This window comes from Lactuca saligna, chromosome 6 (genome assembly GCF_052625555.1).
Source record: "Lactuca saligna cultivar CGN05327 chromosome 6, ASM5262555v1, whole genome shotgun sequence".
Classification (NCBI taxonomy): Eukaryota; Viridiplantae; Streptophyta; class Magnoliopsida; order Asterales; family Asteraceae; genus Lactuca; species Lactuca saligna.
In genome coordinates, this window is record NC_136422.1 from 166,202,334 (window position 1) to 166,274,422 (window position 72,089).

The window sequence follows — 72,089 nt, forward strand, 5'->3', positions numbered from 1 at the left end:
CTTATAATAAGGATAATAATCACCGTAATCAGGAAGTTCATGTGATGAAACCTGATATTATAAGGACCAATGATGAAAAATGTTTCATTTTTAGACTAAACAAGATCAAAAATATACAAACTACCTTAATCATGTCAAATCTTGTATTTAACCGTTCTTTATTGCAAAAGTAAGATGTTAAAATATACAAACTAATGATAATACAATACTCTAACTGGCCCTCTTGGTTGAGTTCTTTGAACCTGCAAAACCAACACATTAAAGAAACATAGTAAAAACCTTTTTAGGAACAAACCTGATATAATAAAGCCTTCACCCAATATATTTATAAGATAAAAATACAAAAAGTTAAAAATGATGAAATCAATTACAAGTAAGGATTAAAATAAAAACCTGTTAAGAAAGACACATCTGCAGAAGAGATATTTGAATCAACATGTATTTTCTGATGGTTTCAAATTTTGAATTATTCGAAATTCAGAGAATGAGATAGAATTTGTTGAGAAATATAACGATTCAAAACACATGTTAAAATTTAATATTATTTTATTGATGACTACTTGTACTATTAGCTTAATGATTTGAACGTCTTAAAAAAATAATATTATTATATTCAATCTATTTTTAGAAATAGTGAGATTTCTTATATAACATAGTATGTATATATATATATATATATATATATATATATATATATATATATATATATATATATATATATAGAGAGAGAGAGAGAGAGAGGAATAAGTTCAAATGAAGATAGTAAATAAAGTGAGGACGTGAAGATACTATTTTTATGTTATTATTCTATCATAAATCTTCTATATACTATCTTATGTCTTTATTCGGTAATGAATATAAATAATCATATTTTAATATTAATATTATAACTTACTACAAATAAATATATGAATAATCATACGCCAAATATTCACATTAGAATTACAACAACAGAACATATATGTAAAATTCTTAGCAGAATAATAACATAAAAGTAGTGTTTTTACGTCCTCACTTTATTTACTGTCTTCATATATATATATATATATATATATATATATATATATATATATATATATATATATATATATATGTGTGTGTGTGTGTGTAGGGGGGGGGGGAGGGTAGGAATATGTGACATCTCTAATTTCATGGCAAATTATATATATATATGTGTGTGTGTGTAGGGGGGGGGGGAGGGTAGGAATATGTGACATCTCTAATTTCATGGCAAATTATATATATATATATATATATATATATATATATATATATATATATATATATATATATATATATATATATATATATATATATATGCATATTTTAATTTTGAGTATTCATTAAATTACAGAATTTGTTCCTAAAAGATAATATTGAAATATTTTCAAAGAAATAGTTTTCATTAATATATAAAACCTTGGGATGTTATCATTCGATACAAGCAGCATAAGCAGAAACTTGTTATAACATGTCTTACAACAATTTATTATATTATGACCTAATAACTCCTCAAATCACTCATCATCCTTATGTTTTTGTACCGTTACTTGTGATACAAAGAAACTAAGTGGGTCAGACTTGAAAGTCTGTTGAGGACATATAGTTTTCATTACATATTAATCAAGTTCTTTAATTATATATTTCACATCAAATAATCCATCCAATTACCCATTCTCGTTATTCTCATTTTCTGATCCTAAAATATTGATCTTAATGGACCTATCCAAAACAATACTGGTTCGGAGATTTCTTTTGCAATATATGTCAATAAGGAAACCATGTGAGGAAAGAGTACATCAAATGAACAAATAATTCATTAACACCTACAGGTTGCGAGCTGTCAGCGTTCCACTGGACTATCTAGAATAGTTTATGTATGTCACCTATACTATCATTGATGACTGGTTCATCAGTACACTAGTACTATAATAGTTAAGTTCTCCCATCATTATTTCATATTTTATCACCCTTTACTACCCAATATATTTTTATATGAAAATACATATATAATTAAATCAAGTAAAATCATATATTTCACAGATATCAAGAAATACAAATAATATGCACATATAGCATTTAATCATCTAAATCATATATATATATGTATATATATGTGTGTGTGTGTGTGTGTTTATGTGTGTAAGATAAAAGTAACTATGAGCTCACATGTTAAAGTGGATGAATGGAAATTTGAGTTGCACTTCACCTTAGTACTTAGTTTTTCCTTTGATGTGACATAGGTTCATATTAGTAAGTCTTAGTTCAATATTCATGTTGACTAATGATAGACTAGATTCTTCAACAATCCTAATGTCTACATCAAGATCTATCAAATAAGGAGCAACCAGGTAAGATCATATCGGAGGTAGTGTTCGTTTAGTATATAGTATATCCTGTTTGGAAATCTCACTTTAAACACCTCACAAAATCTAGCCTATACATCATTATCAATCAGTAAAATGACTTGATATCACTGATAAATCTTATTTATAAATTCATAACAACAACTATAAATATAAATATAAGTTACACTAAAAGAAATATAAGTGTAGTTTAACTTATAGAAATTTTCCTGACAAAAGTCCAAAAATTACACTGGTAGAACTCTGATTCGGTAGCTCTTAATTATCGGGCTCTCAGGGACCTTAGAGCTTTGCTAAAAACTTAAATCTAAAGAGAATTTTCAACCAAAGTAGAGAGGAATTCGAGAAAGAGCATTTGGAATGTGTTTGGAAGTGAGTAGGATCGCTGATTTATTTGTAGGAGGAATTTTTGATTTGCGCGCCACGCCTCGACAAGGAGGTATGATTAGCAATCCATCCTCCTGAAAAACGGACACGCGGCGGCTGTCTACTGGTGCTGCTTGGCAGAAGGGGTAGGTACGGTTATTATAAAAAATAATAATGTATTTTACAAATATGGATCTTCAAACAATGGTTGTAAAGATTATTTTTTTGAAAATTATGGTTATTATATGATATTTAAGTGTATCACACATCGGCGCAATACGGGCTTTTATATATATATATATATATATATATATATATATATATATATATATATATATATATATATATATATATATTGAAGTCTACATTCTGTATACAACAAACACATAGCTAATGGGGGCTAGTAAGTGCTCTCTCTCTATCTATCTCTATCTCTCTCTCTCCCCTCCCCTTAAAATTTCTTATTGATTTGCAAAAGATTTGTCTCTCTTTTATAACATTAAACTAGGTGTGAGACCGTATATTACACGAGTTAATTAAAAATAGTTAAATGTAAGATGTAAATATTAATTATTTTTTAAAGTAAAATATTGAAATAAATACAAACGAAATTATGAATCAGTAAGTAATTCAATATATACAATAAAAAACCATTGACATATTTTAAATAATTGTGTTGAATATCAAGGTGTCAAAATTAAACATTTTTACACTTGACATATTTTAAATAATTGTGTTAAATTTCGAAATAAATACAATAAAAAAATTAATAAGTGAACAATTGAATCTATACTAATAAAAAACTATTAGCATATTATAAATAATTTTTATGAATCATAAATTTCTAAAAACTGATTTATATATAACATTAGATATCATATTGCAAGGTTACCATCATTGTCTAAATTTTATATTTTAAATTCATATATGTATTTAACTCTACACAATGCAACATACAACTGCTCAGAAGTAATATATTTGTTGTCTCAAAACAATACCATCTTCGATAACGATTGTTCTTGACTTTTGTTTATTGTCATCGCAAAACATACATCTACTGAAATTGTCTTCTTTGAAATGTGAAATGAATGATTTTATCTGAATGCATCAAAGACATTCTTGGAATAAACGTATGATTTCCTATATTACTTCTGGAAATCATCTCTGCTTCTATAACATGTTTACCCAATGCTATAACTCGTAGCATCATTATTTTTTGTTTTGTGCTTCCTTTGTTATGTTTCGACGTAACTTTTATCAATAATATCGTTAACACGTCGAAACGTAAAAAATAAGCATGAAAACATTAAAAAAATACATCGAAACATAGACCAACTCGAATTTATATCGAAACGTACATAACAAAAAAGCAAGTAAGTTTTTGTATAATTAATGAACGAACATTCTAAATTTACGTCGAAATATGACCACCTTGAATTTATACGGACACATACATAAAAATAAACATGTAAAAGTTATAGTTTTTTTAAGTTTATCCAACTCATATGTAGGAAATATATATAAAATTAAGCATAAAAACATTAAAAAAAATTACATCCAAACGTAGACAAACTCAAATCTAATATATTTTTAAGTTAATAAATGGAAATTATTATATGTGACATGACTCATACATAGAAATGTATATAAAGTTAACCACGAAAACGTTAAAAAAAAAAAAAAAGATTACATTGGAACGTACACAAACTCGAACTTAGATAAACACACGCATAAAGAAAAAGCAAATATTTTTTTTAATTAGTGAACGAAAGTAATAAATCCATGTCGAAATGTTGATCACATTTAATATATATCGACACACACGCACGCACGCACGCACACACACAAACACACAAACAGATATATATATATATATATATATATATATATATATATATATATATATATATATATATATATATATATATATATATATATATATATATATATAAGCATGTAAAAATAGTTTTTTTATAACAAACGAAAGTTATTAAAAGAAATCAAATTATATATACCAAAGAGGATAAATAAAAAATTTTAAAGGTGAAAATGATATTTTACAATGTTCAAAATGAAAGGGGTCAAAGTAACATTTTAAAAGTAAAGGGTGAAAATATAGATGAAATTGAATAAATGGTATCTATGATTTACCCATTGTCACAAACAGAATTCCTCATATCTAAAAGGGACGAAAAGTAACGGTGTGAACAAAAATACTACATATACAAGTTTTGGAAACGATAATGACCATGTTCGTCAAAAAAATTATGAATGATTGGGTTTGTAAGATTTGATAAACCACGGGGACCATTTGTATGATGTTGTCTTAATTAATATATACTAAAAAATAATTATTATGAATTTACAAATAGAATTTTACTATCTAATTAATATATATTAATTAATATATATCTATAGAAATAAGAATTCACAAATAGAATGTTAGATTAATTAATATATTAATAAAATTAATTAGTATGAGATGACATTTAATATGTAGAATTTGAATAAAATAAAAAAAATATATAAAAATGATAAATGAAATAAAAAATAATTCTTAAATTCTTAAAAGATTTAATATATTAAATTTAATGAGAAATTAACATTTGACAAAATGATATTTATTTATTAGGTGATTTTTTCGCTTAATCCTACCATATAACTTTTTGTCGCTTAGTACATTGTCACCCCTTTGGCCCAATAGTTTAATTTGTTGGCAATCTCACAAATATCATTTTTTTTATTCATAATAATAATAATAATAATAACTAGAGGGAATGCCCACGCTCCGCGTGGGACGGAAGGTATTGCTTTTGTTTTATATCTACGCCTTTATTAGTTTTTCCGGTATTAATCTACTAAAGTTGTTTTCGTTTATCCTACTGAACAGGATGGTTTTTTTGGTTTGGTTTTATTTTTTCTTTTGTTTTGTAATGTGTTGAATTGTCAAATACACTGAAATAACAATCTAGTTTGGCTGAATTTTCTGTATTTTCTATACACAAAACTATGATTACCAAGAAAATCGAGTGCTTTAATAAGGCTTTCGACAAAATTAAATTAGCTTCTACATAACATACATATCTTTCATTAATGTGGGAGATACATTTTGAATTAAAATAAAAGAAAATACATATGAAATCTTGGAATTAAAATGTATTTACACTTCATTGTGGAATAAATTCATTCAATGCATGGCTCTCGAAAACATTTCCAAATAATATATATGTTCTCCTGTAAACATATATAAAAAATAGTCCAATGTTGAATGTCAGGTTTAATTTCTTAAAATAAACAAAAACAATGGAAGTACATTGCTATTAATTACCCGTTTCCACGACTTGTGCATCATTCGACTTCCATTGTGTTGCTATGTTATTTGAAAGTGGATCATCTAGATTTGGAGCACGCTTCAATAGTATCACCATAAAATACAAAATTACATATCCTCATTCATTTCTTTTAAAGAATTTTGTGGGAACAAAAAAGCAACATACAATCAATGGGGAAGAGTTGTTATTTCACCATGAATGGCAGTTTTATCTCAGTCTTAGATTGTCAATTTGACTCTGGTTAATTTAGGTCATAATCTCATAATAATAATTTAAAAAAAAAAAAAAACAAGGTTGAAAAAACATTAAAAATATCCAACAATCAAAAAATTAAAATAAAAGAGGCAGACCATATCAGTTATGCATAAAAAAGATGTAGAAAACATAAAATGACTAAACATATGAACACATAGAATTTGCTTGGCATCTGATCTCCAAATGTATTTAATCAGAAATATGAAATGGTAAAAACATTGTTATCAATCTTTTCTTGTGTTTACCTTGTCCATATCGGGTCGTCAGCGATCAAGCCTAGAGAAACAACATGAAATGAAATGAAAGAGAGCCATTCTCAATATCAAGGCAACATGCATTTTTTTTATTTTTATACATTTTAGCTTCAATAGTTTTTTTAACATGATATAAAATTCCAAAACAACCGATATAATATTTCTTACGTATATAGAACTGACCAAAAAGTGGGATTTGTTGTACACGATGAAAATAAGTCGAACCCATGAGTATTTACCTGTAATTTAAGTTCATGAGCATAGGAAAGTGAAAGTAGGAGGCAAAGCAAAATCTTGTAATTATAATTAATGTATGAAATATAGCATCTCCGAGTGCTTCAATCTGAGTTGGTGAACGATCTAGTGACCTAACGCAAAATCGAGAATCGACATCTAAAAAAAAGAAGACTTTTTTCTAAAGCATGCTTTCGAGGGTCGATGATGGAAGGCATAAGGAACAAAGAAAGTCAAAGCCTTCAAATTTAAACCCTAACTCGTGTTGTGAAGAACTAAAACAGATGATTTCCCCATCGTTGGCGTCCAACCTCTGCACCTCACTTATTCTTTTCCACTCGAAATCCGAAACAAAAGAAGATTGGAGCAAACCAGACACCAAACGGGGATGCAAAATAAAGGATGGAATCAACTGACTTCTGCTGATGCCAACATCGATTGGAATTAGAAGCAAATAGATCTATTGGAATTGGAAGAAAATAACGTGAGAAGCAAACGAAGAGAGTTTTGAGGTGGTGAACAGAGTGAGAAGCAGATGAAGAGGGTTTTGAGGCGGTTAATCGGTTAAAACGATGATAGTTGTCGGATTAAGCATACTCCATGAACAGTCTGAATCGAAGGTTTTGTGGTGCAATCTATACTTGTCTGCAATCTGATTTCTATGCTTTTTCTTATTCTAAGCATTTGATTTCTATCCTTCTATTAACTTTGAGTGGGTTGTTCATCATCAAGACTTTCGTTCCTAAGAAATCTAAGGCATAAGACTAATCAAATCAAGAGACATGAGAAATGTAGAGGAAGATGGATTATTGACATCAGTCAACACACAACCAAAATAAACAAAAAACATCATCACCATCACCAGCGACACTGATAACCATGGAATTGGTATCAATATTGTCGATTTCAAAAGAAATCAGAAAAAAGGAAGAAAAAGTAACCTGAGGTGAGACGATGTAGCTGTAGGGTACGAAGCTGGTGGTGGTGGAGGCTGTGAGAAAGCGGACCGACTGGTTCCAAGGGTCCTTCTGTGAGAAGCTGTCGACAGTGGTGCATGAGAAGTTGTCAGCGACAGAGATTTCTGAAGGCCGTTGGAGAGAGGCAATCGGCGATGAAGTTTTCCTGTGATAGAGAAACCGACGAAGATTATTCGTCTCTTAGAGAATATCGGCGAGAAGCGGTAGATACGAAGAGTGAGAACAGAAGGGTAATTGAAAGTACTGGAAGGATAACACGATGAAATCAAGGCGGTGATCCTGTTGACACTGATCCTAATATGATTGGTCAACAGAAACGGTGATTACAGATAAAAGTACAAAAATGGTTAAAAAGACCCCCGAAAAAAAAAACAGAAGAAAACCAGAAGATAATAGAAAAATAGTCCAAACAGCAACAAAATAAATACTTAAAGGACTATTTTTGCCATCCTTAGCCACTTTACTGTAGCTAAGGATGGGTAAATTTAATCTATAGTATAATAACAAACTATATTGATTTTACTCTTTACTTTAAAAGTTTGATGCTAAATAGACACCTCATGGGCATCCTTTAACATAAGTCAACATATCATTAACTATTTTAATTAATTTTTTCGGAAAACACTGTATTTTTAACCAATAAAAATAATTCAATAGTTAGATAAGGTGTCTACATGTTAAAGTGAATTGTCTTTTTAACCGACCCCTTTTTAAAACATCAATTTCCATAACAAGTCATTTAAATTTTTGTTAATTGTTGTGCGTATAAACTTTTTGTAACTTGTAGTTATTTTTTTAGCAAATGGTGTATTATGATTAATTTGTTATAATCATAAGGTAAATGATATAATAATCAATGGGTAGGTAAATCATAAACAAAAAATGACCAATATATTTTTTTCAAATGAAAAGAAGATATTTATGACCCACAAATTCATATTGTTAGTGAAAAAAACATTATGAGAGGGATTCCTAACCAATTAATGTTGAACAAGAAAATGAATTTAAGAAATGTAACCTAGTTTTCTTAATTTCTAATAATAGAGAACAAACATTCAATCGTAAATTATCCAAATCACAAACATAATGATAAGTTTCACCGAAAAAATTCTATTAAGGCTATTAAATATCTCATGTTTCGATCATGTGCTTTAAGAGATCATCATTAGTGACCTAACTAAAAAATCAATGAAACTTTCTTGAATCCATAAAGTTGATTGCTTCTTGTAACAAGAATTCTTTTGTTTGAAAATGCTCCTTACATAAAAAATTTTTATCAAATTTTCTTTCAAATTTATTGTCTCTATTAAGTCATTGAGATATAAAAATACATTTTAACATCTTATCGATATAAAAAATACACTTTAACATCTTCCATGATTTAAGTCTCTCTTATGTTAAAGTTCATTTCCGTCGATGTTCCACAAAGACTATTTTGAAGAGATAATTTTGGGCTCCACGTATATTAACAATTTTCTTAGTAAATATGGTTATTAAGGAAAAATTATCATTCTACTAAAATTAAAATTTAAAAGGTGTATCGAATTAGGCCGAAATTAAATGATATTACTACAAGAAAACTTAGAAAATGTTTTTTAGTAAAATGTTAATACAATGATTTCAATCAAATAAAAATTGTCTTTTCAAACACATATGAAAATTTACTTTTTAATGGATATATATATATATATATATATATATATATATATATAGAGAGAGAGAGAGAGGGAGAGAGGGAGAGAGAGAGAGAGAGAGAGAGAGAGAGAGAGAGAAAGAGAGAAAGAAAGAGAGAGCTAGGTTCATATATGGATGAACAATTATTGTGTGGATGTAGGGTTTAATAGTTTAATATGAACCAACCATTTCAATAACATATATAAGGGTAATTTTGTAATCTTAACTATTAATATCTTTTTAAATAGGAAATCAATTTTTATTACCATTAAAAATATTCAACATTTAAGACCAAACAATTCGATTCCCCAAATGCAATCCCTGGTGTTTCTTTCTTTCCCAGAACCTTTATATCATCATTTTAATGGCTTGGCCTTGATCTTCTTCTCTCCATTTAAGAAACTCTAGATTCTTATAGGTTAAAGTAAAATTCCCCATTCGCCTTGTTCATCTCTTTCTCTAAAATTGTCGGTGTCCATCCTTGTCTTTCTCTAAAATCTCCGGCGAGCAAATCCACCCACATCTCGAGACACCTACACACATAAACTCCTTGTGTGTTGCTCGTGATATAAATTTTAGAACAGGTAAGAAAGGTTCATGATGGTCAACACCAGAATCTTTCATTGCATCTGACCAAGTCCGAATGCAAACTTATCGTAAAGGAAAATTATGTTTAATAGAACTACCCATTATGCATAACCAATTGTTTTCATAGTGACGTGATTTTCTATTATAGTTCTTAATTTTGTTTGATACTATAACAGAGGTACTTGAGGATTCCTATATGAAATCCAATAATATAACCTGGTACAAATCCAACAACATAGTGTGAATAGATTGAAAAAAAAAATGATACTTACTTGTTGTATACAGATCTTCTTTAACCTCCAATTCCTGAAAAAAAAATATAATTGTTACACTAAGAACAAAAAATAACCCTAAATACCGATTCCACCAACTACCCTGGAACAAACACGATATAATCCTTCAATTAACAACCTTTATTCTATTAGAACAAAAAAATACATTCTAAAAGAACAATTCTACAAAAATACAATCCATTCGTTCAAAATTAGTATATTGAAATCATTCTCAAATCAGGAACTTGAGCTTTGACACATCATTCTTTTAGAATACTGTAATCCACAACATAGTGTGAATAGACTGCAAAAAAAAATCGATACTTACTTGTTGTATATGGATCTTCTTCAACCTCCAATTCGTGGAAAAAAAATTATAATTGTTACACTAAGAACAAAAATTAACTCTAAATACCGATTCTATCGACTACCCTATAACAAAAACACTATAATCCTTCAATTAACAACCTTCATTCTATTAGAACACACACACACACACACACACAAAAAAAAAAAACATTCTAATAGAACAAATCTACAAAAATTCAATCCATTCGATCAGAATTAGTAAATTCAAATCCTTCTCAAATCATGAACTTGAGCTTCGACACATCATTCTTTCAAAATATTGTAATCTACTTGTTTGTAATTACAGATCTTTTTTGTATCTTTAAAAAGTCGAATACTTTTGTTTATATTCTACTAATTTAATCAATGTTTCATGGTCGACCTCGATTCTTGGCAGATAGCTTTCGATTTGTTGTTCCCATAAACCGACTATTCTTTGTTATCATGTGCGAGTTTAAGAGGAAAATAGGACCAGTTAACCAAAAAAATCCGGTGTTTCCTTAATTATTATTGATGTATAATTACATTTTTAACCTTTAGAATCCGTTTCTTTAAATCAACTAGCATTTACTTTTTTTTTTTTTTTTTTTTTAATTTAATCATATGAATGCTTCGCTTTCTAATAATAATTAAAACTATTGGCTCACATTCAACTCTACATCCACACAATATATATCATCCACATTATAACATATATATATATATATATATATATATATATATATATATATATATATATATATATATATATATTCTTTGGAAAGGATCAACAATGTTCTTGTACACCACAATCAACCTGTATTTTTATATGAATATCATTAATAGTAATTTGTCGGTTTTATTTACGCATATAAAATACATGCAAAAGTTTTATAATTGTACTTAAAGAACCATCATTTCTTTGTGATTATTAATTTTCTTTGTTAGCTTAAAGTTTTTGATTTTATATTTTTTACATCATCAGTTTGTATTATTATGTTTTATTTATAAAATATTCAATCCAATGTTTTTTTTTTCTTTTGACAAATTTAGTATTAATAATGCCGTTATGCTGTAGTAATAGTAGAATACCATCAACCCATAATCTATATACTTGTAGTTAGGTGACTTTATATATATCGTTAAGAAAAAAAATATACTTTCTTTAACAGATAGTTAATAATACTTTGAAGATTAGATAACAAACTTTTTGTTTCTTTTAATTATAATTTAGTGGCCATACATGTGTACGTTACAGGAGCAAAAGAACAATCGGCCGCTGGTTTGCTCAAGTGGGCGGGCCCATGTTGGGGTTTGTATGGTTATGCCAAGTTGCGAAAGTACAAGAGAGAGGCCCATATATCACGCAGTCAAACGGTCAAACACACTAATGTTTTCCATTTCACCACCCCAAGTGCCAACCGGCCAACTCGGAAACCCATCAAGTCACACACTCACAAAAAAGAAAAAAAAAAAAAAAAAAAAAAAAAAAAAAATTGGTTTTTGTAATATTAATGGATTTTTTTCTTAAGCCTAAGGGAGTGGTCTCGTTATCACTTTGATATAACATCGCCATGAGTTTCTACACCATCCCCTATGCCTCGTTAGGAAACTCGTTGGGGATGGCTCGTTACTTACACCCACAACGAGAAGAGAGAGAAGAGAGATGAAGGAATATAGCTTCTGATTCGTACTTTTTCTTTTGTTTCTTTTTCGAAAAAAAAAAATCAAACTATTAAATTGTTTTTTTTTATTTGTTTTTATTATTGGTTATTTTTTTTTTTCTAAATCAAAGTGTATATGTGATTAAGATAAAAGTTTGAGTGGAAGGTAAAAATATGATGTGACAATATGTTTAGGCTGAAGGGAGTGATAATATTCTTAGCACGTTGTTATATAAGATTTTTTTAGTTTTTTTTTTATGCCAAATAAGTTTGGTATGTCTAGCACAAAAAATATAGGGTGTGAAAGTGTGACAATTTGATAGGTTTAATTTTGGAGAAAAAAAATTAAAATATATAAAGAAATACAAATCAACCAAGCACAACACCCCTTTCATATTTTCTCTCTCCTCTCTCCTCTCGTTAAACCCATAACAACTTTTTCTTAACACCCTCCTTGATATAAGGTAGCAGGTGGTTTAGCATCATTGGTACCTCCCTTAGCAACTCTCACTCCTTAGGTAATCCGTTATATCAACCATTAACCATTATATTGGTGGATACCACATCATCACTACTAACTACCACAAAAAGCATAGGATACTCACCATTATATCCCTCTTTTTTTTATTATTATTAAAAGACTAAACTGCACAAATAGTCCTTATGGTTTGCCCAAAATTGCCACTTTGGTCCAAAAAGGTTTGGACTAGCATCACAGGTCCAAAGTTTTTATTTTGTTACGAGTTTGGTCCAGTTCGCTTTGAAGTTTTTATTAATGACGATTTTGCCCTTACTTTTTATTTTTTAATTGTTTTTTTTTATTTATTTAAAAACATTTTTGAATTTTCATAATTAAAAATAAAACAAAAAAAGAAAATATTACCCCTATCCCTACCCCACCCTCTCCTACTCTTTCTCATCCCATTACCAGTTATGCTATCACCACCACCACCATTTTCAGTCACCAACAATCGCCACTGCCACCTCCGATCACCACCACCACCATAACAACGTAATTTTTCCATATCTGAATACCAAAACACTAATAGAATTCTAGATCTATAGTTTCAAATTAAAACTTAAGAACTACCACCACTATCTGATGAATCCAAACATATTTTTTCCAAATCTGAAAACTCAAACATTACATTTTACTTATCTGTAACCTCAAAATCAAGAACAATCTTTGTAAAACCATATGTGGATGTCATCATCTTCCTCCAAGAAACCTTTGCTTCAGCGTAGATGCACCTTCTTTGGCTATGGTGGTCGTCTGACGAGAAGAAGAGAAAAAAGGGAAATGGAGAACGGCTTTAGGGCGGAGAAGACGTGCAAAACCTGATTATCGTCGAAGGTGGCTTCAACCTTCAATAGGTCCGATCTGAAAACCACAATAAACATCGAATTGTTTGTAAGCGCATCCTCCAACCACTATTCCTTCGTCATCTGATCTATTCTGATTCTTTACAAGTCACTGTTACAGAGAGATGATTCGAGGAGCTTCACAAATTAGGGTTTCAGACGAAAATCTCACGATGAATTTTGATAACACATTACATCGATGCTTGAACACAATCTCTGTCATCGCTTCTTTTTTCGACCTTCCTCGATCTGTTGATACCCTCTATTTCCTTCTTCATCGAGCTTTATCTCTGAAAATCGAGCTACTACTGTGGGATGGTTTTCAGATATGAGGAGGATGAGGGTTTTCAGATCGATAGATCTGAAGAAAGTTTTCAGACTTCACCGGCATAGATCCGTTCTCGTCTGAGGACATCAGAGACCTGAGCTTGTAACTAAAGACTATGGTTGGAGAGATGAGGCAAATAGGTGAAGAAGAAACATATCTGAGATCTGGCTTTAGCTTGAGAGAGAGAGAGAGAGAGAGAGAAAAAGAGAGAGAGAGAGAATTTTCTTTTTGTTTTATTTTTAATTGTTTTCTAATTACTGTAATAAAAGAAAGTATAAAATAAAATAATAAAGGTCAAATCCGTCATTATAAAATGTTTCAAAAATTTTGGAGCAAACTCGCAACAAAATGAAAAGTTTGGACATGTGGTGCTAGTCCAAACTTTTTTGGAAAAAAGTGATAATTTTGAGCTAACCACAGGGACCATTTGTGCAGTTTTGTCTTATTAATATATATATATATATATATATATATATATATATATATATATATATATATATATATATATATATATATTAAATTGTAGAGAAAGGTGGAGAAAGGTAGAGAGATAGAGAGAAATAAAGAGAGAAGTAAGTTGATTGATTGTGGTGTCCCGTGCTCTCCACAACAAATGACCACGAAATAGTTCCGCTACTAACATATTAGGATGGTGTTCACATTTATGGTCAGTGGCCACCTAAACCACTAACCTTCTCATGATGATCATACCAGATGGTCTTATAACTTTAATATGTGTTAGGAGTGTTACCACTCTTAGCACCCTATACCTCTAATTGCTTTTTTATCCACTTTGAATAATGTTTTTTTTTTTTTTTGTTGTATTTTTATTTTTATTTTTCCTTTATTTTTTGGTTTTTTGTGTTTTTTTTCTTTTAAAACTTTTAATAAATACGTATTATTATTGTTAAATTTTAAAATATATTGATATTTTTTATGCGGACTTTTTTTGTATTTTTTTTTTCATTCGGTATTGTATTATTTTTTTCATTCGGATTATGGATGTATTATTCTTTCGTTCGGATTATCCTCATGTTATTGTTTTTGTTCCAACTATCTTTGCGTTGTTTTTTCGGTCGGATTATGTCATGTTATTTTTTTTCGTTTAGACTATTCATTTGTTATTTTTTTTGTTCGGACTATCCATTTGTTACTTTTTTCGTATGGATTTTTTGTGTTATTTTTTGTTTTGACTGTCTTTGTGTTATTTTTCGTGTAGACTATTCACATGTTATTTTTTCATTCAAATTTTCCTTGTGTTATTTTTTCGTTCAAACTATCATTGTGTTATTTTTTTTGTTCCGACCATCATTGCATTGTTTTTTCGGTCGGATTATCCCCATGTTATTTTTTTCATTGGGACTATCTTTGTGTTATTATTCCGTTCCGATTATCCATGAGTTATTTTTCCATTTTGACTATTCATATGTTATTTTTATTTAGTCAAACTATCTTTGTGTTATTTTTTTGTTCCGACTATCGTTGTGTTTTTTTTTTCCGGTAGGATTATCTTCATGTTATTTTTTTCATTCAAACTATCTCTGTCCGAAGGAAAAAATAACACATGGATAGTCATAATGAAAATATAATCAGAAATAGACAGGATGAGAAAATAACACAAAGATAATCTGAACAAAAAATAACATATGGATAATCTGATGGTAAAATACAATACAATGATAGTCCGAATGAAAAATAAACTCAATAATAGTACGAACGGAAAAACAAAACATGAATAATCCATACTGAAAAAAAAAATATATGGATAATCCGAACGAAAAAATAACATATGGATAGTTCGAACAAAAAAATAAAAATTCAACTATACATAAAATAATGTTTTTCTAAAATACAAATAATTTAAAAAATGACATAATAATAATAATAATAATAATAATAATAATAATAATAATAAAAAAAAAAAAGACAATAAAATAAAATACATAAAAAACAAGAAAAAATGAGTTAATTTAAATCAAATCAAAAGAGTTTGTATTTATGTCAAATCAAGGGTATACAAAACAACATCATGTATTATATATCAAAGAGCTTTTAACTCAATGATATCAATGATTCTAGTTTAGAACGCTAGAAATGATTACGAGTAGTTTAGATATAGATTAAATTTGTCGTTCAAAAAATATATTATATAAAATTGCAAGTTTGCTTTTCAAAATTTAAAATTATTGTATATTTTAAAATTATATTTTGTTGCAATATGCTTCAATGTGTTTTACTTAAAATTCCAAGTGAAGAGTATCTAAAAAAAATGCAAACTTAAGAAGAAAAACATGATACGGCGAAAATTTAGGTTGAACATTTAATTTTTGTTAAAACATATGGGACTGGATTTGTAATTACTAAAAAATATTTGATTTATTTTTAGTTTTTAGAGGAGAATTTGAGTGTTGATCATGGTTAGACTAACGTTGGTCATATTAGGGTTGAGTGTTGTTCACGTTGTGCTTGGGTCAAGTTTGAGAAGGTTGAATAAAATGGGAGATCGTGATCACATCGATGTATTGTATCCAATGGATTACAAATGCGTTTTTCACATAACTCGTGAATCATAACCAGTTCGTTCTCGTTACGATAACATAGAAACCCCATAATTCTATAAATGGTATATAAATTTGAGACTACGATCGATGTCTATATCACTAAGAAGAATTTGAAGTTCAAAAAGAGCTTTGGTTTCATTTGGTTCATAAAGATTGATAATGAACGAAACTTGCTAAGAATTTGTGTTCCATTGGATTTGTAATAACCATATGTTCATTATAATGGCTATATTTGATAGAGGTGGTAGAGGGTATGAACCACATGTTTATAAACAATAAAAGGTACATGGGTGTCAATTCAATTCTCACAACCCTCTCATCCAATCTCATATACCCAAGCCTTTTCGGGGGCTAAGAATAATGGTAAGTACGTAGAGGTACAACCGGAAGAGGAAGTCATAATCCTACTAGTTTTGGTCTAGATAAAATTAACACGGTTGATTTGAAACACAAATAAGCTCTTAATATCATAAAGGTACCACACTAAAAATGTTTTTTCTCATGCTTACTTAAGATGATTTAAAAGAATATATAAACACATGGATTTTTGCAGATGATCATCTACGAGAAAAACTGATTTTTTCTAAATGGGACCAACATTTTCGATGATGATAGAAATTTTCGAAGAGAGTCCCTTGCAAAAATCATTAAAATGAGACTGTTTCATTTTTTTTTTAACAGATGATAAAGATTTTTGAAGATTTATGCATGAAGCGATTTGCAAAAATCATGGTCGTATTGAAGATTTAACAAAAATTTTATTAAATCATAGTGATGTATAAAACTAACTTAATTTATATATTTTTTTCTTCTATTATTTGTTGTGAAATTATTAACTATAAACCTCCGTTGTGTTAAAAATTTCTCTAAACATATTCAAGTTGGGTAGTATTTTATGTTATAATTTTCATAGAAATGTCACAAGCATCTCCCCTAGTGGCATGATAGTTATCAAGTACCATTCTTGGAGGGTGGGGCATATTTTTTAAGACAAATAATACAAAGGGCTAAATACAATAAGTCAACAAGACACCTTATTACAAAGGGCAAAATCAAACTCGAAACCCTCCAATATTAAAATGATCGGTGACTTTTGATTATTTTAATTAAGGCTTTCTTTCATAAAATTATTTTTATCAAATTAATAAGCATTAAAATTTAATTAAATTATATAAATTACAATTTACAATTGTTGACAAGATTAGAAAAGAAGCTATTTTTAGGATATAAAATGTCCCTTCTGTTTCTCTCCGCCTCTCTCACTCCATACTTGTCTCCTCAAATTTCTACCCTCTCCTCTCTCTAAAAACTCCTACCAGATCTTCTCGTGTTCTTCCGATTTCCGATCCTACTGAAACTATGGCATCATCGGCGCGTGAAGAGAATGTCTACATGGCCAAGCTCGCCGAGCAGGCTGAGCGCTACGAAGAAATGGTTGATTTCATGGAGAAAGTCTCCGGCGCACTCTCTGGTTCCGATGAACTCAGCGTCGAGGAGCGAAACCTCCTCTCCGTCGCTTACAAGAATGTCATCGGCGCTCGCCGCGCTTCCTGGCGTATCATCTCCTCGATCGAGCAGAAGGAGGAGTCACGCGGTAACGAGGACCATGTCTCTGTGATCAAGGGTTACAGATCCAAGATCGAGAAGGAGCTTTCTGACATTTGCGACGGGATTTTGAAAATGCTTGATACCAAACTCGTTCCTTCTGCATCCTCCGGTGATTCCAAGGTCTTTTATCTCAAGATGAAGGGAGATTATCATCGATACCTTGCCGAATTTAAGAGCGGTGGTGAACGTAAAGAGGCCGCCGAGAGCACTCTCAATGCTTATAAGGCCGCTCAGGTTCGGTTTTCCCCTTCGATCTACGCATCAAAAACCGTTTTATTACTATTAAATACGCCACATTCTCTGTTCTCTTTTTTGCTTTATGCATTCGTATATGCTAAAATTCGTAGATTTACATATACAAGTTACAACTCCCCAACTAATTCACCTCATGGAATTCGGTTTAGATTATTTCACCCTACGCAATTGCTTTTTGATTTATATTTTCAAGCATCCACGTTAATTTCCCTATCTTAATTATGATCCGAGGTGTGATAAATTTAGGTCACGCCATAGATTGGTGACATTTGCTACAACTATCTCACTACAGCTGTGTTCAAATTATGCATTCCATGAATATATGAAACTGCTAAGATATACATATACCAGTAACACCTCCTCCCTAAAATCCAATACATATTCCAATTTTAGATTGAAGCAATTAATAAACTAGAAAGCATATAACATGTCATTTTCTTTCAAAAGACGTCTTCCATCTCTGTACTCTTCATGATTGAAAAGTCAAATTCATAAACCCTGCATATATCTACCAGTTACCTGACATCCATTAATAAATGTTCTTGCTTTTTTTGAACATCTGAAAGTGAAAGTAGACTGAGTGAAGTACAAACACAATAAACAAGTCTCATTAATTTCTTGCTGTTACTTTCATACCCCATTTGCTTTAAGTAAATCCTTCTATTTTCTGTTCATGGATCCGAAATTTTATATATTTTTTTGTTCTTCAGGATATTGCAAACTCTGAACTTGCTCCAACACATCCAATTCGTCTTGGACTTGCTCTTAACTTCTCAGTTTTTTACTATGAGATTTTAAATTCTCCAGATCGTGCATGCAATCTTGCCAAACAGGTATAAATTATAAAATTATAATAAAGTTATAAAGTTATAACTTATAAAATATAAAAACTTGAAATCATTACAATTATTTTTCAGGCTTTTGATGAAGCAATTGCTGAGCTGGATACATTGGGGGAGGATTCTTACAAGGATAGCACTTTGATCATGCAACTTCTTCGTGATAATCTTACTTTGTGGACCTCTGATATGCAGGTATTAAATATAAACACTGTTTATATTTTATAAAGAGTTTAAATGTTTTTTTTTTTTTTTTAATATAAATTGTTGATTAATATGATTATTGATTATGACAGGATGAGGGGGCTGATGAGATCAAGGAAGCAGGGGGGGTTGCAAAGCAAAGTGAGGAGCAAAAGGAATGAGCTGATTTTAATTTTATATATTATTGTTTTTTAAATTTATTAGAAGGTTTGATTATATATTTGGTAATTTGTTATTGAAGAATTGAAGTGTGTTGAATTATAGTAGTTGGGCTTTTAATTTATTTGCAATCTTCTTATATGCAATTTTAAAAAAATGGTTCTTTTTTACCTTTTCATTTCACAAAATAAAATTTAAAAACAAATCTTTTAGGATTTTTTTTCTTACAATTATTCCCCAAATAATTTTTTTTTTCAATTATTCCAATTAATGCACCGGTCAAAGTATAAAGTGGACCAATCGAATTTAATGCTAGATTTGCCTGCCATTGCGATATAGATTTTTCTACACAAATGTTATGTACAAATTATCTTTAAAAAAAAAATCAATGATAATTTGTAAAAAAGATTGATTGAGGAGAACCACAAAAGAAAAAGCATCCATCTTTTCTTGATCCTTGTTCTTCTAAATAACTATCTCATGACAATTTGCCACAAAAGATCACATATAGGCATGATGTTAGATTTGACAAATTTAAGATAAACAATTGAAGAAATTTGGAACTATAATTGTGAAAAACATGCATTACAAATATTAAAAAAAAAAAATGTCTACAATTTAACCCCATTCTATTCCAGCAAAATCAAAAGAAACAAACTCAAAACCTAGGGTTTCTTTTTACATAATCAAATAATCCATTCATGTACATAGGATTCTTTAGACAAATTGCTCAACTATTGTTTCCATACTACTGATCTTTCCCCCAAAATTGAACCATGGTTTCAGCATATACATATATGTATACATATACAAACATATATAACTTCTTTGTAATGTATATGTATTTAGATCAGTATTTCAAAACCCTAATCTTGAAACTTACGAATATTGCTTTAGCCCCAATTGAATTGATGATTCATCAGAGGGATTTCCATCTAGGGCTTGGTGCCGGAGGCGTCGGAGACAGTGGTGTTAGTTGTTGGAATCCGAATTGGTTTGTTGGGGAGAATGGAAATCCGGGAGATAACATCGGGAACTGTGATCTTGGAGAATGTAGGCAACCGAATGGAAGCGGAGACGACGGCGCTGTGAACTCCGATGGCGGAAGGGAACCCGGTGCTGGTGGTCGGGGGTGTAGTTGTGGAGGCGGAGGTTGAGTGAAGCCTGGGATGTTGGTTTGAAAGCAACGTAGGTACGCGGAGATCGGAGATTCGGCCGTCGCGTGTACCGATGGTAACGGCGGAAGCGGGGAAAGAGGCTGGTGATGCTGCCGTTGACTGGTGAAGAAGTTTCCTGGACGGAAGCTAGGGTTTGACTGAAGCACACCTCCTACGGCGTTGGGCGGACGGTTTCCGACGTGTTCCAACGGCGGAGGACGAATCCTTTGTAAACGAGAGCTTTGTGGTTTCACTGGTTGAACCGGAGTCGTCAGGCGTTCGTGTGCCGGAGAACCGGTAAGCTTCTGAACAACATCCCGAAAATCGCTTTTGCTGACATTATAAACCGGCGGTTGATGTTGTTGCTGGTTATGGTGGATACTTGACGGCTGAGATTCAATGGCGTGATCCAAAATCGACGGCGGAGGCGGAGGCGGAGGCGGCGGTGGATGAAGCTGATGAATTTGATGATCGAACTCAAAGGGTTTTCTAATGGGCGGTTTCGAAATCTTATGAGACAGTTTATGAATCTGTTTCAAGTACTGATCTTTGCCACCAGTACTAGAATCAAGATTAGGGTTTATAGCAGAAGATTCTTCCCCAGATGAATGACAGCTTTTATCCATCACAGACACAGTGAAAACACACACTGAAACACACAGTGGAACTTTCTCTCTCTAGATCTACACACAGGCTCCCCTTTCGTTCTCTCTCCCTCTCTCACTCTCTCTCCCCCTATATATGAATCTTTCTGTATAAATTTGGGATATTTTTTTAAGGGATTGGAGAAGATGATTGATTACTTTGTGGGGACGATAACTTTAATAAAACAGAGTATAATCTAATCTAATCTGAGCTCAAAATCAGAGACAATCAAACAATATTATATATGATTTCAGACATCTTTTAACGTTGTAGATATGTTTGTATGAAGTGAGAGAGAGAGAGAGAGAGAGAGAGAGAGAGAGAGAGAGAGAGAGCTTAGAAGAAGGATAGACCAAGGGACATCACATGGACCATAAAACACTTTTGACACCAATCTTTGCTTTACATATGGGACATGTTTATATATGCAATACACATGGGTAAAAACGTAATTTCATAGAAAACTAGCAAAGATCATGAAGATGCGTAAATGAAAGCATAACATAGATTGAAAACATATGGATATGGAGAATTTTTTATATAAATATATTTTTCATGGGTAATGAGAAGAAGATGATAAGCTTAAAAAAAGGAAGCATAAGGGAGTTTTATATAAATGTATTGGCATGGGTAAAACAGGTAATTTTGTTTAAAAAAATAAAAATTCACATGAAATTCATGAAAACACATGGACATGATGAGAAGTGGTAATATCATTGACGAAAAGTTGATAGGACCTATTAAATATTAATGGTATTTAATGGTTTGGTGATTGAATTTAAGTTATTTAAATGTATGATTCCTCTCAAATGAGTAATTATGTCAAAGACCATATGAAATGTTATTTACATGACTTCGAGTCAAAACAAAACTCTTCTTGACTTAGAAAAACGTATTGACTTGGAAATGTTTTCACCAAGTAAAAGTATTTAATTCTTGTTCTTATCACATTGAAGTTTATTTTAGGACTTTCTAAAAGTCAATAACATGAGTTTTGCAACCTACTTTTACGAAATTTCTAAATGTTGTTCATAGTTCCGAACATCTTTTTCATTGGATACATATTTCGAACATGTTTTCATACATGTTTTTTTGAAGAAAAAAAACATATATGTAGATCACATCTTCTAATAATGATATGGGTACAACTCGTGATGACGTCATTACAAATTGGATTGAAGATTTGATTAAATCAACATCAAATATGTGGAATCGAGTTTTTGTTCGAAAAATTACATAAAACTCGTATGGATAAGGGTAAATGGGTCGACTAACAAAACAATTGTTTCAATTTAACATAATATTTTTTTTTCTCTTTCGTTCGAGAATGTTGTCGTTTCAAAACAATGTTTTTCTACTTTTACGATTTTATGAATGTTTTAAAGACATTTACGTTCGCTTGAGATAATTGATTATGAATTTTATTATGACAAAATTACACGTTAGATACCTAACATATATAGTTTATTGCACTATTCATCCAACTTTTAGCTTTGTTGCATAAACGGTCCTTCATCCAAACCTTTGTAACACTACGGACCCTCACCCAAACTTCCGTCAACCTCCATTTGTTAAGACTCCTCATGTGCCTTTCCATGAGGGTAAATTGGGCTTTTTGCCACACACACATACATACACACACACACAGACTCTCTCTCTCTCTCTCTCTCTCTCTCTCTTTCGTAATATGATGCTTATCGACACTTTTACCTACCATTCGAATAATTAAAAGAAAGTGATAAAGAATAACCAAAAGAAGACGAAGTTGAAGATGAAGACGATAAATATTTTTTCCTAATTGCCTCTGAAAAAGACTTTTGATTGCTACACCTACTCTCAAGACCATCTTCATTCTATGATCTTCAATACCCTTTAAGACATTTTCCGATATTAAGTATTTTGACTTTTGGAAGAACTAGTTTTCTTAACTTTTAGGTATTTGGTCTGGAAATGTTTATCAAAATTTTCTTCAGTTACTAATTTTTAATGTTTGAACCATAAGTAGATCTTTGTTAAACGGATATTTGAGATAGTTTCTAGAAGCTTTAGGCTTCTAAGTTGACCCTGGCTTTGTTGTTCATGATTAATAATGCTTTCTGGGATGAATTTGAATGTGATAATGATCACCGATGAATCCTATTAATTTTGTTAACCAACCAAAGAAGTATTCATTTGAGGTTAATTTAGTGTTTGCCCTACAAGATTCAAAAGGCTATATAGTGCATCATTGAGAAAATGGAGTGGAAAATGTAATAAACTCTTATTGTCATTCTTTAGCATTTTGAATAAGTGATTTCTGATAGAATTTTAGGAACGATAGATTCTAGAATGAAAAAAATCACATGAAGATTTGACAAATTGATAAAACATACAGAAAGGTAAATAAGATCAATTTTACATTAATTGGTAAAAAGAACAAATTGTTACAAGATGTTGTGTAGAACTATTTTATGCAAAATTTACCCATTCTACTAACTAGTGCTCCTATATATTCTGAAATCTGAACAACACTTTTCAGAATTAAGGAAAGGCATTATACATGACAAACAAATTGCGAACAACACATACAACTAGAAACACCATTATTTCTGAACCCTAGCAATCTCCCTCTTTGTGTCAAGTTGTTGTTGTGGTCTTTTCTTTCACATTCTTTGCGACTTCCAAAATCTTCGGTATAGTCTTCAATAGAGTCATCCGAATCACAATCCACCATTTAAGCATATTAGAAACACACTTCACGTCGCCTTCATTATTTGACTTGTTTGCCTTTTCTCTATCGACAATTTGATTCAACATTGTAGTAGAATATAGATGCTTATCTCGTAAGAATAACAACTTCTTGTTTACAGCAACATTCGCCAAAGGAACCTTCATGATATTTTTAAAACAACGGAATTGAAATGCCTTTGTTGTAATCAGAAAATCCAACTGACACTTACTTTCATTTTTAGTAGAGAAAGAGGTCCGAGGCTCCAACAAAAATAGTTTCGGATAATTAATAGCTTCTTTCTGAATCTGATCAACATTCCAATCCGGAAATATGGCCTTCGTAGAAGCGAGAATTTCTTCAACGTTTTTCTCTTCAGCTTCAAATTTTGCTTTTAATGCATTCAAGGCATCAAGCTCCTTGTCACGCTTTTCACGTTCCCTCAATTCTTCTTCATATAACTTTGGGTTTAGATCAACATCTTCTACTAAAATTATATTTAACTTCCCTTTACCTGATCTAGAAGATAATTATCCTTTTGTAACATCCAAAAAATACGGTCCAAAAATTTCGTTTTTAAATCATTAATAAAACAATGAATATCATCATTGTATAAAAATCATAAATCATGTATCTCAAAATATCATAACAACTGTCAATGTATCAAAATCACATGTCAAAACATTAGAGTGAAACATCCCAGGCTGAAAAGTTGTGGTGTGTGTCATGCAGTCATCCCGAACTCTTCCCTTGCTAGTGGAAATACCTGAAACCAAAACTAAAAACTGTAAGCACGAAGCTTAGTGAGTTCCCCCAAACTACCACATACCATACAAATAAACACATAAGAGCATATAATGCGCCTTGCCCACTACATCGGGCCCCACCCGGTATCAGACGAATCCAACATCGCCCCCCCCCCCCCCCCCCCCCCAATATCGGACCAAAGTCTGGAATACATATAACATAGCAACATGCAAATAACACATAAACACACAACATATAACATATAAATATATAAACTAGAGGTGGCAATCGTGTCGTGTCGTGTCGAAACACTAAATGGGTTGAAAGTGCTTGACCCTAACCCGACCCATTTAATTAACGTGTCATGTCGTGTCAACCCGTTTATTTTCGTGTCGTGTTTGTGTCGGGCTTCGGGTTAGGGCTATACCTTGAAGTATGTCGTGTCATGTGAGGTTAAAAGATTGAGCATGTTGAAAAAGTAGGAGTTGGGTAGGCTGAAAGGAAAAACTAATAGACTGGGTAGGCGGATGACAAGCTCGTGAGGATGTGAGAGTGGTGAAAGAGACTGGGTAGTTTGGGAGAGAATGGAAAAATTGAAATGAAGTCTTGATCTAGACGGCTAAGTCATTTCAACATTACAAAACAATTGAATTTGAAGGTTCTCTTTAACTTATGGTTTTGGTTTTGTATCTTTCTGGATTATTTACATAATTCAAAAAACTTGCATATAAATAAACGGGTCATTTTCGAGTTATATTTGAGTTGAAATTCTCAAACCTAACCTTACCCATTTAATTTTTGTGTCGTGTCGTGTCAACCCATTTATTTAAATGGGTTGAAATATCTTACCCAAACCCGTATATTTCGTGTTGGGTTTCTTGTCGTGTCAATTTTTTCCACCTCTAATATAAACCTTCCTTGGGCTTGCCCCGACATCGGACCGAAGTCCAGAACACATAACATATAAGCTAAACTTCCTCGGGCTTGCCCCGACATCAGAACGATGTTCAGAACACATAAACAAACACATGCAAGATTCACGAAGACATCAAGCATACAAACATTCATTGGGTTTGCCCCGACATCTAACCGAAGTCCGGAATATATAAGCTGCATCGGGCTATCCTCAACATCAGACCGAAGTCCGATATATGCTAACATACATAAATGAGATGACATTGGTGCTTTCGACCCATTCCTACTGGAGTAAAACTCACCTCACACTATTGAAGTCCCAGACAAAACCCTAGCTACTAGATGACAGATTCCCGAATCCGTCAACATCAAAATAACACCCAAATAATAATTGGGTTCCAACACATATCCATACGTCCATGCTTGGCATAAAAGACTACTTTACACCTATCTTAGCTTGATTCAATCCCAATGCCCAATCCAAAGGCCTAAAAGTCTAATAATGAACCAAGGCCCAACTATGGCCCAATTTTCCAAATTAGGCCCAAACCTTTACATGGTCTTACCATCAGTCCCAAACATTTATTCTTGGTCTAACAGTTGGTATTCCACTATCTTTGAGAAATCCCGCCTCAAAGTCTCAAATGCTACCGGCTGCTCAGGCTTCCGACAGAAAATGATAGTCGTCTTCATCAATCGGGTTAGGGGTACCGCTATCTTTTAGAAGTCCTAAATAAATCTACGATAGTATACAGCTAACCCAAGGAAACTCCAAATCTTAGATGGAGATATCGGAACCTCCCATCTCATCATGGCCTCCACCTTGGCCGGATCGACCAGAATATCGTTCTGGTTGACAAGGTGTCCCAGAAACTGCACCTCGCGCAACTAGAACTCGCACTTGGAGAACTTCGTGTATAGCCTCTCCCTTCTTAGGGTATCCAACGCCTATTGCAATTGCTCCCCATGTTGCTCTTGGGTCTTGGAATAGACCATGATATCATCAATAAATACTATCACAAACTGATCCAACATCGACCTGCATACTCGGTTCATGAGGTCCATGAACGCGACTGGAGCATTGGTGAGCCCAAAAAGCATCACCACGTACTCATACTGACCATAACGAGTCAGAAAGGCTATCTTATGCACATCATCCTCCTTGACCCTCATCTGGTGATATCCCGAGCGCGGATCAATCTTGGAAAACCATGACGCCCCCCGAAGGTGATCAAATAAATCGTCGACCCTCGGGAGTGGATAACGGTTCTCCATTGTTAGCTTGTTCAACTCCCGATAATCAATAGACATTCGATATGACACATCCTTCTTCTTTACAAACAGGATCGATGCACCCCAATGTGAACTACTCGGCCAGACGAATCCCTCGTCTAACAGCTCCTATAGTTGTGTAGACAACTGATGCATCTCTGGTGGAGCTAAACGATATGGTGCCTTGGCAATTGGAGCCGCACCAGGAATTAGATCGATTCGGAACTCCACTTGCCTCTCCGGAGGCACTCCAGGTAAATCCTCTAGAAACACGTCTGGGTACTCTTGAATAACTGGCACATCATCAACTGTTACCCTATCCCGCTCCCGAGTATTCACAATGTGAGTAACAAACTTAGAGCAACCCTGATGGAAATAGTGTCTGGCCGTAGCGGCTGAACATAAAATGGGGTTGTGTTGAGTTCACTCTCCCTGGACCACCAACTCTCCCCCATTTGGGGTCCGCACTTGCACTAGCTGGTGCTCGCAATCAATCACTCCCCCATTAGGGCTCAACCAATTCATCCCTACGATACCTTGTTCCCACGCATAGGAATGGGTACCAAGTCAATATAGTAACATTCATCGCACATCCTCAAAACACAATCCTAATGGACCCTCAATGCTCGGACGAACCGCTCATCTGTAATCTTAACCTATAACAGGTAGTCTATCATGATGGGAGATATGTCAAACTTCTTGTTGAGCACAAGAGATACAAATGATTGGGTAGCCCCCGAGTTGAAAAACACTAAAACAGAAATATCGTTCATATGGAACGATCATAAAACGAAACACATAAAATATAAGTATCAAAATCAACCTATAATAAGAGTTAAGGGAAAAAAACATACCCATCACCACATCTGGTGCGGCCCGTGCCTCCTCGGTGGTGAACTGAAAGGCTAGACTCCTCACCACTTGAGCATCCGCCTTGCCTTGAAGGCCATATGTGATCCGCGGGGTCACTGGAGCGGGCGCTACCACTGGTTGTCCCGATGCTAGACTCGGGCAGTCGTCCTTCTTGTGGCCCCTCTGATTACAATGAATGAAAACCAGGTATGTTGTCTGAATGGTGGTAGTAGGGGCAATATAATCCTTGCTAAACCCGGTCTTACCGCACTTGTAGCAGCCTGAGCCCCCTGCTCTACAAACTCCCTCATGCAACCTGCCACATTTTCCACAGTGGCCCTGGCCCTACCGTCCCTTCGATCTCGAGTCAAATCCCTTGGGTTTCTTTACTGAAACCCCAACCATCTGTCTAGGCTCTGCCTTTCTCTTCCCAATGTGCTCCATATCAATCTCTCGCTCTTGTGCCCTGGCGATCATATCATCCATAGTTGGGCACACCGAATAACTAACGAACTCCTAAATATCTGCTCTAAACATGTCGTGATATCGGGTTTTCCTCATCTCCTCATCAGTTGCATACTTGGGCACCAACAAGGCCTTCTCCATGAATTTGGCGGTAATCTCTGCCACAGTCTTTGTCGTCTGTCTCATGTCCATAAATGCCATCACAACCTGGTGTATCTCCACTGCTAGTGCGAACTCTGCTCGGAACTTGGTCACAAAATCTGGTCAGGTCATAGCTTCAATGTTTGGGCCTCCCAAAGTATAACTGACCTCCTCCTACCAGTCCCTATCCCAATCCCTCAAACAACACATAGCAAACCTGACCTTCAACCCCTCAAGGCAGAAGTTGGTCATCTGAGCATACTTAATGTCTACTATCCACCACCTAGCTGCGATGGGGTCCTTCACCCCGAAGAAGTCTGGTGCTCCACATCCCCTAAAATCCTTGAAGGAGAGCATGCGAGCCACAGACTGGCTAGGTGCCATATCACTCCTGAAGGCCCTATGGGGATCCTCCATCATCTCAATAATTCCCTCCTTGATCGACCCAAAAATCATCGAGGTCACATTAAGGATGCCTCTAGTAATCTTGAATGCAATAAACTCTCGTAGACTGTCATCAGTCGGCTCGGAACCCATTCCCAAACAAGACCCAGATCCTGAACCTCCTGCTCCCTAACGTGTCATCACCATTTTGAAACCAACCATATAATTACCAAGATCATGAATACAAATCGCAAAATTTCACATCTTACAAGCCCTCCCTGGTCTCCTCGTGGCTCTCCCTGAATTGAGTACAAATGCTCTGCTTTCAATAGTACGGGTGCATACTACCTTCCACATCTACCCGTACTTTCCTCAATGATTGATTTAAATCTTCCAGGTCACTTCCTATCCATAAATACAATTTGAAATCAAATAAGGCGCCTAGCACTAATCTCTTCTAGGCATTCCCTAAGACACAATTCTCACTACTCACTGCCATCAGCTGCTGAAAGAACTCCTGCTAATTCTCTATAAGTAGTTCATGTATACTGTTACATATCACTAAAACCAGATAATTTTTCAAATGTGAGGTCTTACCCTACAACGGTTGGACTCAAACAAGAGTTGCGCAGTAGAGACAAACCTAACCTTCTAAAATTGTTTGGTTCGCATAACATGTAACTTGGCGTATTCGCTTACTAGTTAACTGAAGTCAGTTAGAACTCCTAGAAGCACAAAACAAGTAGCATTCGAATTTCATGTAACAAGAAATAAAAATATCCTAATGAGGCCATCCTATCACTGACTGATCAACACTAGCATACGAGTCTACAAGCTCATACAATAAGCATTTAAGGCATCTCTCTTAGCATTCTATCATGAAAAAATTGAGCAAATCCCTAGCCCTAACTAGCATGCAATTCACATATTCATAAACCAAATCATAACAAATAACATGTATGGGTATCTTGGGGAAAACTTACTTGAGCTCGACTGATTGCATGCATCACACTCCTCATATTTTATTAAAACCCTTAGTTTTTTTAATAGTTTTCTTATAAAAACCTACCAAATCCTCGATTTGAGTTCAGACACACCCTAGAGTGTGACCGAATCCCTCAAACTAAGGCTATGATACCAACTTGTAACATCCCAAAAATTTCATTTTCAAAGTTACTAAACCCATATCCCACAACAACATAAGTTTCCAAAAGCAGTGTGAACATATGATGATCATAGTATTTAAACAAAACAAAACATAGAAAAGCATTATATGAGCATAAGTTCTAAAATCTCTACTACGGAAAATCATAGTGTGATGTGATGCGATCATGCCGACCATATTCCCATTGACCTGGAAGTACCTGAAACACAAATGAAACTGTAAGCACGAAGCTTAGTAAGTTACCCCACCATACCTCATACAAAATAAACATATTGTCGAGCATATCTCAATGCTCGGCCTGCCCCTTTCGGTTTATTTCAACCGATACTACCAAGCATATTTGGGTGCTCGACCTGCCCATTCGGTCTACTTCAACCATATCCCAAGTCTATTTCACCCCAACCGCTACCACATAATATCACACATAATTCACAGATGAATCAAACAATACATGCACACCCAAAAATTATCACAACGACAATCATCATGCCATATCATAAATAGTGGGCCGAACTTGGTGCCAGCGACCCACAAATTCTACAAAAGGAGACTCACCTCAAACTGTGTGTGTCAAATCGTACTCCGCTAACGACTCGTGAACTCCTCTCCATATCGCACAACATAAGTTTCTAATTAGCCATAAGATTACATTATGACTCCATGACCCAAACCCTAATTCATATCTTAAGGTAAAAGATTCCTTAATCCTTGCCTTATTGGGCCTCTTCCTCCTAAGGCCCAATTTTAAAAATAACCCAAAGTATCCAAGCCCAATCGAATAAACTCTATGGCCCAATAAGGCCCAAATACCATCAATCATAACCTTAGGCCCATAGGTCTTAATCCACAGGTGGGCTTGAGGCCCAACAAATCAAGGTTGAACATCCAAGAGCCCAAAATACACTTTTTTCCACTGCATGCGCACACACGATGTACTCTGCATGTACGCCCAACGTACGCTGGTCTTGACAGATTCAGGTGGTTGACCTAGTACACACAGCGTATCGGGGAGTATGCCCAACGTACTCGCCAGCCAACCCAAAAACCTTCTTGTGACTTAATCCATTAATCCCTAACATCTAAAACATAGATCCAAGTCCTTACAAATGTCCTAAGCCATAAAGTTAAAAACTTTATGCTTTGCATGCATGGATGAGGATTAAGACATAAATTAAGTCCATAACCACACTTAGTTGATGCCTAGAACTTACATGGTTGAGGCTAAACCATCAAGGTCCGATTTTTATGGCTCCTAACACTTCCAAAGAGCCTAAAAGGATAGCTCATAAGGACTGAAACTCCTTTAACTCAAAGAACCTCAACTATGGAACCAAAATATAACATTAATCACCTCCAAAACTAGATCTAAGCATGCAACGGTCAAGGTTTAAGCTTTATACCTCAAATAGGTTAGAAATGATGCCAAACTTCTGAATCTACAAGCTCTCTTCACGTCCTTGCTTCTTCTCCAAATACATTCTTTCTCAAAACCACCAAATAACACAAAAAATGCACAATGTAAGCTCAAAATGCATGCAAGAGGTTTAGGGTTCAGTTCTAACACTCTAAGAGCAATGGAGGCTGAAAGAACGAGGGTTATAAGTGACATAAGTTCTATAAATATAGTGCAAACCCTAAAAATTAGGATTTGCTTTTGGCCAAAACTACGCCCAGCGTACACATGGGTACACCCAATATATATATATATATATATATATATATATATATATATATATATATATATATATATATATATATATATATATATATATATATATATATATATATATAAGCTGCATAAGAAAATACCTGACGACTCGGGGGTTACACAATAATTGCAATCATAACCTGAATCACCAAACAACTTTTTCTCTCCCTTTTCATCATCTTTCTGAAATTTCCTTTATCCTTCTCCTTTTTCTTTCTCTAAAATGAATTTTTGATTGTAAGTTCCATCTCCATTGTTTCCTTTGAAGTTTGAGTAATTTTCTTGAAAAACTTTCTGGGATTACTGACCATTTCAATTTTAAGAGCTTCAGTTCCATTATTCTTTCCTCACTTTTTAAAGAGTTCCATCTAAGACTATCACTATGATTAGAATTCTTAATGCGAGATCTCTAAATACATTCAATAAAATTACAATTTGTGTCAAATAATTCAGTCGGTTCAGAATCATAATGAGAAACAAGAATATTAAGAGATTTAAGAATGGAACGTACCTTGTTGATTACCTTCCTGCTTTCTCCAACATACTCATTGACACTCTTTGCTGTAAAACACACATCTTATTTAAAACACACGTATGATTTAAAACAAACGTCTGATTTCAAACTGTCATCAATAAAGTATTCTTGAGTTTTGGAATATGTGCTTTCAACCATCAAACACTTTCCTTCATTCTCGCTCTTTTCTTTTCTTTCTATTTTCTCTTCTCTCACAACGAAGATTTTTCCATGTTTAGGCCACCAAACTTCATCAGGCATCGGGCCCCGCCCGGTATTGAGCAAAGCTCGGTATACATATAAGCATATCAACAAATACACACAAATAATCACATAACATAAACATATAAACATTCCTCGGGTCGCGCCCGTCATCGGACTGAGATCCGGAAACATATAAACATTCCTCGGGCTTTCCACGACATCGGATCGAAGTTCGGAAACTCATAAAACAAGCACATTCAAGAATCACGAAGACATCAAGCATACAAACATTCCTCGGGTTTTCCTCGGCATCAAACCGAAGTCCGAAAACTCATATACAACTACATCGGGGACTGCCCGGTATCGGACCTTAGTCCGGAATATGCTAACATACATAAACGGGTCGGCATTGGTGCCTTCAACTCGTTCATACTGGAGGAAAACTCACCTCACAAAGCTGAATGTTGGAATCTCACGGTAAGGAATCTCTAACGGTTGCTCCCATGACTCCCCGAGCTATCATTTCCAAATAACACTTAGTTAAAATCCAAATAATCCTTCTTAGGGTAAAATGACCATTTATCTTTCATCTAAATAGATCCATGACCTAGTCCTAAATTCATAAAATGAAGGCACAAATCTATATAGTCTCTCCGGGGCGTGAGTCATAATGTTGTATATATATGTCCCAAAGTCTAAAAATTAGGGTTTGCATTCAGCACGGGAACGCATCGCGTTCCTCAGGGGAGCTCCCCGCATTCGGGTTTCGCCTTAAAAATCTGAAGTTGGTAGAAATGGTCCCTCCTTCCTCCAAACTCACTAATTACAAGGTCCAAAAGCAATAATTCAATATATAAGGGACCAAAATGTAAATAATACTTGGACTGGGTGTTACAGTTCCCGTTGACTAGAATTGATGCGTGAGTCGATTGTAGACAACCCATCATCCATAAAAGCCATTTTTCATCAAAGCCCGTTTGCTATAGATTGTTGTCCAGAAATTCTTGGTTAATAGAATCAAATGCATTGTCAAAGTCAATCTTAAAGAGTATAATTTTCTTTTTTCTTTTTTATCCCGAGAGCACAACTCATTAACAACTAGTAGTTCATCCAGTATGCTTCTAATATGCTTCTGCCCTCCACATATGCTGATTGCACTTCATTGATACAATGCCCCATTACTTTCTTGATACATAAAATAAAAATTTTGGCTATAATTTTATAGATGGACCTGATGAGACTTATTGTGCGATAATCATTTAGCTTGAGTGGATCTTTTATTTAGGGGATTAAGGAAATGAATGATGATATGCACGACTTATCAAGTCGTCCACGCCGTTCAAAGTGTTTTACCACCGCTACAATATCACCTAGTAACGCTTCCCAATAAGTATTAATGAACTTAAAAGTCATTCGATCTGGGCCCAACGATTTTTCATTGACGCACACCCATACTTTGTTATTTATTTGTTCCAGAGAGAATGAGGCTTCTAAATTTAATCTGTCAGGTACTCTTTTGAACCGGGGACTTTTGAATTTCGGTCTTTGTGGCCATTGTTCCTTCAACTTTTCTTGAAAGAAACGTAAAATTTCCACTTTTATTTTTTTGGGGTTCATGCACCACTCCCCGGTTATCATTAGACTATTTATGCGATTCCTTCAAGTGTTACTGTTAGCATAACCATGGAAGAATCTTGTGTTTTCGTCTTCATCTATCGCCCATTTTATTTTTTATTTTTGTTTAGCATCCATGATCGCTAGTTTTTCTTTTTCCGCAATTTCCTTGTACCCATTTCTTCTAGTTTCAATCTCCATTTCAGTTAACAATCTAGATTCCGCCTCCTTATCTAGCTCATTCACCAGCTTCTGAATTCTCATAGTTTCCTCTTCTACTTTTTTAGAGTCTAATGTGTGCCAACGTTTCAGCTCTTCTCTGACATGTTTGAATTTCGCAGCTAAATATTGGTTCAGGTGACCATAGCCTTTAAAGTTATTCCATGCCTTTTTAAACGCATTCTCAAAGCCATCTCTTAGCAACCAAGAGTTAAAGAGTTTGAAGGGAGGTGGTCCAAAATCATTTAAGATTTTAAGTAATTCATCAACTTATTAGTTTTTGTCACAATTACATTAATGGATAGTTATCAAATAAACATTGCGTTTCTAAATGATGGTGGAAATTAAAAGTTGAAAACGATTCTCTTCAGTGCTGTTGTATCAAAACTTTGCACAACTCCTCTAACTTTTACTGATAAATGAAGGATTTTCCTTTTTGGCATTGATGAATCATGAATGATCAAGGAAGCTATATAATAAGAATTAGTGGATTTGTAATAATTGTTATAATTTCATTCCACGATTAAAGTATTGATTAAAAATATGTATATCATAAAGTATCAATTGTTAATAGAGAAAAAAGTATTTAGATCAACACGTTTTAGAAAAAATATTTTTTATCATATTTGAAAATACAGCTTAAAGAAATACTTGATGTTTAATTTTAGAGAAAATGGTTACTTATAAAATAAATACTTTTTAAAGAAATAATTATTGCGGTAGAGTGGAGTTGGAATGAGGGGTAAAAGTGGGAAAATATTGGTCAAAAATAGCAGTTAAAGTAGTATCTGGAAAAGGCCAAATGAAGAGTCATGATTTGTTTACCTTTTAACTCCTCGGGAGTATAATAATTTTATTGCTTTTTCTTTTTCATGTCTTTTGTTAATTCCCATGAAAATGATGTAACTACATAGCCAATGACAAAATGGGCATTTTAGTCATTTAAAGTTTCGAATATACTAATAATAACTATATTTTCTTTATTGTTTACCCAAAATAAAAGACATCCTACATTCGTATGTTATAAAAGAACGGACATCTTTTTTGCTTGTATTCATAATTCATTCATTGTAGTGGCAAAAAGACTAGTAATTTTTTATAAATCATAATAGCTATGTTTATATGAAATTAAAATGATTTCTTTTCATAATGGTATGTTGAAGGTATATATACATATTGAATTAAAACATATTTAGGGTTTAATGTATATGAGTTCAAACCTATATATTTGTTATAACTTATAAAAAATATTGATACTTGGTTTCATATATGTTTAAAACTTTTAGTGAATCTAAATTGTATACGCTTTTGTTATGATTTTTAACGACAAATAATGTTTCATAAACTTACTAACAAACTCGTCTTAGACGTTTTCGTAACGGCTACACCACCTCTCGCACCATGGCACGCCTTAAAACACGCCACGACGTGATTTTAAAACCATTATTAGATCATTATTCATTATTTTCACTTAAGCTATTCGAAGTATCCACTACTAACCACTAATGTGTTGGGTGTCACCTCAACACAACAACAACCACTAAAACGTTGATATACCCACCACTATATCCTTGTTATGTTTTTATTATTTAAACTATATATATATATATATATATATATATATATATATATATATATAGAGAGAGAGAGAGAGAGAGAGAGAGAGGCTCATTAGATGTCGTGGTTCGTCATCTCCATCACAATTGATCACGGCCGATAGCCACCACTAACCACCGGGGTGGTGTTTACATTTGTGGTTGGGTGTCAATTTGACAATGATGTTCTCAGTGATATGTATTCTGGATGGTTTTATTATCAAATTTTTTTTTATCATCTTAAATATTATATTTTTGTATTTTTTATCATTATGTATCAATTTTCTAAATAACGTAAAATGTGACTTGATAACAATATTAAACCTCAAACTTTTACGTGTCGTCGCAAGCCACATCTTTTGTATGGTGTGGCTTAAGGAGAAAATTGTGTGTGTGTGTGTGTGTATATGACTTAAGACGACATTTTTTAGGGCTTTCAAATCGGGCAGTCGTGTCGTGTTTTTGTCTGACACGACACGACACGACAATGTTTTGGATGATACGAACACGAAACGACACGATGTCGTGTTTTTTTTCATTAACACGAAAACGAACCAATTAAAACACGACACGACACGACAAAGATAATATTACATAAATGTTAGTGTATTTCATTCATATTTCAAGATATATAACATGACAAAAACGACAAACACGAAAAACACGACAACCATATGCTAAATCGTGTCGATTTATGAACACGAACACGACACGACACGACATCGTGTTTTTTAATCTTGACACAAACACGAATTCGAATTTTGATTCCGTCATGATTTCGTTTCGTTTCGTGTATTTTTGTCGTGTCGTGTCATAAATTGACACCCCTAACATTTTTTAAAGCATTACATCAAGTATAATTTGGAACCATGACACGTCCTGACGAACTTTTTAGAATCTTATTATTTATTTATGTATCTTTAACAATTGCATACTAAAAATAAGCTATCAAAGTAACGATCGAAAGAACAAAATTACAATAGAATGTTCATGATCATGTTTTGTAACCACTAAGTCCAAACGATATTAACTTTGTTGTTCCTATTTTAAACCAATAACACGGAGAGACCACAATTATTTAGAAAACAATGCTTTTTCGGAATTGAGAGGTAACTAACACAACTTTCTTTTGATACATCCACAACACCCATATATTCGCCATTACAATAACCTTTAAATCTTTCAGCTTCACTGGTGACAAATGGACATTGCCCGTCCATTTGAACAAATCATCCATATTCAAAATAAACGGGAAAGGAAGATCAATCCATTTAGACACCCTAAGCCACACTTGATTCACAATCTCACATTGGAAAAAACAAGTGATTTACTTGGTCAATGCATGAATCACAATATGGGCATTACGTTCACGGAAGATCCACCTCTATACACTCCAATTTTTTCTTAGTAGAGATATTGTTATGCAAGACCCTCTAAATTAACACACACACATATATATATATATATATATATATATATATATATATATATATATATATATATATATATATATATATATATATATATATATATATATATATGAGAACATAATATTCCAGTACATGGTCATATTGCCACCCCCAACGTGACCTCATCAATATATTGACACATATATGCAACAAAAAAAGACATCATTCCGGCTTATCTCCCAAAACCACTTATCCACTTCGACAACTAAAACAAATGTAATTATGTACAGGGGCGGACGCAGAAATTAGTAATAGGGGTTGTACAATTTTCTTTTCCATCAGACATAATATAAAACATTAAAAAAAATAAAAAAATTCCGGTCAAACATAATATAAAACATCTATTCATCTAATACAATTTTTTTTTTCTGGTTAAACATAATATAACAATGATATACTAGAATTTAAATTTGTCCTCTTCGTACAGACATCTTTTGAAACCGCTCCATTACTTTTTCATTCTCAATTTTCGCAAGTGCTTCGGTCTCGACATTACACATCAATGCGTCATTCAAAAATTCATCGCCAATTTTGTTATGCAAGTCGGTCTTCAAGAGCTTCATCTTTGAAAAACATCTTTCTACACTTGCGGTCGCTACCGATAATGTCAAAGCCAACTTCAATAGCTTATAAACCAAAGGATAAGATCAATGCTTCCCCGTATTAACCATCAAACGAGAAAGGTTGGAAATTCCTTTCAAACTAGCGAAGCGCTCATCTTTGATGCAAGAGTGATAAAATATCTCAAGTTGTCCTTCAAGGTCTATCATATCTGAATCATCAAAGTCATACTTGTATAACTTACCCAACTTCAATAACTTTGATTTGTCAAATTGTGCAAATGAATCACAAGGGCTCAAAGCACCCATCTATTCTAGTAATTGGGTGCTCGTTTCACTAAATCGATCCCGATATTCTGTAAGTTGCATATCTACCACCGTGTTGAAGATTTCAACCTCAAAATGAAACCTATTAGTCTTTGTAGTCCTACGGTTTCTCGCACCAATATACAACTCTTCCATATCCAAAGTATCAATTTCGTGTGTTTCACAAAAAGAGGATACTTTTGGCAAAATACTAGCAAACCCAATGTTTCTAAAAGATTGCAATGCCTCCATTGTCCCTCTAACCATCGAAGCCGCTTCTAAAATGTCTAGATCTTTTCTTTGAAGTTGCTTTGACAATGTACCCGTGACGTGTAAAATGTCATACATCATATGTAAGTAAAACACGAACTCATATGATTTAAAATATGCTAAGATTCCAGATGCTTGTTGACGGTTTGCTAATGACCCTCCCTCCTCTTTCACAAAATCTAAAACTACAAGAACATCCACAAATAACTTCATCAAACTTGTGAATGTGTTGAAATGTGAACCCCATCTTGTTTCTCCCGCTACACAAGTTCACCACTACACAAGCCTTTTTGCACCCTTTCTCTTGCTTGCTCTCGTAGTAAGTCTTTTCTTTTACACGATGCACAAACTACATTAACCACCAACGAAATTTGCTCAAAAAAGTCACTAACACCATCATGCTTCTTTGCTACAGCCACAACTACTAATTGAAGTTGGTGTGCAAAGCAATGTACATAAAAAGCCGTGTCATTCTCTTGTAATATCAAAGCTGTCAAACCATTGAATTCCCCTCGCATATTGCTAGCCCCATCATAACCTTATCATCTTATCTATTAAAATTTAAAACAATTAATATATATATATATATATATATATATATATATATATATATATATATATATATATATATAAATTAAATTGAAATAACAAAAAAACTAAAGAATAAATTACCTGACTAAAACTCAACTTATTACTTGTAAGTACTTCATTTATGGCGTTTTTGAGTGTCAAAGAAGACGTATCCTTCACGTGCACTTGACCTATGAATCTTTCTTTCACAAAGCCCAGAGTATCGACATAACGCAAAACAATAGCCATTTGTTCCTTTTTTGAAACATCACTAGATTCATCAACTAGTAAAGCAAAAACATCTTGACCAATCTCTTCACGAATACTCAAAAGTACTTCTTGTGCAAAACATTGCACAAGTTCTTTTTGAATTTTAAGGGAAATTAGTTGATTGTTTTTTGGAGCATTTTCTAAAGTATTGTTGAAAATATCTTCACTAGTCTCTCGAATGGCTTTTAACACTTCAACGTATAGCCCTCTATTTTCCGAGTTAACCGACTCGTCATGACCACGAAACGGTAAACCGGTTTTCAATAAAAGTCTAACAACAATAACAGAAACACGTAATCGAGCTTTATATTTATGATCCTCTGCTTCGGTTTGCCTCCTAAAGACTACATTGATAGCTTGTTTTTCCCTCATTAAAAACTCACACTTTTCTTTTGCTTTGTTGTGAAAACTATCAATACCACCCACATGAGTCCGAAATGCATCTTTTTTATTCCAAGTATCAAAACCTTGAGAAACAAATGCATCTCTCCGTCCTTTTTGTCCCATGAGGTCCCCACACAAATAACAATATAAACAATATGCACTATCCTTTTTCACACTATATTCCAACCAATCAAAGTCATCAAACCATGAAGGAACGAATCTTCTAAATCTATCACCTATTTTTTTAGGAAACTTATGTGCCCTTACTTGACACGGTCCTTGAAGCAAATATGCTCTTCTTACATCATCTCTTATATTTGGTTTGTAACTTGTAATCAATGGCCTATCCGTCGGGTCCTTTGGAAGATCCTTCAAGTCAACATTATCATTAGGTTGGTTAGAGCATTGTGTTTGTGGAGTTGCATTAGAAACCGAAGGGATTGATTGATTGGTGATTGGTGTTGGTGGAGTTGCATTAGGATTAGAAACGGAAGGCATTGATTGATTGGTGATTGATATTTGAGAACATTCTTCACCACTTTCATTAGGATTCTGTCTTTGTCTTTTGGAAAAAAAAAACCACTTAGTTTAACCTATAAAAATATAACAATGACTTCAATAAAACAACTTGCTTTCACCTAATCAAACAATAAATTCAATAAAAACATAACAATTACACCTAATCAAACAATGACTTCAATAAAACAAGTTGGTTTCACCTAATCAAACAATAAATTAAATAAAACATATCAATTTCACCTAATCAAACAATCAATTCAATAAAACAAGTTGCTTTCACCTAATCAAACAATAAATTCAATAAAACATATCAATTTCACATAATTAAACAATCAATTCAATAAAAAACATAGCAATATAACCTAAGCAAACAATATAACTTCAACAAAACAAATCAATTTCACCCTAATCAATCACTAACTTCAAAAACACATCAATTTCAAATATCTTAATGAATTGGTAATTGGTAAAACTTACTTGCTTCATTGTGAAATCGATCAAGACATCAAGTATTGTGAATTTTGATCCATGAAACCATTGAAATCGATCAAGCCTCAGCCCTCAAGGTCGATTGATCGATTGAATTTTGGGGCCAAAAGAAAGTCGATACTCTCGTGCGTGCCTACAGCCTACTGCTTCGGCCTTCCCTTCGTGCGTCCCTCTATTCTTATTTCTTCGATCGTGTGTGTTTTTTTTTCCTTTCAACCGATGGATGGATTATAATTTCACAATTAGGATTATTGGGCTATCTTTTTTACAAGCAATTAGCCCAATTGCTAATTTATCAAATTAAGTTTCATTTGGGTTTTAGGGCTTTAGACAATTGGACTAACTACAATTGAATAAAACATTTGGCTCGTTATTATTTTTTTTCGTTCGGTAATTCCCGAAAGAGTGACAATATTTTTTATGTACTTGCACAATTTTTTTAGTAGGTGCACGATTTTTTTATGTAGTGGCACAATAGGTAAAAATTAAAAAAAAAAAAATTTCTACTTCGTACGCGGAAGCTAGGTGTTGCCGGTGTCACACCGGGCACCTAGCTGGGACCGCCCATGATCATGTAAACCACAAAATCCAAGAGTTGATTATATCCAACCCCACACACGTCTTCCCTATGCCCATCTCTAGTCTCAATTTTGCCAACGATCACTAATTAAGCAATCTTTTTGTGTCTCTAGTGCATACAATCACTAAAAGTGATCCATAAGCTTCATATTACCAATCTATAACTCTTGCTAAAATCGAGTCGTAGACTTATCCCTAACCTTCTTTGTAACGACGTAAATTTTTAAATAAAATTTTCATTTCCAAACACAATAAAACTCATTTCATAATTCCCAAAATCATATAAGTCTCAAATGTCAACAAATAAAACACAATCCTAGAATCATAAAAATAATCTACTGCTAGTGTGTACAGTTATGTCGGTGCCTTACCACGATCCTCGAAACTACCTGAAACACATAACACATAACATGGTAAGCATAAAACTTAGTGAGTTTCCCAGAATACAACACACAACACATTAGCCACTCGAGGCTATAACTCAATAAGACCCTCCGGTCAATGTGTCTCAGTGGGACCCTCCGGTACTTCAACTCAGCAGCTCACTATAATACACAATAAACATATCACAAAACAAATAGCAGGATATCTCAAAACACAACGCATTCACATAAGACCCTCTGGTCACACATAAAGTTATCACACAAGGTAAGTATAGTGAGAAGACTCACCTCGTAAGCTAGCAAACGAAACCTCGAACTTGGAAATCTCAAACTCTACCCACCGGTCTAGCCTCCGCCTAACACATAAAAATTATCTCTAATTAATATCGGCTCCCCAAGAACTTGACTAACCCTTCTACATTCACAGAAGGGTGAAAAGACCATTTTACCCCTCCATAGGCTTAATAGTCCATAATTTGACCAAACCCTAAAAGTTAACAAAAGTCATCGGCAGGGAGTACGCTGCGCGTACTCGGCTGCCATGCAGACATCGGGGATGCTCGACCCCTACGCCGAGCGTACTGGGATTACTCCCAGCGTACACCCTAGATTCACACTCCTCTCATTTTTTGGTCTTAATCAGTTAAGACAAAGGCTCATATCTCATATCTGGACTCCTTAACGTCTTTTAGTCCATAAATTCAGTGACTTTAAGCCTTTGGATGGATGATTAGGTCACCAACACTAAAAACACCCATTCCCTTTCCTTAAGAAGTTCATAGCTCATGCATGGCTCACTCCTAACGCCCAAGATTGGATTTTTATGACTCTACTACACACAATACACTGAAAGGGGGCAGATCAAGGTCTTTGGAGTTCCTTATCTCATAAAGTCTCCATCTTTTGGGATAAAACCCTAATATACTTAAACAACATGCTCATGACAAAGGAAAGGCAAACTTTGAAGTTTTATACCCAAATAAGAAGCTTTTCACTCAGATCTGCTTGGATCTAGAAGCTTGGGCTCCAACTCCTTCTTCTTCAAGACCTTCTCATCTCTTCAAAATCACACAAACACACTCAAGGCTCAATCACACACACATACATGCTTTAGAACGAGGGTTAGGGAACTCTTAGGGTTTTCTCTCTGGGAATGGTGGCCAGAAATGAGGCCATCATATCCCTTATATAGGGGACTCACCCCAAATTAGGGCTGCACTATGGGTATAGTACGCCTAACGTACTCACGGGTACGCCCAACATACTAGGTGGCCTCCGCGTCACATGCACACTGACAAGTAGGCTAAGCATGCACCTCACGTACGCCCCGCGTACTCGTTTTTTACTTTTTTTTTTTTAATAATAAGGGCTAAAATAGACAATAACTCAATAGATCAAGGTTCTTGAAGTATACATGGACTTGGTGTAACGCCCCGTTCCTGGTACGTATTTATTTTGATTAAATGTTCTTTTGGGAAGAGCTACTCGGCGAGTTGTATCCCTAACTTGTCGAGTGATGTCGAGTGGATGTGGACTTTAAGTGATCTACTCGTCGAGTCCACGCCTGGACTCGGCGAGTAGGCCAATCACGAGGAGACCCTAATCTTTAGGGTTTGCACCCTATTTAAACGTCCTTATAGCCCCATCTCAGCCTCCATCACCCTCAGAGCATTCCTTATCGAAAACCCTAGCCTCCATTGGTAAGTTTGACTGATTATTTGCCTTGTGAAGGGACTTTTGGTGCACTTTGGATCAAGTGGAAGAAGGGACAAGTTGAAGAGGTCAAGGAAGGGGATTAGATCCAGAACACATTCATTTGCGGTCATCCATTCTGGTAATAAAGTTTACATCTTGGTTATCGATCTATTAGATCTTGTTGTCCCTAAATTATTGCTTTTAAGCTGTAAAAGCCCAATTCCTTGAAGAGAAACCTTATGGTTGGGTTATACTTCAGATCTGGGCTCTCATTACCTTCTTGAAGTATTAAGTTTCAGTCATATTGGTGATTAAGGTCCCTCTTGAGCTTAGAACCCCATTAAGAGCTTAGTTTGGACATTTGAAGCCTCTAAAGCTATGCATGCACGTAAAGTTTGCAACTTTACGTGATAAGCATGCCCTAGAAGCCTAGATCTGTGGTTTGGAGCCGTTGCATGGCTCAAATCAGGTCTGCATAGAAAAAGGACTGAATGAACTCGGCGAGTAGAACGAGGACTCGGCGAGTCCTATGAAGATAGTCGTGGACTCCGCGAGTTGGATGAGAAACTCGACGAGTCCGATGAAGATTGCCTTAGACTCGACGAGTTGTTCTTCAACTCGGCGAGTCGGATGAACTTGGACTTAGTATATATGCATCGAGGAAGAACGCGTCGAGTCTTCGCTAAGCTCAACGAGTAGAAACGGGTGTAGAATTAGAACAAAGGGAAGGGACTCGGCGAGTCGGCGGGCCAACTCGGTGAGTCCGGTCAACCAGGAAGTTGACTTTGACCAGGGGGTAAAATAGTCATTTTACCCTAAGAATAGTTATCAGTATCTGACTTAGTGTTTATGGAAATTGTAGCCGGGGAGTTCCGGTTCAGCACTCAGGCGCTCAGCAAACAAACTTTCAACAGCTACTTCGAGGTGGGTTACCTTCCAGTAGCGGTGGGTCTAATGCCACAATGCCGGCCCACTAGTAGGAATTGTATGATTAGATGATTGTCTCTGTGATATTCATCTAGGTTTTCCACTACTTGTGTTATGTTTATGTGTTTGTACGATATGATGCTATGTGCTAGCGATAGTAGGGTAGATAGTCCCAAGGTTATCGGTTGATAGGGCCGAAGGGGCAGTCATGCCCAACCATGCTAAATAGATTATGTGATATGTGTTATGTGGTAGTGGTAGGGGTGAAATAGTCCCCAGTATCCGGTCGAAAAGACCAAAGGGGAGACCAGCACCCAGATATGCTAGTCAGTATCCGGTCGAAAGGACCGAAGGGGTGACCAACACCCATATATGCTAGTCAGTATCCGGTCGAAAGGACCGAAGGAGAGACCATCACCCAGATATGCTAGTCAGTATCCGGTCGAAAGGACCGAAGGGGAGACCAGAACCTAGATATGCTAATCAATATCCGATCGAAAGGACCGAAGGGGTAGGTTGGACACCCAGATATGCCTAACAATATTTGTATGTTATATGGTTATTTGGTATGCGGTACGTTGGGGGAACTCACTAAGCTTCGTGCTTATGGTTTTTAGTTGTTGTTTCAGGTACCTCTTCAGCCACGGGGAAGAAGCGGGCACGGTAGTGGCATATCACACACACACGATCTTGTTTTTCTGCACTATGAGACATTCTGGGATTTGTACTCTGATATTATTACTTACACTCTGGTTTACAAACGCGAGACATGTTTTATTAAATGATATGATCGAATGATATTTTGTTACTAACGTTTTGCAAATCACTTAATTAAAAATGAAGTTTTTGGTCCAAATTTTTTGGATGTTACACTTGGGATCTTACATTCTTCCTCGTTATCAAAATAGGGACTATACATTTGTTATCAAGACAATTAATAGAGGAAACAGTGTTGAATCACACCCCACCCAACTTTGTAGTTTCACCATCGAGGCAGACACATCCATTAGGTCAATGAATATTTTTAATAAACTCTACCCATAATGACGTTTTATCACTATGGAAATTTCATCTCCAATTTTGTAACAACACACAATTGAAATGATATATGCTCTTAACCCCTAATCATATTTTATCTTTTTAAATCTTGGCCTTGTTTTATTTTAACCAGCTTTCTTTCATTGTCTTATCCTCCCCAAAAATTCTGTACCTAATCGAATCCAAATGTCTAAGAACCACTTTAGGAGCTTTAAATAAAGATATAAAGTAGATCCCCTAAATGTCCAAGGAAATTTTTTATTAACGTGATGCTAAACTACACTCTATAATAAAATCACGGTTTGCAACCTCGGATCGTTGCAATCTAATACCAAACAAATTGAATTTCAGCAAGTTGATATTGAGACCATAAATTAATTAAAAACATCTCAGAAGTGTAACCAAATTAGCGATGTTACCTTCAACTCATTCTCCCATAAAAAGAGCATTATCAATACAGAACATGTGTACGATCATCATACCTTCCAACCCAATAGTATCACCTCGAAATAACATATGAATCATAACATCTTCTATATCAGTATGTAACACCTCCATCGACATGAGAAACATAGACGACAATAAAATATCACCTTGTCTAAGGCCATTTTGTAACTAGAAGTCCTTAGTAAGATTACCGTTCATGTATAATGAAGAAAGAGACGAGGTGAGACATACCTTAATCTAGCTAATCAGCTTATTATGAGAACCCATTAGTTCTATAACTGTCAACATGTAATCCTAATTAATTGAGTCGTATGCATTCTCAAAACCAACTTTAAATGTTTTCATCTTTTTTTTATTCATGTACCAATCAATGTTCTCATTGACTATCATAGGGCCATTAAAGAAATTTATACCTTTAACAAAAGTAGATTGCTTCAGACTGATAATATCATATACAATTAGACTACTCAATTAGCTAAAATCTTTGCAATATTTGTATTACATTCCTATTGGACTAATCGATTTGTAATATTTGAAGAAAATTGATTTTTCTTTCTTCAGTATAAGCGTGATAAAATAAGAGTTGAAACCTATTGGAATTTTTATCGAGAGTCATAAAACTCATCCACAAAAGCACATGTATCTACTCTAAAATGATCCAAATAATTTTTTATAAAATGAAAGGTGAAACCATATGGATCCAATCACTACCACATGATCATAACGAAAGCTTGATCTTATCTTTAGTGAATCTCACCTCCATCATCTCATATTGTTTTAAATTCAATGGTTTCATAAAAGTGCTACTATGCCTCCTCTTAATTCCATAAAATTGCTAAAATTTACCTTTATAATAATCAAGAAAGTCCAACTTGACATCTATCATATTTCACAACCATACCCCATCCGTCATGACATCTTTAACATTAAATTGTCACCTTTTCTTTTTAAAAAAATACAAAAGTTGGATTTTCATCCCTTTCAGCTCCCCACTTCACCATAGATCTTTTTGGGATAACCAAAGACATTTAACTTGTCTAAATCAGGCAACCTTTGGAAAGAGTAAGCCTTTCATCAATGACTGTATCATTTACATTCCCACCATCAAGTCTCACTTCCATATCTTCCAAGTTTTTAATCAGTTTCTTTTTCTCACAAGTTTTTTAGGCCATAATTAACTTACTGTATATTCACAAATTATGCTTCAGTGTGTTTAGTTTATCACTAGAGACAATAAACTTGTAGTCTTGTGTGACAACTGCGACAATAGTCATCGGTCACTGATTGTAAAAGGACTTGGAAAATGATAAGAATCTAAACATAAGGCTTAGAACCTCAATATAGAAAAGAAAATACTCCAAAATATACACAAATCACATGATTAAGTGTGCAAAAAGTTATGATAACAAGTATAAATAGGTAACGTATTAAGAAAGTATGTTACGAGGCAATTTTAAGGGTATAAACTTCGTAAAAATTTGACTTCGATTGGAGGAATTATGATCTTTTTAAAAAGTAACATCAATCGTGCACATAGATTTTACAATGTCAAAATAGTACCGAGAGATCGGTTGAGTTTTGACTAAAGTTATTAAAAAGAAAGTCATAGTACTCCTCGATATAAGAACTTAGAGACAAAGAAGGCTAAAAACAGAGTACGTACGAATAATATATGATATTAGGAAAAACATAAAATATAGGCTAAAAATGGAAGTTGGAATTAGCCAAACAACCTTAAAGAAAGTTGTAGTACTCATCAATAGCTACATAAATATATAAATAATGTCAGAAAAAGATTCATATAAGAAAGATATGATTTTTTAGAAAATATTAATCATGCGAGCGTAATGCACACCACACACAACGTGTATGATTGACACCCAGATTCATCGAGATATAAGAGACGTGGACCATCAGGAAAGTGACATGTGATAAGTTTTGAATGGAGTCGCGAAGCCAATACACAGCACGCATAGATATTTGTGCCGCGCACATACAAAAATCGACCCTATAAATAAAGGACTTCACTTCTCCAAACCTTCCCTCCTCAAACTCTTTCTCTTTCTCTCTGAATCGATCAAAAATCCACTCCTCTCGAGATGGCTTGAAGTTTCCAATGTGATAACCTGAGTCTTTAAATCACACCATTAAGGTGAGTTTCATGGCCTCACTTTTACCCTTTTTTAAATGTTTTATGGGAGGAATACATGCTATAAAACTATTTTGATGATTTTACAAAAGATTATTACTTGTAATATACCAATAGTTTTGAAATTGCATTAAGATAATATTATGCTCGGTAGTTACCCTACTTAAACTTTAATAATAATATTATGTTTAGTCAATATAATGTTTAAGATCATACTCGAGGATTATATCTAGTTGTTATGGTGACATATGCCCTAGAATAACCTAGCTTCTAATCATTATGTTGGCAAAATTTTATGATAACCATTGCACTTAGTTGTTACTCTTTCCTGATATCCTATAAATATCAAAAACCTAATAATTATTTTATGGATATGGTATAACATATATACGGATCAAAATAATTATGAAATAATATTTTATTAAAACAAAGTTAAGGATAGGCAATGTACTTAACTGTCTGATGCCCTAATATGCTATCAAAGATATCAAAGCAAAGACCTCCGTGAGGATGATGTGTCCAAGACAGCGACCAAGGCTTGATATGATCACTACAAGTTAGTAGTGATGCCTTTCTGTCAAACCAATTTCCCTAGTCATGTAGATGAGCAAAGCAATCATACCAGTGGACTTTTCCAAAAACTAAGGCGATAGAGAATTAGTCGGCACCGGAGATACCCATAGAAGCCCGTCAATTCTTGGGTTCCATCGACTATTATCACAAACCCACCCAGAAATTTCTTCTAGAACCATCAGACCCTTAGCTACTCTGTTACATGAAGATGTATCTTCGTGTTGGAGCTTGTGACCTGTTGAAGGCCTTATTCGATAAGAGCACGATATGCCTTGGGAAGCGCGAAATACTTCTCCCCTGATACACCGGAGTTTTCGAAACCCCGCCAGAATCCGAACCGTGAACTACAGACTTCGACTATCTCAAGGGCATACCAGTATCCATTCTGTCGTCCATGTCTCGAATCCTTAGAAACACCTACCCGATGAAACCCTAGTAATTCCTTCGGTAAGACTGAAATCAACGAAAGTTTGAGCTTCCATGGAAGAACAAGTTGAGATCATGGACGGAGAGATACAATGTGTGAAACAAAACCGCATCCTGATAGTGAGGGTTCGCTGGAACGTCAAGCGGAGACCCGATTCCACTTGGGAGCGTGAAGACCCGAAGTAGTAGATTCATCCACATCTCTTTTCATTTCACGATCTGTATCTTAATCTTTGAATTTTGGGACGAAATTCCCTCTAACGGGGGGATAATGTGACAACCCGAAGTTGTCCATCGCCAAAACCTGTTTCGTCCGAAGAACCCGTCTATAGCGATTCGTTCCGATCTCGTTTTTTTGGGCTAGGATATTTAAACTTATAAGTTTGTTTTAAACTTATGAGTGCTCAAATCCCTTAGAAACTCATGAACATGACCCAAAATAATTAAATTGAAAATCTCCAAATTCTATCCCGCCGGATTACGATAGCTTAATCAGGTGCGACCAAAAGCCCCGTTTAACGTCGGTATCGGGTAGAATTCCACCGTGTCCCGAACTTAGGACCTATTTAAAGTTCAAAAGACTTCATTTGAAGCCTTTCCTCTCTCTCACTACTCTCTCTAACCTCTCTCCTCAAAACAAATCTAAGGGTCCAAAATCATTAATTTAAGGCTTCAAATCATCAAGGTACCTTCCCTAACTCCTTGTATATTATCCTTAGCCTTCAAATTCGTGATTTATCTATGATTTAGGACCATGTTTATGTGTTTACGGCCCTGGAGCATGCTTGGGCTGTAAACACACATAAAGGGGGTTTTCATGCCTTTAAACCCTTCCAAAACACCATTGAGGCTTAGATATGACTTATAGAATTATGGAACTGGACTTGGAACACCTTGAACATCAATTTAGAGGAGTAAACATGAGTTTACTACCCAAGAACATGCTTGGGCCGTAAACTCATTATCATGGAGAGTAAACTCCTTCTAAGGTGTTAAATTGCCATTTAAACACACCAATAGCCTTGGAATAAATTCTAGAATCAACCACAAACGAATTAGAAGCCTTAAACTCAATGAAAAGATATCCATTAGGAATTCATGACTGTAAACCCTCCCAAAAGGGGTTCCTGGGCCGTAAACTCCCAAATCATGGCCAAATGACACCTTCAATTCCAACCAAGGCTTGTGTTATAGCTTAGAATCACATGTGATTAATCAAGGACCACCAAAACAAATAAGGAAAGGGTATGGGGGAGTTTACGGCCGTAAACTCCTAGTTTACTGTCGTAAACTCCATTAAATGGTCCATAAGTGGTGCAAATCCATTCCTATGCCCTATAATTGATCCTAGCAAAATTTTCCAAGTCATATAAGGCCATTTAGCACCACAAAACCCACACCCATGAGTTCACGGCCATGAACTCATATGGAGATGGTCTTAGGGCCGAAAAATCCATAAGGGGGTTTGCTCTCGAAGAGTAAACACAATATCCAAGCCATATGTGTTCTTAAATGCCACTCGTGTCCCTTCAAACGCTTGTAATGGAGTGTTTTCGCGATTAGAAGTGTTTGTCCCTAGATAATAAATAATTCAAGTCCTAATTAGATACAAATGTGTATCTTTTCATAATACATAGGAATCTTGTGCGTTTGCAAACCCAGAACTGACGTTTAGGATCCAAACCGACGCTTTCCTCAACCGGTGAGTTCATACCCCTACCCTTTTTCAAATGTTTTTAGGGGGGGGGGGGGAATACAAGCAAAAGTACAAGGAAATCTTGTACTTAAACTTATTATTTTCTATTCAAATGTTTCATATTTTGAATACTTTTAATTCCTACTAACCATTTGTTCGAATTGCAGAGTAAATTGTCAAACTAATTGTAGATTCCTTTAATAGATGTTATAAACTAAGTTTCATATTATGTTTTGTATAAGGAATCATACTAATCATAAACCAAGATTGATACTAATAAAATATAACTAGGGATAGAAGGAATACGAATACGAATACGAATATAACTAATAAGATAGAACAATACGAATACGAATATGAATATAACCAATAGGATAGAACGAATACAAATACGAATACAAATACGAATACGAATATAACTAATAGGATAGAATGAATACGAATACGAATATAACTAATAGGATAGAACGAATATGAATAGGAGTAGGAATAGGAGTAGGAATACGAATACGAATACGAAATAACGCCTTTGGATGACGCCAAGACTTCGAATATTGTAACACCGTAAATTTCAAAACAAATTTTTAAATTTTTTTATAAAACATAATTCCATCAATATTCATCAAACAACCATATTAATTATCCAAAATAGGTCAATACAAAATCCCAAGATCACAATGTGAAAACTCCGAGTGTGTGTGTGTGTACGGATCAAGTCGGCGCCTTCCCGCGATCGTCACTAGTACCTGAAACAATAACATCAAACACTGTAAGCACAAGGCTTAGTGAGTTCCCCAAAATACCACATATAACACATATTAGCCACTCGAGGCTATAACTCTGTGGGTCCGTGCACCCAAACTCTGTGAACCCTCAGGTTCTAGCTCTGATAAACATGCACTACATAAATCACATAGAAATAATGCAGTACAACACATAACATGCATAGCATACAATACTCTATCACATAACTCAGGTTACCTACTCAAGGTAATATAGTATAGTGAGAAGACTCACCTCGCGTATCTCGGTATCTCACGAATCCTGGAAATCCCTCGTGCTCGATCCTCCGAGCTCTAATCCTCCTATAACATTATATGCTTCTAATTAACACTTTATATCTCTAAGGTTGACTATCTAAGGAGTCAACACAGGTCAACTCTGCTCAACGGTCAACGGTCAACTCTGACCGGACTCGGCGAGTACCAAGGCGACTCGGCGAGTCTAGATGTTTTTATCAACCCTCTGAAATCCTCTTACTACACGTCGAGTATCCCCCCCTTTACTCGATGAGTTTCACCTGAATGAATCGCGGGGCCACCCCGACTCAACTCGCCGAGTCTCAAGGACAACTCGGCGAGTCCAGGTTTGACTCAGTCCACTCGTCATCCCTCTCCAACTCACCCTATCTCATTGAGTCTACCCATGACTCGATTGGACCACTCGCTGAGCAGTCCCAAGGCAATCTTCAAGCTACTCGCCGAGTCGGATGAACAGACTCGGCGAGTCCATGCCATGCAACCACTCCAACTCGCTTCTAAGGTCAGATCTGCTTCCAAAAACTATAGATCTGGCCTCCCTCGACTGATTCATCACGTAAAGCTCCTATCTTGGTGCTCATAACACACCCTATAACTCAATAATGGCGTTTTTGACCCAAGGCATGAGGATTCCAATCCAAAGCCTCCATTGATCCCCAAAAAGCTTGGGTAAAGGGACACTCTGGACCTCTAAGGGTCCAGATCTATGGTTCCAACCTCATAAGGGACCAAAAGAACACCAAATCTTGCCATAAAAGGGTTCAACAAACCCTAAATCTAGATAAGCAACAACAACAAGAAGGTAACTCGGATTTATTACCACAAAAGTGATGCTCTGGACTCCAAACCCACAGAAGTGGCTCCTTCTTGCTTTCCTTGGCTAGCTCTTCTCCTTTCCTTGCAACAATGGCACCTCCAAGGTCAATAATGGCCTCCTACTTAGCTCCAATGCTCACACTCGATTAGGGTTTCACTCAAGGGGCTGGTGAGCACAAATGACGGCCATTAGGCCCTTTAAATAAGTCTCAAACCCGAGAAATTAGGGTTTCATTACACAGCACTGACTCGTCGAGTCCATATCCTGGACTCGTCGAGTCCAGGCGCGATCCTGCGTCCAAATCCGCGTCCCTACTCGGCGAGTCTGAGCTCCAACTCGCCGAGTCCCCCTCACAAAACAACAAAATACAACAAACAAGATACCTGATAAAATCCGGCTGTTACAACTCTCCCCCACTTGGACTAGACTTCGCCCTCGAAGTCTCGCTCTAAAAACAGCTCCGGGTGCTGCTCCTGCATCATACGCTCTGGCTCCCAGGTCATCTCTGATCCCCTCCGATGTTTCCACTGAACCAACACCAGAGGTACCTCCTTGTTTCTCAAAACCTTGATCTTCCGATCCCTGATGGCCACTGGTCTCTCGGCATAGTTCAGGCTTGCATCTACCTGAATATCCTCTAACGGAACCACTGCCGATTCATCGGCTATACACTTCCTCAACTGCGATACATGAAAAGTGTTGTGAATCTGTCCCAACTCTGCTGGAATCTCCAACTGATAGGCTACCCGACCTACCCTTGCAATCACACGAAATGGACCTATAAACCGGGGCCCCAACTTGCCCCTCTTCCTGAACCGGATCACCCCTTTCCAAGGAGAAACCTTCAGGAGAACGAAGTCGCCGACCTGAAATTCAAGCTCGGACCGGCGTCTGTCCGCATAACTCTTTTGTCGGCTCTGGACGGTCAATAACCTCTGTCTGACCTGCTGTATTTGCTCTGTTGTCTGAATCACGATCTCTGTACTGCCCATCACTCTCTGCCCAACCTCTCCCCAACAAATGGGAGTCCGACACCTCCTACCATACAACAGCTCAAAGGGCGGCATACCGATGCTCGAATGATGGCTGTTATTGTAGGAAAACTCTGCCAAGGGTAAATACGTATCCCAGCTACCCCCAAAATCCAATACACATGCTCGAAGCATGTCCTCAAGCGTCTGAATCGTCCGCTCACTCTGGCTGTCTGTCTGGGGGTGGTATGCGGTACTAAAATGCAGCTTAGTACCCAACTCCTCATGAAATTTCTTTCAGAATCGGGAAGTGAAGCGCCAGGGCCGGTCCTGAGGATTCAAATGCCCAGGACGAGCCGGAAAAAAAAGGCCCTTAGGCCTTAACTTTTAACGGGGTACATTATAATTGCAGTTAAGAAAAAGCACTTAACATGTAACGGGGTACATTATATACTAATCATAGATTGCATTAATAATACATAATGAGAATCACCATTCTTTGCAATACTTAGTCATGAGGTACATTATATACTACAGTTCAAGTAACAAGGTAGACCATACTATTTTAAATGTAAGGGTAGTTAGGAAATAAAAAGTTCATAAAAAACAAAATAATACCTCTCTTTTAGTAAAGCTGCATAACAGATAATGCCTTGATCTGTGCCTTAGATTCCTAAAGCCTCTTGATCTCTGCTTTGTGTTGTTCAATCTGCAATACAAAATGATTTAGAATTTAAACACAATCTGTTCAAGAAAATCAATTTTTCAAAGATGTTCTTCAATTATAAAGTGAATTAACAAGATATATATGAAAATGTACCATGAGCAGAAATTCAGTGAATTTAACAACATTCACTATTCAAGTATGAAGTATTAAATAATAAAGTGAATAAGCGATAAATTGATAATGATTCAAGTTCAACATTCAGGTTTCTGTATCTAATAATCTATTCACTCAACTATTCAAGTGTGAAGTATTCAATTATAGTATCAAGTAAGTATATGTGTTAAAGATTTGCTAATTTAAACCTAGTTGCCCAAATGATTCATATTTTAAGGGTAGAATTGTGACATAAATTAGGATAGGAGTATCTAACAGATGCACACAAGAAAGTTGGAAGCCCAGTTCCTGTATTAAGCTCTCCATTAAGCTGTAATAATGGAGAATTAGATGTTAATATAAAGCACAAGTTTTTGAAATCCATAATTTGAACCGGAGTCAATCTTCTTTTCAAATTAATCAAAATGCGACAGAATTAAGAGCTGATTTGTTTAAGTAAACATCACTGCTACATAGATAAAACCGAAACATAAATCTTGAACACCTCTTGATCAATATTAACAAAATCAAACATCGACAGTTGAAAATTACTGCCAGTAAAGATAATCAAAAGATACAGTTTCAAACAAATGATGTGAACCTGCGACCTGAAGTAGTGTGTTGGAATCCATGGTTGGTGTTGAATAATGATTATTGATTACCTGATGAAATTATAAACTCATAATGATTGATTCAAATGACTGAATGAGTAATCGGCTATAAACCCTTCACCCTCACTATTGTATGCGATTAGCTTCTGTTCTGCTGCGATTTGCGAGATGCTGCCTTGCCCTTCTCGCGTAGGGACTACGATCAGAGTACTTGGATTTACATTTGGGCTGAAAACTGAATATAATAAAAAAAGAAAAAAGTTGGGCCCCTCGAAAAGATAGGCCCTGTGCACATGCCCACATTGCACATGCTCATCACCGGCCATGTGAAGCGCACATCACGGTCCGAAACAATCGAGATCGGCACCCCATGCCGAGATACTACTTCCCTCACATAAATCTCCACCAACTTCTCCGCCGAAGAACTCTCACTGATGGCAAGAAAGTGAGCGCTCTTCGTCAACCTATCCACAATCACCCAAATTGCATCGACTCCTCTGGCAGTCCTCGGCAATTTGGTGATGAAATCCATAGTGATCTGTTCCCACTTCCACTCGGGAACCTCCAATGGCTGCAACTTGCCATGAGGTCTCTGGTGCTCGGCCTTCACCCTTCGACAGGTCAAACACCTCTCGACAAACCATGCGACGTCCCTCTTCATACAAGGCCACCAATACTCTTTCCTCAAATCCAAATACATTTTTGTAGCCCCGGGATGGATCGAAAATTTCGATCTATGAGCCTCCTCCATCAATGTAGTACGCGTACCGCCCACAAACGGTACCCAAATCTGTGACATCCCCAAAATCACGGCCAGAAAAGACCGGTTTTGTTTATACTTTATTTCAAAATCAGAGTTATCTTTTAATAAAAGGGTTGCGGAATTTGTCCCAAAACAATAATATGATAAAGATTTATCAAAAGCATTTCCATAGAAATGTATTTCATTAAAAGACTCGGGATGTCATGTTCGTACAGATCAAAAGTATAAACAGTACAATATAAGCCTTACTACATTATTTCATATCTACAGGCCTATATCCGTAATCCCTCGTCCAAAACATCACACCTATGCTCATGCGCCACTACCTGTAATGCATAAAACTGAGTGGGTCAGGCTTGGGAGCCTGGTGAGCACATAGGGTTTTCAACCCACAATAAGTTTATTAATTTCATCAATCAACAATAACCCGATTACCCGTTCCCGTTATCCTCACTTTACGTCCCTAAACACCTATCATAAGGGACCTAGCCTAAGGATCATCATCGGGACGGACACTACTGCTAAGGGGATTCCTCAGCAATAAATGTCCTAATAGGCAACCATGTGGGGGATGGAGTACACCGGTGAACACATCGTTCACAACACCTACAGGTTGCGAACCTGCTAGTGTTCCACTGGACTGTCTAGAAGAGTTCGTGGTCGTCATCTATACTCCGCTAGATGACTGGATCAACAACAACAACATCGAGGCCTCTCATCATTTTATCACACATCACCTATTACATCTACCCATGTTTTACCCCAACATTTTCGTAGATATAAAATACATATACAGTTTAAATCATTGAAAACATGTATAACAACGTTCATCTAGCATAGATAGCAAGTATTCAGATAATATGCACACATAGCACGTAATTTATATAAAATACTTCATATCTATGTGTAAGTTGAAGGTAACTATGCACTCACCGGAAAAGGTGGTGATTCCGAACTCAGACAGCGCTTCGCTTCTTAAAAAGAATTTTTCTTCGACGAAACCTAGTATTATTACCACTAGAGTTTAGTTTATTATTCGTCGAGACTAATTAATAGTCTAGCTATTATTATTATTATTATATAAGCGTCAAAAAAATACTTATATAACCCATAATAATAGCCCAAGTATTTATTATAAGTTCCTAATAACGTTACTATAATTAAATAAAAGTTATATTAAAAATAGCGTAGGCGTAGCTCACTTACAGCGGGTTTTATAGAAAACCGGTATTTGCTTGGAGCAGCGTTCCCGAGCCGAAAAGCTCTTCTTCTCGGAGCCTTCGAGCACTCCGGGGCTTCCGCCTCGTGCTAGGGAGGTTCCCTAGGCTTTTCGGGGGATTTCGGGGCTAGAGAGAGGTTCTAGAGAGAGAGAGAGAGTAAAGAGAAGAAAGAATGGGAAAGGTGTGAAGAAAATGAGGGTGGGAGAGGTGGTATTTATAGGGTGAAATGTGGCTGAACTTGGTGCCACATGTCACCATCTGGTGGCAAGCCTTGGGGAGAAAGCAATGGCCAAGATTGTGCCACATCACCCATTTTCGCACAGCACACTTCCGACTTCTAAAATCCGTAACTTTCACATACGACCTCCGTTTTTGACGTTCTTTATATCCACGCGTAGGTAATAATAAGATCTACAACTTTCATTTTGACACCGTCAGCTAATTCTCGACCGATCTTAAATTTAACAGTACAAGGAGATTATACTGTTAAACGTCTGCGTAAAATTAATAACTTCTACATACGGACTCTGTTTTTGTCTGTCTTTTTACCGTTGATTTCCTATTAATGAGATCTTCAACTCTCATTTATGTTGCGTAAGCCAAAAACCGCTCGAACTAAAATTCGAGTTTCAGGCCGTGCACTGCTAAGCCGAATCTTAGAAAAATCATAACTTCTTCATACGAAGTCAGATTTGGGCGTTCTTTTTATCGATGTTCTTAGTTTAACATATTCTACGACTTTTGTTTAGATTGCTAAGGCTAAAAAGTCTTCTATCGTAAATTCACTATTTACGTCTCCCGGTGTCGTGCCGGTTTTGTCGTAAAACTTCGGCGGGCCATAACTTCTTCTTTATAGCTCGGATTTCGGCATTCTTTATATGCACGGAAACCTTGAGACATATTCTACAACTTTATGTAGAGATATCGGGATTATCTCACACTTTAATTTTGACGCTCATTTTTATTCTTTATTAATTATACATTTATAATTAAATAATAAACACATAAACACACATAATTCACATAATACTCAAATATTTCATATTTATTACTTCAAAAAGAGTTACAATAGTTGACCTAGACTATTACATTGACAAAAATGCTTAGCCCTGAAAACCCGGGCGTTACAATTCTCACCCCCTTAGGATGATTCCGTCCCGGAATCATGCATCAGCAAACAGATGTGGATAGCGACTCATCATGTCATCCTCTGTTTCCCAAGTGAGATTCGGCCCATTCGAATGTTTCCATCGGACTAGCACCAAGTCGACCATCTTGCGTCGTAACTTCTTAGTCTTACGGTCAATAATTGCCTCAGGCTCTTCGATCAGCCTTTTATTCTCATCCATCCTTAATTCCGAGATTGGAATTATGTCGGGAACATCTCCCATGAATTTCCTCAAATAACACACATGGAAGGTGTTATGAATACCATTGAGTTCTTCGGGCAATTCCAGCTTGTAAGCTTGGTTCCCAATCCTCTGAAGAACTTTGAATGGTCCAATAAACCTTGGACTCAACTTTCCTCGTTTCCCAAATCGTATAAGTCCCTTCCACGGTGAGACTTTAAGTAAAACGGAATCCCCAACTTCGAAGGTTATCGGTCGTCTTTTCTTGTCGGCATAGCTCTTCTGACGATCCTGAGCTGCTAACATTCTTTCCCTAATCACCTTCAATTTCTCAGCAGTCTCATGGACTATCTCGGGGCCCATAAACTGCTTCTCTCCGGCTTCAAGCCAACAAGACGGCGTACGACACTTCTGCCCATACAAGGCTTGATAAGGAGCCATCTTGATGCTCGAGTGAAAACTATTGTTGTAGGAAAATTCTACCAGAGGTAAGTGCTCGTCCCAATTCCCTTGGAATTCGAGGGTACATGCTCTCAGCATATCTTCCAACGTCTGAATCGTTCTTTCACTCTGACCATCAGTTTGCGGATGGTAAGCAGTACTCAAACACAACTTTGTACCCAACTCCTCTTGTAGACTCCTCCAAAACCTCGATGTGAAACGACTATCACGATCTGACACAATAGTAAGAGGGACACCGTGAAGTCTTACAATTTCCTTTACGTAAGCATTTGCGAGCTTATCCATAGACCACTTCTCGTTGGCTGCTATGAAGTGTGCACTCTTGGTGAAACGATCCACGACTACCCAAATCATGTCGTGACCATTCTTCGTTCTGGGCAGTTTAGTCACAAAATCCATGGTGATGTCTTCCCATTTACCCATGGGTACAGGTAAGGGTTCTAAACTCCCATACGGTTTTTGATGTTGTGCCTTAACCCTCGCACATGTTACACACTCAGCCACATACTTCGCAACATCGAGCTTCATCGTCGGCCACCAGTAGTAGGGTTTTAGGTCCCTATACATTTTAGTGCTACCGGGATGAATCGAGTACATGGTCTTGTGTGCTTCTTCCATTAGAAGATCTCTTATTCCTCCCGTCTTAGGTACCCAAATTCGATCTTGGAATACCTTCAGTCCTCGACTGTTCGTACCGAACACTAACGTTTTTCCCAAACGTTCTTCTTTTCGGTCATTCTTTTCTAAGGCTTCTTCTTGAGCTTTCCTGATACTTTCCACAATCGTCGAGACGACTTCAATTCTTAACGCTCTTGGCCTTCTTCTTTCAAGATTGACTTTCTGACTGAGAGCATCAGCAACAATATTTGCTTTACCTGGGTGGTAAAGTATCTCACAGTCGTAGTCCTTGAGAAGTTCTAGCCAGCGTCGTTGCCTCATGTTCAACTCCTTCTGATTAAAGAGATACTGGAGACTCTTATGATCAGTGAAGAGCTTGCACTTCGTGCCGTAGAGGTAATGCCTCCATATCTTTAAGGCGAATACTACCGCTGCCAACTCCAGATCATGAGTGGGGTAGTTCTTTTCGTGCTCTTTCAATTGTCGAGATGCGTATGCTATCACCTTTTCTCTTTGGGTCAGAACACAACCTAACCCGACTCCAGATGCATCACTATAAACTGCGAAATCTTCGACTCCATCGGGTAGAGAAAGTATCGGCGCTTCACATAACTTCTTCTTTAGCTTCTCGAACGCCTCATCGTGTTTCTCACTCCATGTATATGTAGCTCCTTTATGGGTCAAAGCTGTTAATGGAGCAGCTATCAAAGAAAAGCCTTGGATAAATCGTCGGTAATATCCGGCTAATCCTAGAAAGCTTCGAATCTCCGTGGGATTCTTCGGACGTTCCCACTTCATTACAGCTTCGATCTTGGCAGGGTCAACCATTATTCCTTCTTGGTTAACAACATGACCCAAGAATTGGACTTCCCGTATCCAAAAGTCGCATTTGGAGAACTTTGCAAAAAGCTTCTCCTTCTTTAACACCTCCAACACTTCTCGTAGATGCTTGCCATGCTCCTCCTGGCTTTTCGAGTAAATGAGAATGTCGTCGATGAACACTATCACAGATTTATCGAGGAATGGTTTACAAACCCTATTCATCAAATCCATGAATGCTGCGGGAGCATTGGTTAGTCCGAACGACATAACCAAGAACTCATAGTGTCCATATCTTGTTCTGAATGCAGTCTTCTCAATATCCTGCTCTCTCACCTTCAGCTGATGATATCCTGACCTAAGATCGATCTTTGAGAAGTAGCTCGAACCTTGCAGCTGATCGAATAGATCATCAATCCTCGGCAATGGATACTTGTTCTTCACCGTTGCCTTATTCAGCTCTCGGTAGTCTATGCACATCCTCATGCTTCCGTCCTTCTTCTTCACGAATAACACCGGAGCTCCCCAGGGTGATGAACTAGGTCGAATGAAACCGCTATCCAACAGCTCCTGAAGTTGCGTCATGAGCTCCTTCATCTCCGTCGGTGCTAATCGGTAAGGTGCCTTTGCTATCGGTGTTGTTCCTGGTAATAAGTCTATACGAAATTCTACTTGCCTATCAGGTGGTAATCCAGGAAGATCTTCGGGAAAGACTTCCGGATAATCGCACACAACCGGTATATTCTGCACCTCTTTCTTTTCTTTCTTAGCATCGATTACGAATGCCAAGTACGATGCACATCCCTTGGACAAACATTTCCTAGCTTTCATCAAGGATATGATTCCAGAACTCACTCTGCGTTTGTCCCCGTACACCATAAATGATTCCTTTCCGGGTGGGTTTATCCTAACTATCTTCTTTCGGCATAATATCTCGGCATCGTTGGCGCTAAGCCAATCCATACCCAAAACAATGTCGAAACCGTTTAACTCTATGGGTAATAGTTCCTCATGGAATTCGTTTCCGTTTAGGTTAATGACGATGTTCCTAATACGATTACTAACAGGTACGAATTTGCCACTGGCAACTTCTACAATCAGGGCATTATCTAGTTTTTCTACAGGCAATGCTAATCTTCCACCAAATTTATGCGATACAAAGGAGTAATTGGCTCCGGAATCAAATAGTATATTTGCAGGTAAACCATTTACAAGAAAGGTACCTGAAGCGACGTCTGTTGCCTCCTTTGCAGCCTCGAGCATCATCTGGAAGGCTCTCGCCTTCGGCTTTGGTGGTATGTTGGGTCTTCCTGCCTCCTTCTTCTTCGGGCAGTCCTTCAAAATGTGCCCTTCTTCATAACACCCATAACAGGCCTTCTGGTTGAGGGTGCATTCGTTGGCATAGTGCCCAGGCTTTCCGCATTTGTAACAAGTGACTCCTCCATCACACTTCCCAAAGTGCTTCTTCTTGCACTTGTCACACCACTTTGCTTCTGATCCTCCTCCTCTCGAACCAGACTTCGAGAATCTTCCTTTCTTACCGGACCTCGAGGATCCGTCAAATTTCCGTTTCTCTCCCACTTCCGCTCTCTCCAGACCCTTTTCTCGTATCTAGGTCTCCACATTCTTAGCAGCCCAGATGGCAGCTTTCAGAGTGCTAGTTTGCTTGACCATTGGACCGAAGTTCGCTGGTAATCCGAGGGCAAATTTGTTAACCTTGGAGAGTTCAGTTGGGACGAGGTGAGGAACAAGCTTCATTTTCTCAGTAAAGCTTGCAGCGTATTCAGTAACGCTCATCCTCCCCTTCTTCAGACTCTGGAATTCGTTGTTGATCTCCAGAAGATCCTGCTCAGAGCAGTATTGCATCTTTAACTGTACCAGAAAATCCTCCCACGACATCTTGCTTGCTTCACCTTTGGGCATTGAATCAGCTAGTAGCTCCCACGACATCTGTGACATCCCCAAAATCACGGCCAGAAAAGACCGGTTTTGTTTATACTTTATTTCAAAATCAGAGTTATCTTTTAATAAAAGGGTTGCGGAATTTGTCCCAAAACAATAATATGATAAAGATTTATCAAAAGCATTTCCATAGAAATGTATTTCATTAAAAGACTCGGGATGTCATGTTCGTACAGATCAAAAGTATAAACAGTACAATATAAGCCTTACTACATTATTTCATATCTACAGGCCTATATCCGTAATCCCTCGTCCAAAACATCACACCTATGCTCATGCGCCACTACCTGTAATGCATAAAACTGAGTGGGTCAGGCTTGGGAGCCTGGTGAGCACATAGGGTTTTCAACCCACAATAAGTTTATTAATTTCATCAATCAACAATAACCCGATTACCCGTTCCCGTTATCCTCACTTTACGTCCCTAAACACCTATCATAAGGGACCTAGCCTAAGGATCATCATCGGGACGGACACTACTGCTAAGGGGATTCCTCAGCAATAAATGTCCTAATAGGCAACCATGTGGGGGATGGAGTACACCGGTGAACACATCGTTCACAACACCTACAGGTTGCGAACCTGCTAGTGTTCCACTGGACTGTCTAGAAGAGTTCGTGGTCGTCATCTATACTCCGCTAGATGACTGGATCAACAACAACAACATCGAGGCCTCTCATCATTTTATCACACATCACCTATTACATCTACCCATGTTTTACCCCAACATTTTCGTAGATATAAAATACATATACAGTTTAAATCATTGAAAACATGTATAACAACGTTCATCTAGCATAGATAGCAAGTATTCAGATAATATGCACACATAGCACGTAATTTATATAAAATACTTCATATCTATGTGTAAGTTGAAGGTAACTATGCACTCACCGGAAAAGGTGGTGATTCCGAACTCAGACAGCGCTTCGCTTCTTAAAAAGAATTTTTCTTCGACGAAACCTAGTATTATTACCACTAGAGTTTAGTTTATTATTCGTCGAGACTAATTAATAGTCTAGCTATTATTATTATTATTATATAAGCGTCAAAAAAATACTTATATAACCCATAATAATAGCCCAAGTATTTATTATAAGTTCCTAATAACGTTACTATAATTAAATAAAAGTTATATTAAAAATAGCGTAGGCGTAGCTCACTTACAGCGGGTTTTATAGAAAACCGGGCTTTGCTTGGAGCAGCGTTCCCGAGCCGAAAAGCTCTTCTTCTCGGAGCCTTCGAGCACTCTGGGGCTTCCGCCTCGTGCTAGGGAGGTTCCCTAGGCTTTTCGGGGGATTTCGGGGCTAGAGAGAGGTTCTAGAGAGAGAGAGAGAGTAAAGAGAAGAAAGAATGGGAAAGGTGTGAAGAAAATGAGGGTGGGAGAGGTGGTATTTATAGGGTGAAATGTGGCTGAACTTGGTGCCACATGTCACCATCTGGTGGCAAGCCTTGGGGAGAAAGCAATGGCCAAGATTGTGCCACATCACCCATTTTCGCACAGCACACTTCCGACTTCTAAAATCCGTAACTTTCACATACGACCTCCGTTTTTGATGTTCTTTATATCCACGCGTAGGTAATAATAAGATCTACAACTTTCATTTTGACACCGTCAGCTAATTCTCGACCGATCTTAAATTTAACAGTACAAGGAGATTATACTGTTAAACGTCTGCGTAAAATTAATAACTTCTACATACGGACTCTGTTTTTGTCTGTCTTTTTACCGTTGATTTCCTATTAATGAGATCTTCAACTCTCATTTATGTTGCGTAAGCCAAAAACCGCTCGAACTAAAATTCGAGTTTCAGGCCGTGCACTGCTAAGCCGAATCTTAGAAAAATCATAACTTCTTCATACGAAGTCAGATTTGGTCGTTCTTTTTATCGATGTTCTTAGTTTAACATATTCTACGACTTTTGTTTAGATTGCTAAGGCTAAAAAGTCTTCTATCGTAAATTCACTATTTACGTCTCCCGGTGTCGTGCCGGTTTTGTCGTAAAACTTCGGCGGGCCATAACTTCTTCTTTATAGCTCGGATTTCGGCATTCTTTATATGCACGGAAACCTTGAGACATATTCTACAACTTTATGTAGAGATATCGGGATTATCTCACACTTTAATTTTGACGCTCATTTTTATTCTTTATTAATTATACATTTATAATTAAATAATAAACACATAAACACACATAATTCACATAATACTCAAATATTTCATATTTATTACTTCAAAAAGAGTTACAATAGTTGACCTAGACTATTACATTGACAAAAATGCTTAGCCCTGAAAACCCGGGCGTTACAAAATCCGGCCCTGAAAAGTCATAAGCCCTCGACTATCCGACACGAACTCAGAAACCAACCCAACGACCCGTTCTCTCTTCTGCATTTCCGGATGCACAGCCTCGGCCTGTGCCCCACGAATGGCGTCCAGAACTGGAGCTATCACAGTCAATCTCAAACATACATTTCGCAGTGGAGTACTCTCCGCCCTGCGACTCAATGCGTCGGCTACCACATTAGCCTTGCCCGGGTGATACAAGATCTCGCAATCATAATCCTTGACTACATCTAACCACCTCCTCTGTCGCATATTTAGGTTAGGCTGATCCATCAAGTACTTCAAGCTCTTATGGTCCGTGTATATCGTACAACGAACCCCATACAAGTAGTGCCGCCAAATCTTGAGAGCGAACACCACTGCCCCCAGCTCTAAATCATGTGTGGGATATCTTGTCTGATGAGGCTTCAACTGCCTCGATGCATATGCTATCACATGTCCCTTCTGCATCAGCACCGCTCCCAGCCCTAAAATCGATGCATCACAGAATACCACAAAATCTTCCATCCCTTCCGAAAGAGCTAATAGCGGAGCTTCGCACAACCTTTGGCGAAGCGTCTCAAAGGAGGTTTGCTGCTAGGGACCCCATAAAAATGTAACACCCTTCCGGGTCAATCTGGTGAGTGGCACTACTATCTTGGAGAAATCCTTGATAAACCTCCAATAGTACCCTGCCAGCCCAAGGAAGCTCCTGATCTCAGAAGGTAACTTTGGCACCTCCCACCTCATCACCGCGTCAACCTTGGCCGGATGGACCAATATCCCTTTCTGATTAACGAGGTGCCCCAGAAACTGGACCTCCCGCAACCAAAAATCGCACTTGGAAAACTTTGCATAAAGTTTCTCCGATCTCAAAACTCCAAGAACCTCCCTCAAATGCTCCTCATGTTGCTCTCTAGATCTCGAATATACCAGAATATCATCGATAAACACAATCACCGACCGATCCAACATCGGTCTGCATACCCTGTTCATGAGGTCCATGAACACAGCCGGGGCATTGGTGAGCCCAAAAGGCATCACCACAAACTCATAATGCCCATAACGCGTCCTGAATGTTGTCTTCTGGACGTCCTCGTCCCGCACTCTCACCTGATGATAGCCCGACCTCAAATCGATCTTGGAGAACCAATATGCTCCCTGCAACTGATCGAATAAATCGTCGATCCTCGGCAACAGGTAACAGTTCTTGATCGTCAGCTTATTCAATTCTCGGTAATCAATACACATTCGATGTGAGCCGTCCTTCTTCTTCACAAACAGAATGGGTGCTCCCCATGGCGAGCTACTCGGCCGAATAAACCCCTTCCCCGGCAGCTCCTGAAGTTGCGAGGATAACTCTTGCATCTCTGGAGGTGCAAGGCGATAAGGCACCTTAGCGATAGGCGCGGCTCCCGGAAGCAAATTGATACCGAACTCCACTTGCCTCACAGGAGGCACACATGGTAACTCTTCGGGAAAAACATCTGGAAACTCACGCACCACCGGAACTTCATCCACTGAGCTCGGTCTCTCGGAGATCACTCGCGTATTCATCACATACGCCACGAAACCCTTACAGCCCTGCTGTAAACACTGTCTCGCCCTAGCGGCCGAACAAAAGGCTGATCCAGAACGTGTACCCTCACCGTATACCGAAAGAACTCCCCCACTAGGATCTCGTATGGTCACCAGCTGACGCTCGCAGTCGATAACCGCGCTGAATCGGCTCAACCAGTCCATGCCCATTATGACACAGACATCACCCATCGCAATAGGAACCAGATCGATCGGAAACTCAACCCCAAAAATCTCTAACACACATCCCCGGAGGACCTCCGTGGCACAAATTACTCTGTCGGCGGCTATGGAAACCCGCAGAGGCCGACTCAATGCCTTACGACTAACACTGATATGCTGACTAAAGGCCAAAGATACAAAACACCGACTTGCACCCGAGTCAAATAACACTAAAGCAGGCACAGAGTTCACAAGGAAGGTACCTATGCATAGCATAATATAAGCATAATATCTCAACACCAAAAAAAAATATATAAAAGGAAACATACCAGCCACAACGTCGGGTGCAGCGCGGACCTCTTCCGCAGTCAGCTGAAAGGCTCTCCCTCGAGCTCTCGGTGCCTCAGCCTTCACGGACCGACTCTCTGTAGCTCTGATGGCGGCGGGGGCAGATCCCTGAGACACTCCACGCAGCAGCGGACACTCCGCCTTCCGGTGTCCGGTCTGGTTGCAGTGAACACACATTGCAAACCCCTTGGGGCAGTCCTTGGCCATATGCCCCTCCTTGCCACATTTGTAGCAAGACCCTGCTCGACAGACTCCATCGTGACCCTTGCCGCACTTCCCGCAAGTGTGGCCCTTCTGGCTCCCGGGTTTGGGATCAGCGGGCTTGGCCCGCTTAGCTGCCGGCTGAAGCTGTGTCGGCCGCCGATCCCTCCCCAGAGACTCCGCCTCCTCCCTGGCCTGAGTCTCAAGCTCAATCTCTCTCTTTCGGGCATTTGCCTGAAGCTCATCAAATGTCCGATACGAGGAGTTCGCAGCAAACTCCCGAATATCCCGTCTCAAAATGCTCAGGTAGCGGCTCATACGTGCCTGCTTAGTGGACACGTGCTCAGGGCAGAACATCGCCCTCTCATGAAACATCCTCGTGATCGTTGTAACTGACTCAGTACCCTGCTTGAGGGTCAGAAACTCCTGTGCCAGACGCTCCTTCTCCACCTGGGGAACGTACTCATCTCGGAACATGGTAGTGAACCTCTCCCAGGTCACTGCCGAAAGCTCAGTATGCGTGAAATGCGCTGTCATAAACTTCCACCAGTCCTTCGCCCCCAAGCGAAGCTGGTTCAGCGCGAACCGAACCTTCAAATGCTCAGGGGATGTCGAATCTCCTCATCACTAGCTCTGGCATCCTCCGGCATATGACGTGTCCTCACCATGATCAACCTCTGAAATACAACATGCGATAAATTAGAATTCACTCGACACTCTTACACCCGACAATCCACCCCTCCTTGATTCTTGGTATCCCAAGATTCTTATTTGGACTGTGTACTGCCCCGGTGCTTTCAGTAGTACGGGCCCAATACTACTGTCCACACCGTCTCAGTACACACCCCAAACCTTCCTCTTCGGATCCCAATTCCCAAGTACTCTATCATGCGTAAACCACTTTCTAACAGATCTCTCATAAACCCCTTGCTGCTACCTACTCACTCTCAACATCTCATAGCAGCGCACCCCTCCCTAGGCTAAGGCATCACAAATCAGGCCACTCTAGTCCTATTAGCAATACCTAGCCTACTCTAGCATGCAGATACATCATATTAATATTAATATCACATAATATAAAGGTATTTTGGGAATTCACCGTTCGGGCGCTGACTGATCGTACACACGTTTCTTCCTGGAATTTGTTTCTTTTTCAAGAAAGTCTTTTACTCTTAGAAAATTTTGGTTTTCTTTTGAAAATATCTTTCCAATTCCTCATTTTGAGTTCAAATACTCCCGAAGGTGTACCCGAATCCCTCAAACCAAGGCTCTGATACCAATTTGTAACACCGTAAATTTCAAAACAAAATTTTCAATTTTTTTATAAAACATAATTCCATCAATATTCATCAAACAACCATATGAATTATCCAAAATAGGTCAATACAAAATCCCAAGATCACAATGTGAAAACTCCGAGTGTGTGTGTGTACGGATCAAGCCGGCGCCTTCCCGCGATCGTCACTAGTACCTGAAACAATAACATCAAACACTGTAAGCACAAGGCTTAGTGAGTTCCCCAAAATACCACATATAACACATATTAGCCACTCGAGGCTATAACTCTGTGGGTCCGTGCACCCAAACTCTGTGAACCTTCAGGTTCTAGCTCTAATAAACATGCACTACATAAATCACATAGAAATAATGCAGTACAACACATAACATGCATAGCATACAATACTCTATCACATAACTCAGGTTACCTACTCAAGGTAATATAGTATAGTGAGAAGACTCACCTCGTGTATCTCGGTATCTCACGAATCCTGGAAATCCCTCGTGCTCGATCCTCCGAGCTCTAATCCTCCTATAACATTATATGCTTCTAATTAACACTTTATATCTCTAAGGTTGACTATCTAAGGAGTCAACACAAGTTAACTCTGGTCAACGGTCAACGGTCAACTCTGACTGGACTCGGCGAGTACCAAGGCGACTCGGCGAGTCTAGACGTTTTTATCAACCCTCTGAAATCCTCTTACTACACGTCGAGTATCCCCCTTTACTCGACGAGTTTCACCTGAATGAATCGCGGGGCCACCCCGACTTAACTTGCCGAGTCTCAAGGACAACTCGGCGAGTCCAGGTTTGACTCAGTCCACTCGTCATCCCTCTCCAACTCACCCTGACTCATTGAGTCTACCCATGACTCGATTGGACCACTCGCTGAGCAGTCCCAAGGTAATCTTCAAGCTACTCGCCGAGTCGGATGAACAGACTCGGCGAGTCCATGCCATGCAACCACTCCAACTCGCTTCTAAGGTCAGATCTGCTTCCAAAAACTATAGATCTGGCCTCCCTCGACTGATTCATCACGTAAAGCTCCTATCTTGGTGCTCATAACACACCCTATAACTCAATAATGGCGTTTTTGACCCAAGGCATGAGGATTCCAATCCAAAGCCTCCATTGATCCCCAAAAATCTTGGGTAAAGGGACACTCTGGACCTCTAAGGGTCCAGATCTATGGTTCCAACCTCATAAGGGACCAAAAGAACACCAAATCTTGCCATAAAAGGGTTCAACAAACCCTAAATCTAGATAAGCATCAACAACAAGAAGGTAACTCAGATTTATTACCACAAAAGTGATGCTCTGGACTCCAAACCCACAGAAGTGGCTCCTTCTTGCTTTCCTTGGCTAGCTCTTCTCCTTTCCTTGCAACAATGGCACCTCCAAGGTCAATAATGGCCTCCTACTTAGCTCCAATGCTCACACTCGATTAGGGTTTCACTCAAGGGGCTGGTGAGCACAAATGACGGCCATTAGGCCCTTTAAATAAGTCTCAAACCCGAGAAATTAGGGTTTCATTACACAGTGCTGACTCGCCGAGTCCATATCCTGGACTCGTCGAGTCCAGGCGCAATCCTGCGTCCAAATCCGCGTCCCTACTCGGCGAGTCTGAGTTCCAACTCGCCGAGTCCCCCTCACAAAACAACAAAATACAACAAACAAGATACCTGATAAAATCCGGCTGTTACAAATATACAGCTAGTGTACCCCGTGGGTGTCACCAGAGTTTCGAAATTAATTTGACAGTACGCTTCTGGACATCGACTGTCGACAGCGCTTCGAAAATACGTCTAAGGTACTCTTTTGGAAATCACCAGAACTTCGAAAATACTGTTAATGTATGCTTCTAAGTGAATCCAAATATTCGGAAATACCTCTAAGAATAGCAGATAATCAACAATCGAATGTAGGATAACTAAGATAGCAGGATACTTAACTAATACTATAAGTAAGGTAGTTACTAGTACATCGAAATCTAAACTACTAATTAAGTATCAAATGGACAACTAAACACTTAGGAAAATATGGGATTTTCCTGGAATAACGTAACAACTCATAAACGAATTAAGTAACGAAATGATAACTAAACTGTTTTTACATAAGAAAATATGGGATTTTCTTGGATAACAACTTTTTCAGAAAACAAAAAGGGATCTCATTCTTTTCAAAACAAAACCGCTTGTGAACTCACCAGCTTTATGCTGATTTTCATAATGCTTGTATTCTCAGGTCAGTATTAGACAGGTACACCGCCACCTTTTGGAGAAGACGGAGCATTAGAAGACTCATTTTTGTTTTTGTTCATATGATATGTATATAACACTTGTATAACTTTTCTTTCAAACAGATGTAAACAATTCTATGTAATGTAATGTTTTGTGTTTACTGTGTTACTATGTACATTGCTCAACGTGGAGTCCGCCCCGGAAATGTTTCCGCCTTCGGTTTTCGGGGTGTAACACCGATGATATTATATGGTATGTGGTATGATGAGGGAACTCACTAAGCTTTGTGCTTATAATTTTAGTTTTTGGTTTCAGGTACCTCTTCGTCAAAGGAGAAAGAGTCGGCGGTGTAGCACCACATCACACACACAGACATGTTCCGCAAGAAGTTTTTGGAATTGTACTATGATTTTCAATACTTATGATGTTATGGTTTGAAAAACAACATTATGATATTGTAATGGAATGCTTTATTGACAATGTTTTGGTCAAATACTTATTAAATGCGTTAACTCAAAAATGAAATTTTGGCCTTGAAAATTGGGTCGTTACATTTTAGATGGAATATATCATCCGTATTCCACATTTGTGAAGACATTCCGACACCCGGTTGAAGAAAGAGATAAATTATTCAAGAGAAGATAAGAATGAACACATAAGGATGTGGAACGTGCTTTTGGAGTGCTAAAGGGGAAGTGACACATAGTTGAACATGCAACACGAGTATTTGACTTAGAAACTCTACGATATATCATGTGTGCATGTATCATAAGACATAACATGATAGTAGAAGATTGATGACGGAATATTACACACTATATCCCAACGGAACACAGACATGTTCAATTTCAACTAGGAATAACAAAATATTTGTATAGACGTGTTGACATTTAGGATGCAAATAAGGATGCGAACAAACACCGACAACTTCTAGAGGACTTGATGGATTATATCTTCAACGGTAACGATAACGAATAGTGTTGTTTAGGGATGAGCATATGTACCGGGGAACCGGTACGGAACCCGATGGAACCAGTCGGGCTAGGACCGATACTATAATGTTGTCAATTTTTGGAACTGGAACCGGTAAGAACCGGTCATTGGAACCGACCCAAAACCGGGAACCGGACCGGACAATCTTTTTAAAAAAACCCACGGCTTATGGACTTTCAAGGGTATATGCAAGGGCGGTCCTACAATGGGGGCAGCTGCCCCCACAATAAAAAAAAAAGTTTTTTTTTTTCAAAAAATATTATATGTTAACCATTCAAAGTTATATATTTCAACTCTTCAAAAAAAAATTTGCCTCCATAAAAAGTAAATTTTTTTTTTGCCCCTCTTTTCCAGTAAAGGTTCATGGTTTCTGCTTGGATCCATGTTTAAACCACGAAGTAATCTTCCGAGGGATACGTAATCAGGCTCGCGTAAACTCATGTATACGGTGGTCATTTAAGTGATGCTTTATGCGATTATCAACTTAAGTAACCATACGTATTAACACAATCGATGTCCGATATGTTTACTTACGTGTGTGGTATATGTTGAGGCTCTTAATTAATTATGTTAAGTAAAAAGCTATTAACGATAAATGGATGAGGCAGGAGGATCGCCATGCGATGGGAATGTACATGATGACTTGCGGTGGAAGCATGCATGGTTACTGCCATGTGTTTGTGGGTTATAATCACTTCCACTGATGCGTCAAGATACAAGGTAACACATTAATATCAATTAGGATTCATGATTGGTTTATGATTTGTGGTGAATAATAAAACGAAAGTTGCAATACATAACTTTAAAGCAGAAGATGTAGTCACGATTA

At 36.8% G+C, this 72,089-nt stretch overlaps 3 protein-coding genes across 3 annotated transcripts; 1 reads left to right on the forward strand and 2 right to left on the reverse strand.

The window, feature by feature from the left end:
* The first annotated feature begins 17,798 nt into the window (after window positions 1-17,798).
* On the forward strand, window positions 17,799-19,749 carry LOC145002161 (14-3-3 protein 2). Its single transcript, XM_078961461.1, has 4 exons — window positions 17,799-18,402; window positions 19,134-19,256; window positions 19,341-19,457; window positions 19,559-19,749. The coding sequence occupies exons 1-4, from the start codon at window positions 17,920-17,922 to the stop codon at window positions 19,625-19,627; spliced, it is 792 nt and encodes a 263-aa protein (XP_078817587.1). The 5' UTR covers window positions 17,799-17,919; the 3' UTR covers window positions 19,628-19,749.
* A 795-nt stretch (window positions 19,750-20,544) lies between these two features.
* Window positions 20,545-21,408, reverse strand: LOC145003102 (VQ motif-containing protein). Its single transcript, XM_078962247.1, has one exon. The coding sequence runs from the start codon at window positions 21,406-21,408 to the stop codon at window positions 20,545-20,547; it is 864 nt and encodes a 287-aa protein (XP_078818373.1).
* Window positions 21,409-38,267: 16,859 nt separating this feature from the next.
* On the reverse strand, window positions 38,268-40,256 carry LOC145003103 (uncharacterized). Its single transcript, XM_078962248.1, has 3 exons — window positions 39,207-40,256; window positions 38,817-38,883; window positions 38,268-38,719 (listed from the first exon to the last, which is right to left on the reverse strand). The coding sequence occupies exons 1-3, from the start codon at window positions 40,254-40,256 to the stop codon at window positions 38,268-38,270; spliced, it is 1,569 nt and encodes a 522-aa protein (XP_078818374.1).
* Window positions 40,257-72,089: the final 31,833 nt, after the last annotated feature.

Excerpts from the sequence above, each read along its gene's own strand:
- LOC145002161 (XM_078961461.1), top strand. The coding sequence starts at position 17,920 with ATGGCATCATCGGCGCGTGAAGAGAATGTCTACATGGCCAAGCTCGCC. Across the intron at positions 18,403-19,133 it reads ATGCTTATAAGGCCGCTCAG|GATATTGCAAACTCTGAACT; the intron begins GTTCGGTTTTCC and ends TTTGTTCTTCAG. Across the intron at positions 19,458-19,558 it reads TGTGGACCTCTGATATGCAG|GATGAGGGGGCTGATGAGAT; the intron begins GTATTAAATATA and ends TGATTATGACAG.
- LOC145003102 (XM_078962247.1), bottom strand. The coding sequence starts at position 21,408 with ATGGATAAAAGCTGTCATTCATCTGGGGAAGAATCTTCTGCTATAAAC.
- LOC145003103 (XM_078962248.1), bottom strand. The coding sequence starts at position 40,256 with ATGCCTTCCGTTTCTAATCCTAATGCAACTCCACCAACACCAATCACC. Across the intron at positions 38,884-39,206 it reads ATAAGTTGAGTTTTAGTCAG|TTTGTGCATCGTGTAAAAGA; the intron begins GTAATTTATTCT and ends TGGTTAATGTAG. Across the intron at positions 38,720-38,816 it reads GAAAGGGTGCAAAAAGGCTT|TTTTAGATTTTGTGAAAGAG; the intron begins GTGTAGTGGTGA and ends ATGTTCTTGTAG.